Consider the following 72,089-nt stretch of genomic DNA (forward strand, 5'->3'; position numbering starts at 1 on the left):
TAGATCGCTAACATTAAACGTGAAACTAATCCCCCATGTAGGCAGGATGCTTACAACGTAGGCATTGTCATTGATCTTTTGGGCTATCGGGAAAGGCCCGGCGCAACGAGCATGGAGCTTGGTAGCGACCCTTGGAGAATGCCTCTCAGGCCTCAATCCAATCATCACTAATTCTCCCTCAAAGAAAGAGATCGACCTTCGGCCCTTATCAGCAGCTGCCTTATATTGCTCATTTAGGCATGAAATGCGAGAATGAATGATGTGCTGCATGTTCTTAATTTGTTCAGCAAATTCTAATGCATTATCTGAGACCCTATGTTGTGAATCTAATGGCATGAGATCAAGGGGTCGAAGTTGAAGTTGACCATAGATGATTTCGAACGGGGCCTTCCCAGTGGTGCGATTCACTGAATAGTTGAAGAAAAATTCCACCCAAGGTAGTACTTGATCTCACGTGGCAATATTCTCGCCAACAATAGATCTCAGTAAGTTGCCAAGACTGCGGTTAACAACCTCAGTTTGGCCATCTGTTTGGGGATGGTAGGCCATTGAAAATTTTAGTTGGGTTCCCATGAGGACCCACAACGTCTTCCAAAAATAACTGGTGAATTTCACGTCTCGATCCGAGACGATCGTTGGGCAATACATGTATCGTGACGATGTTGTCGAAGAAGAGTCATGCTATCTGGGACACGTCGGCAGTTTTGGAACATGGTATGAAGTGTGCCATCTTAGAAAACCTGTCTACCACGACCATGATAGAATTGTGGTGGCGCGTAGTTTTGGGAAGTCCCAAACAAAATCAATGCTGATGTCTTCCCAAGGTCTATCCATTACGGGAAGAGGGGTATATAATCCCGTATTCTGCTTGGTGAGCTTGGCGCGAGAGCATGTGAGACACCGTGAAATAAACTTACCTACATCTCTTTTCAATGATGGCCAACAGAATTGATGCTCTAGGGAGAGGATCGTCTTGTTCACTCCGAAGTGTCCACTTAGTCCTCCAGCATAAGTTTCCCAAATTAGGAAATCTCGTAGCGAGGTCCGAGGGATGCAAAGTCGCTTACCGAAGAATAGGTATCCATTGATAAGGTAGAAATCTCTAGACTTTGGGGCGGCCGGGTCGGTGACCAAGGAAAGGATTTTAGAGTAATCGGGGCATTCGGCGTAGTGGTTCCAAATCTGTTCGAACCCAAGAATTTGGGTCTTCATCAGATTTAGGACTAGAGGTCGTTGGCTTAATGCGTCGGCGACGACATTGTCCTTCCCCTTCTTATGGTGAATGACGAATGTAAAGTCCTGGAGATAGGCTATCTAGCGCGCGTGTCGATCGCTGACATTCCGTTGGTCATGTAGGTGGCGGAGGGCGCTGGGATCGAAAAATAGCACAAACTCCTTAGGAAGGAGGTAATGGCGCCAGTGTCGTAGCGATTGTACAAGAGCATAGAACTCTCGATTGTAGTTGTCATATCTTTGTCGAGTGTCATTCAGCTTCTCGCTTAAGTACTCAATCGTGTGCACTTAGCATCATATAGATTAATTAATGTCGGATCGATTTATCCCATGCGATAGGTTGAATCTCCAACACGGGGGGTGCCAATCTACACCTCATGCTCTAGAAGATACAAAGGATTTTATATTGACCCACTCACGGAACCTGTTCGTCATTAGTTACGGTGTATATATAATCCCTCATCCACTTGACCCTCCTTAGACGACTTAGAGTATGGTCTAACTGTCAAACCCTAATCCGTGATCCAATTTAGTACTGTGCATTCGAAAATCATCAGAGAACTCTTCTCTCCAATATTTCACTACCTTGAACGATGACTTCATCGCATCGTCTTCCATAAGGTACCACCTCTTATACCGAGGATGGGAGATCCTATCTTGACCACTCAATTGTCTTCGTGAACTTCTTCATGCACCCGAACTAAGACAGCTTAGAATCCCATGATTAAGGACATGATGGAGGGCACAAGTCTAATCCACTGGAGACGTCTTTGGAGCCACCATTGTCGTCACCGACAGCCCTGCCAGTTCGCGTCCATCACGGGTTCAAATACACTAGGTAGAGCACGTGCGCACGTGTTCACTATGATCGTCGTTTTATCAAATTTGTATTCGTCGTTCTTGTGTTGTGTCATTTTTTAGTCATTTCATCGTATTCCTATGTGTCAAGTGTTTTCTCAAATTGTATTTTTGTTTTAAAATGGGGCCCCAAATCATAAGGGCCCCAATAATGGACCCTTTGTAAGGGCCCATTATGGTCCTATATAAAGCCATGATGGGCGCCTTACAGTTTCATAAAAGGTTTATGATTGAATCTCAGAGGCATTCTTATCATTTGGTAGATCCAAGTCCATGGCCTATTTCGAGTTCACTCGGAGCTTTTGCAACCACCGTAGGAGGTGTGATGTACATGCACCCATTTCAAGGGGGTGCAACACTTCTCAGTTTGGAAGTTACATTCAACTTGGATCTCTCGAGAAGAAGAACAAGGGTGAAGAGGAGGAAGGAAGAAGGTGAAGAATAGGGAGGAGAAGAAGATCCGTCATAGCCTTAGTCCTGTCAACCACAGTCCAGGTCTAAAACTTTGTGGCGCCTTCTCTCTTGAGTGCACTTCAACAGCAACTCCTACACTGGGTGAAAGTCCCATCCAATCGCCCTAGTCGTGTCTAAAACCACGCTCGTCGATGCTTGTGAGAACGGCAATGATCACTCCTTGAGAACCTAGTCGCACTACAATGTTATCCCATCGTCGGCCACTCGAATACATTGTTGGCTGCCTCACCAAAGCTATACTTTGAACGACGCCCTCCGATACGAATTGATGCCGGACGTCGTCTCAACGGCGTCCGACCGTCACCGAGGGTAGGAACTCGGTGTCGTATCACTAACTAATCGGGTTACGTCCACGACGTCAACCGATGGATATGCGGAGAACAGAAATACATGTATGACGATAACGAGGACGATGGTTCTACGATGGTACGTGCAATGCGCCGACAAGCTATGAGAGCCAACCCGGAGCGGGGACGGGGTCGCCAAGCTGGGTCGAACCAGCCCTCCAAGTCGTCCGAGGTGGGTCGAGGGCGCGCACGCCGTCGAATGGGGGTAACTCCCACTGGAATGCTCACACGCTTCGGGGCGTCCCGACTCGTACCGGACAGGTAAGACGCTCGTCTTTGTTTCGTCGTTCTCTCAATCTGTCCCACTCACCTATCTAACCCGAGCGCGGTGGAGGCAATACGAAAGAATACTGAAGGAAATAAATGACGTAAAGAGGCGAGGGGAAGCAGAGTACCTTCGTCGCGCTGGCGACGGGATCTTCGTACCAACTGGTTCCGGAGGAGGGAGTTGTCGGGTGCGCCGGAGGTTGACTGGTGCGGAGGGGCGGTTGCGCGCAGTCGGCGCGGAGCGTGCGAGGCGTGGGCGACGGCGAGCAGTGCGGTGGGACGACGTCGCGAGCACGGCGGCGATGTTGCCGCTGGTCGGGCGACGGCGGTCACGGCTTCGCGCGACCCGGGCTACAGCTTGGTGGCGTGAGCGAGCGGCAGCGCAGCGCGGCGGCAGGCGGCACGGCGGCGCGGCGGCGAGGACGGCACGGCGGCAGCGCGGGCGGCACGGCGGCGGTGCGGCGCGCGGCGGCGCGCGCGCGGCGGCGGGGGCGCGGCGCGCGCGGCGGCGGGCGCGGCGCGCGGCGGCGGCGGCGTCTGGCGGCGCGGCGGCGCAGCGCGGCAGCGGCGCGCAGCGCGCGGCGGCGCGCGCGCGTGGCGCGCGCGGCAGGCGGCGGCGCGGCGGCGCAGCGCGGCGATAGCGCGCGGCGGGCGCGGCGGGCGCAGCGGTGGGCGCGGCGGCGGCGCGCGGCGCGCGGGCGGCGGTAAGCGCGGCGGCGCGTGGCGATAGGCGCGCGGCGGCGCGGCGCGAGGCGGCGGCGCGCGGCGCGTGCGCGGCGGCGGCGCAGCGGCGGCGGCGCGGCGGTGGCGCGCGCGGCGGCGCTGGGACGGCGCAGCGCGGCGCAGCGCGGCGCGGCGCCCGGCGGGCGGGCGTGGCGGCGGCGCGGCGGCGGCGCGGCGGCTCCCCTTCCTCCTTCCTCTCCCTTTCTCCTCTCCCTCTCTTCTTCTTCTTCTTTCTCCTCTTCTTCTTCTTTCTTCTATTCTTCTCCACGACCTGACCCTTCTTTCTCAAAATGCCATTCTTCAAAAATTTAGGTCAAAAGTGAGGGAAGAGCCCACCTCTTCCCCTTATATATGGGTGAAGATGGCCCTTCCTTAAGTCCAATAACACAAAATAAAAGGGAGAGAAAATAAGCAAGAAAATAGGAAACGGGCTTGTCAGGCCCAACATAAAAAAAAGGGGGGAAAGGGTTCCTCCCATGGGCCCTTCCCCCACTACATGACAATACGAATAAAAGGAAAACTATAAGATAAAGTAACTGACTGTAACGGTGTGCTCCGGTGGTCAGCGTCCGCGTCATGCCGAGTAACGGAATGCGGGATCCCGTGTTGCTGCGGTGGCTCGTCGTGGTGGCTGGACTCGTCTCGGTGGCGAGCTGGGTAGTGCCGGCTCCTCTGCTGCTGGCTCGATGACGTCCGGTGGTGACGCGCCATCAGGAATCCTCGTGGGACTGTCAATGTCTATGCCCAAGAATCACCGCGCATGATCGCCACTCCGTGGAGTCTTGAATCACGACGAACGCCGTCATCTAGTACCACTACGACGCGTTCTTCTGAGCATCAGTTATGTGCCGGTCACACGAAGACCACTTGCTGAATGCCCGCGCCCCAACGAATGATTCTCCATTGTGCAAGTCTTCTCCACCATCAGTCGAGCTGGTGCACGTGTACGACACACGGGCATTGACCACCAACGCATGTGAACTCATCGGTTGTGGTGTGCGCTCGCGTCGCGATGCCTCTGAGTGACTCATCACCGTGCATGCCCTAAAGCTGATCCTTTAAAAGTTTGATCTCCACGTTATCGATATCTCAGTCTTTGTGCGCCTAACATCGCTCCAGCCCGCGACTCAGGATTCACCCTTCGAGTATGTGGTTCAGGTGTCGCCCCTGACTCGGTTCCCAGACCTATCTCCCCCAAGGTATATTTCACCCGTCACACGGCCATCCATCACTAGGTACGGTGCCATGATCGCCGAGCCTTGCCTGGGCCACCACGAGGAGTGTTACATAGCAGTAGTGCTCAGCACGGCTTAATGCATCCAACGTGCTTCGCCCGTGTTGACACACCTTTACGTGGCCCGCCTTGCCTCGGCCATTTGTTTGAGCTGCCTCATCTCCAACCAACTCACCTCACCCTTTTCCTCCTTAGTGTTACGTCTCCTGAGCCGTGAACCTACAGCTAGTTGAGGGACCAAAATCTTCTACAACTTGCTCCTACTAACTCTGACCGCCCTTGTCCATGTACAAATGAAGACGCCAACGATGAGCAACACCACCAACGAGGTATGTCATTTCCTTGCTCGCCAGTTACATTACCGTCTTAAGTATATTGTCGATTGTGCTCTACCGCACTCGGGTTAGTTTAGGTGAGAGATTATATCGTGACAACTATGTCTCGAGTGAATTCCCTGGTAAGGATCGAGCCCGTCCGTTACCTGCGAGCGTCAAAGGAATTATTATGTTTGACACCGTAGTCACCCTCGTCGCTCCGACGAGGGTCAGAAGGTCACCGTCACTACCGTCGGTCTTCCACCCCAGAGCTTGGATCTCAGTGAATTCCCACATGTTAGGGCCTACACGTACATCCACCTAGGACATTGCATCCATGTAGTTTCACATTCCTTTAGGGAATTATCCGTCATAATCAAAGTATCCACGTAGTTTCACCTACAACATCCAACATCAGACATGTAGGTCATAATCAAAATATAACTGTCCATCCACGAGACATCTTTGTTGTCTCAGGTCTAAGGACCACTTACACAACCATGACGTAAATCAACCTGATTGACAGTTTTCTATAATACCATTTATGGATTCGCATGGATCAATTCAGTGAACTATTTCCACTAAAGAGCACTCATTATCTATCTTTAGTATCTCCACACTAATGGATATGGGACTGGCCATACTCATCATATGAGTGAGGCTAGATAGTGCTATTCGATATGGATACTTCAATGTCACTCTTAAGTATCCTTCGAATAGGAATATTTAGAACACATTCTTAAAGAGTAGTGATCTCCGAATTACGAACTCATCATAGTTCACTATGTCTGATCATGTATTCAAGGACATCATTATAAGGATCACACGTGCACTATAATGAATATGTTATATTGATGAAACGGGAACGAGATGTGGAATGTGCGGTTGGCTTGCGGGCCACTATATTTCCATTAAGATGAACAGTCAGGATTCGACAGTTGAACTTACTCAAATTTATCCTAGGAGGTCTAAAATGACGAGGGACTAGACGTACATGGAAACTGTTAATAGAAAAATTGCACAAGTGAGTGAATACCCTTGAATACCCTTTTTGCATCTTCCAGAGCATGATATTTTTCTTGGCATCCTATTGGTTGAAAACTCGACCAATCATTCGGGTTACATAGATCCATAATACATTCTTTTATATGCTGGTATAGTTAATTAATTTTTAAGGCCACTAAAGCTTATTGGTGATGGAAAAATATGTGGCTAGCAAGCCAATCACACATTCCACATCTCATTCCATGTTCATTAATACAACATATTAATTATAGTGCACGTGTGATGCTTATAATGAAGTCTATGAATACATGATCAGACTTAGTAAATTATGATGAGATCGTAATACAGAGATCACTAGTCTTTATGTAGGTGTTCTAATCATTCCTATTCAAAGGATACGCGAGAAGGACATCGAAGTATCTGGATAGAATAGAACTATCTAGTCTCACTCATATGATGAATATGGCAGGTCATGTAGCCATTGGTGTGGAGACACTAAGGATAGATAGTGGGTGCTTGACAAAGGCGAAAATGGGTGTTATTTTTTCGTTATTATTTTGTCGTTATTATTGACACTAGAATGTTGCATCAATCATTGACTATAATAAGATCAAAATCAATTTAACTTCTAACCATAAAAATTGAATCACTTACCAGATTTCTGCACCAGCTCAGAGTCGTCGACGGCTCCACACCCTTCCTCGGCCACATCTTCCTTTAGGTAAATGATCCTTCTCCTTCTTCGACTCTTCTCCCTTCAGGTCACAGCTCCCTTCAGGTCACAGCTCTATCACAGCTGTTGACCGAGAGATCCAAGAGACAAGAGACGAAGACATAGGACATTCTCCTCCAGCAATTTAATTTCAAGATTTTGATTCAAAATTCCAGTGGCCAAAGATAGTTTTCCAGCAATTTACAGCCATTTTATAGGTCAGGAATGGTCCAAAGACCTTCCTAAACGGTATGGGACAACTCTAGCGTCGTCTCATGTGACGAATCGGTGGAAATCTGCGTTCTCGTTGCCAGATTGATGTCATCGACGATGGAAATGATGGGGGAAAAGAGATTTTAATCAAGTCAATCTCGACCGTTAGATCTCAATGTTAGGGGGTTCAACGGCAACGATTAAATTGTAGCCGTGGACCCCTTTCATTTCGGTGGACCCCTGCTCCATCAGCTCCAGCCAAGTCAGCATCGGCTGTCCACGTCGTTGCCTTGAATTTGTCCACGAAGAACTTTGGAGGTGAGTTATCACCCTGAAATAAAAGAAAAGAAAAGAAAATGATTAAATGACGATCTTGACCGTTTGATTTTACGAAGGAAGATTGACGGTCAAGATTATAACCTCATATTTAATAAAAGCCCGAACCGACACGAGCTTCGGGCTGGGTTGGCTCAAAGCCCGATTGGGTTTTGATTGTAAATGTTTAGAATCACAGTCCGATGGGCCCGCGATCATTCTCTTGTGATCGTTGGCCGAGCCCTCTTGCGCTAGAGATGCTAGGTTTTGGCAATCCCATATTTCCTATTTTTAAAAGATGAATTAGTATATAAATTTTGCAAAACACAACAATGTAAATTGAAATAAACCACTTACCTCGGACGCTGCATGGGATTCCATTTGGACTGCTTTGAGGCTCAGCTTTGGGTTGCGCCTGTTCTATGGGTGCCGACTGTGTCTGGGTCCTTGGCTGGGGCTACAGGTGGCACCTGCGGTGCGGTGCCTTGGTGGCTCGTTAAGAGCCCAATTTTTATTTATTTCTTCTATATTTATATTTTTATTATTATTTTTATTTAATTATTTTTTATTTTATTTCTACTTAATCAACAAAATTTATGATATCTTTTAAGAGATACAAAAACCCATTAAAAATATGACGTTTTACAGAATGAATAATTTCATAAAAATGGAATTTAGCATAAAAATGCATGTTCATTTTATTATATGACTTCATAAACCCTTAAGAAATGTCGGTTTGAAAGCATGATTAATGACTTGTTAGTGCTCTTTAGTGGAAAGAGTTCACTAAATTGATCCATATGAATCCCTGAATGGTATTATATCAAACTGTCAATCAAGTCGATTCACATCACGGTAGTGTAAGTGGTTCTTAGACCTGAGACACCAAAAATGTCTTGTGGACGGACGGTTGTACTTTGACTATAGTCAACAAGTCTCTAACCATTGGATTCTAAACGATCCTAGTTTGGGTGCATTAAGAAGTTCGCAAAGATGATTGAGTTGTCGATATGGGATCACCACCCTCAGTATAAGAGGTGACAGCTCAAGGAAGACGATGCGATCAAGTCCTTGGCCAAGGTAGTGAAATATCAAAAAAAAAGTTCTTCAATGATTTCCAAAGGCATCAATACTAACTTAGATGACCGATTAGAGTTCGCTAGTTGACCATACCCTAAGTCGTCCAAGGAGCGTCAAGTGGATAAGGGATTATAAGTACACGGTAACTGATGACGAACAGGTTTCATGAGTGAGTTGATAGACACTACTTTGTATCTTGTAGGGCATGAGGTGTAGCTTGGCACCCCACGTGTTGGAGACTCGACCTATCAATTGGGTTAAATCAATCTGACATTAATTTATTTACAAGATGATATACGTTATTAATTCATAAGGCTAATAAAGGTCATTGGGGTGCTAGAGTCGTGAACTAGACTGATAAATGGGCCTAGAAGGCCACACGCAAATGGTCTTTGGACATCGGAAGATGTACTTAATTTTTGGGGGTTTTATGAAAAATACCCAGTTACTATAAATAGAAGAAGGCCTTGAAAGAAATTAATCCAGGCCAGAATTGTTCAGGGAGCCTTCCCCTTCTTCTCCCTTATCCCCTCACACCCTCTCCATGCCCGATGTGATCGAAATGGCGTAACGACGATGATGGAGGTAGAAAGGGGATCATCAATGAGAAGGAGGGATTCAAAGTGTCAATTTGAGAAACTCGACTCACCTTGCTCCAGGATCCAAGAAATCATGGATGTGATCCATGTAAAGGTACTTTGTTTCATGGTTTTATCAATGCCATACGATTTTCCAAAAGTCTTCCACTGAGTGTCGTTCTAATTTCTTCATCCAGATCTAGGCCCCTAGAACCCAAAAATTGGGCCATCAGAATCATTAACTAAACTGATTCATGAGACTATAGGTTTGCACATAAATATCCATTTGGACATCAAAAGATATGCTTAATATGAATAGCTAAGGCCTTGAAAAAAACAATATAGGTCAGAATGTTATGGGCCCTACCCTTCTCCCTTCTTCAGTTTGATCCTCTCCATTCTTGATTTAAACAGAATATGGTAAGGATAATACTGAAGCAAGAATGAGGCTCATCAAGGTGGAGGAGGAGATTTGATTTGCCAAGGATTATGTGATACAGCTCAAGTTAAGCAATTTATAGTTTCTGAGGTTTTTACATGAGCAGAGTACATTATTATCCCCAATTTTGTCTTGGTATCATACTTATTATATAAACTATACTTTTGTAGGAAAACTCAGGGAGATGGGCTTTTGAAATCGCTTACACCCATCATCTAGTTAATAATGGTGTGAAGAGGCTCATTCTCCGTTTTCACCTATGTTCATCTATCTCTCATATACACACTCTCTCTGCTTCACTCCCTCAACTTCCTTCTCTCTTCATCTGCTCTCACAATTTCCTCCTCTCTCCCTGTAATTTCTCTCTATTTACAGACACACACATATAGATATATATATTATCTCTCAAAATTTTCTTTAACTGTTCCATTTGATTGGTTTCTTTGAATAAAAATGACAATTGGGTGTGGAGGGTCTCGCAAAGGCTCTATTGTCAAATCGATAAACCAGACTTTGGGTTAAATAAGTCGTTTTAAGGCTATGCTTTATGCGGTTATATTTATAAAAAATTCCTTACTTAGAATAGGGTAAGTAAGAGTCGATTCCACAAGGAGTAAGTAATGAGTTACATTTCAAAATATATTTTAAAATAATTATTTTAGGTGATTTTATATCTTTCATCATTTTAAAGAATTTTGTAATTAGGAATATCAATAAAATAAATAAAATATTAAAAAATATTATAAGTAAATGAAATACATATCTATTTTGTTTTAGATAAGTTATAATAATTTAATGTGATTTTTAAGTAACTTTTGGGGAATTTTCAGGGCAATAAATAAGATTTAATGTTAAAGAAAACCTTAGGCTGTAATTTGTGGGTGGTGGCACTCCACTGAGCAACTAATAGACTGAAAATGTTGTAACTTTTGCTTCATGAAGTTTTTTTACTTTCATTTGATTTGTTGGAAATCTTGAATTTTAGGCTATCCTCTTGAAGTTTAACTAAAGAAAAAGTTCAGAAAATTAAAATCAAACATTTATGTGATCACACAAACCTTGTTGTCACTTCCCCCAATTGCCAAGTGGTGTTATTTCTCCAAGAATCTAGATCACCCTTGAACTCTTTCTCCCAGACCCTTGTAGAAAAACAAATTGGGAGCAGAAATCCAAGATGAGATATAAAGAGAGAGGAGAAGAGAAACAATAGAACCGACCTAACTCTCTCAGCCATTGGATTTCATTCCAAGGGTTTGGAGGGCTAGGATTTCTTGATTTCTAGCTTGGATCTAGGTTCCCTCATTCCCATATTTCAAAAGAGGCCTTTCAAACTCAAATTTTGCATTACTTCCACAATTCGTAGGTTTAGTTGACACAGTCCTTAAGGAGGTTTGAATGGGCTTCTAAAACGAGCTCCCTTTGTATTGTGCCTCTTCTTATTAGATGGCTTAGATATCTCATTTCTGCCCATTCATATCCCAAATCCACTATTGTATTTACCTAAGACCTTTTTAAAAAATAAAAACTCCAAGAATATGTGAGAAATTCACTTGACTCTAATGAGCCAAGTGGAGGTAGTTTCAAAAATCAATAATATATATAAATAAAGCTTAGGAAAATAAATCATACATGTCTCATTTCATCCCTAAGTGGTAAATAATGCTAGTTCAAATATAAAATTATGTGTTAGAAAACAAGTATAAAACATCATTTTATTGATCAAATTTGATGTTATCACATGTCCAAGACCCTTTCTTAGAACTCCAGTATTGACACTCATGATGTCATCATTTTGCTCACAGCATCTATTTCTTGCTCTAGAATAAATTCATCTTTTGAAAAGAAAAAAGCCTAATGGCCACACTATTGCCTCTAAAGTATTTATCTCCCCCTCTTTAATTATTTTTTTTAAAGAGGAATATAAATCTTATTCGTACAACATCAGAAACAAATCTCAATCAAGAAGCCAGCCAAGGTTATCTCTACACTATTGGAATATAAATCTTATTATGTTTTAAGAATATAATTTTAAAATATAAATGCTAATATAAATCTCTCCTACAATTTTAGTCCTCTAAAATACATTTTCCATTTATGCTTTGACATAAAACGGCTGAGGAATACCAAATAGCCAGGTAACGACTGATGTTATAGAACAAATCAATGCATAACAGATGTTTTAAATTTATTTTTGAACATTTGTGTTTTCTTGAATTCCATAAGTCAGCTATAAAAGCCATCTACCTTGATGTATACAGCAATGAATTTTGATTCGAGGAGTCTTCACTTTTACATTAGGAGTTGAAACCCCCCCCCCTTCCATGGATCGACACCGCTGCTGCCACTTGAAGCTGTCGTTGTGCCAAGACAGTCACCTGCATGATGCTTGTCCATAGAGGACTTGTGTTTATCACACATGGATTCACCTGTAGTGAAAATGCTCCCTCACTTCTGCCTGCATGCTGCTCGCATGTAGCAAGTTTGTTGTCCCACTTCCACTCTTTTTTATGGACTATAGCAAGCACAACACCTGCCACCCATCATCTTCTATCGCCTACCCCTTGGCCAGAACCGCCATCGCGTTCCTCCCGACACCCACCCATTATCACAATCATCATTGGCGTCATCACTCTTGTCATCATCATCACCCTTCTCATGCACTTTCGTCCTACATCATGCTTCCATGTTTTTCCTTTTGGAAGTTCTACATGATATGATACCAAGAAAAATTTTAGTGTCATGAGCAGTAGAGAATATTTAGATCAATTTTAGTAATTACAGAAAATTTAAATTTTATATCATTATCACTACCGTTATTGCCTTGATATTCCTTTGCTTTCAGTGTAAATAGTAGTAATTCGATGATGTCCATCATAATAGCAGTATCTCATATGCATGATGACATTGATATTGGTAGTGTAAAGCTTTTGTACAGATAACGGATATCGCACTATCAGATAACTGATATCAGACACAAACAATGAAAGTTGCACTTTTAAATTTGATATCTAACATGATGTCATCACATTATTTCACAATGCCATTAATGCCCTAATTAACATTACATTATTGATATTGATGTTGACATCCATATCAGTAGCATACCTGTATTTGTAATGACAACAAATATCATGATATCACATAACATATTTCAGACACGGAAACTATTAATTTCACCCTTTGGATCTAATATCGGACATGATGTCAGGAGATCTGTTCACGATGTCATTGATGTGTTGACTCACATTCCATTATCGATAAAGATATCAACATCCTTTTAGGTAGCGTAAGATAGCATATATAGTGATATTTTTTAACAAATATAGAACACAAATACTGTTAGTTGTACCTTTTTAATCTTATATGGGATACATTTTCATCACATAAGTTCATGATGCCATTGATCTACAAACTCATATTCCATTATCGATATCAATATCCATATCATTAGTGTACTTGGTTTGCAAGGATAACATATATTGTGATATCGGACAACATATATCAAACATGGACAACATTAGTTGCACCTTTTGATCTGATACCAGACACTATGTTGTCACATCAGGTCACGATGCCCCTGGTTCACTAGCCTACATTCCATTATTGATATCTATATCAACAAAGATATTGATAATGAATATCATTATCATGATAGCGGTACTGCACCTGGTTTTTGTGAGGATAATGAATATCATGATATTAAATAGGGATACCATTAGTTACACCCTATAATCTTATATCATACACATGTCATCACATCAGTTGTCAATGCCACTGATCATGTGACTCACATTCCATAGTCGATACCAATGTTGACATTGATATCAGTAGCGTACTTGGTATGTGAGGATAATGAATATCATGATATTAGATAGGGATATCATTTGTTACAACCTCTAATATGATATCGTACACAATGTCATCACATTAGTTTAAAATGCAACTAACCACCTGACTCAGATTCCACAGTCAATACCAATGTTGACATTGTTATCAATAGCGTACTTGGTTTTTAAGTATAACGGATATCCTGATATCATACATGGATACCATTAGTTACACCCACTTAATCTGGTATCAGATACAAAGTCATCACATCAGTTCACGACACCACTGATCATCTGATTCACGTTCCAATTTTTATAACAACGTCGATAATGGTATTAAAAACAACACGAGACACAACATGAATACGAAGAGTCGCATGGTTTTAAGTGGGCATCAGACACAATGTCTCCACATTAGTTCGCGCTGCCATTGATGCCCCGATGTTACTGTTTAGTGCGCCCTATAAATTTGACAATGTCGATAATGGTATGAAAACCAACACAAGAAACAACATGGATACAAAGAGTCGCACAGTTTTAAGTGGGCATCAGACACAATGTCTCCACATTAGTTCGCGCTGCCATTGATGCCCCGATGGTACTAGTTAGTGCACCCTATAAATTTGACAATGTCGATAATGCTATGAAAAACAACACGAGAAACAACATGGATACAAAGAGTCGCACGGTTTTAAGTGGGCATTATACACAATGTCACCACATTGGTTTGCGCTGCCATTGATGCCCTAATGTTACTGTTTAGTGCACCCTTTAAATTTGACAATGTCGATATTGGTATGAAAAATAATACGAGAAACACTATGGAAACGAATAGTTGGACTGTTTTAAGTGGGCATCAGGCACGTTTTCAACCCATTAGTTCGTGTTGCCATTGATACCCCGATGTTACATTACTGTTTAGTGCACCCTATAAATTGGGTCCTAAGTCTTTAAGTTTATATTTAAAAGCATTCAGATTTTTTTTTGAAGAAATATTTAAAAGCATTCATTAAAGTCTCGATTTCTTCGTGGCGGAGCAACTCCAATCTTATCATCTTATGAATCGTTCGTTTTGGTGTGAAATAATTCTCGTTGATCGCGCGGGGAAACTTCCAATTCAGGTACGATTCGCTCTTCTCTAGCGTGAATGTCGTTTCTCGTATATTTTGCAATCCTGATTTCCTTACGATCACTGTGATCCTCCAGCTGCCGAAGCTGAACAACCGGTCTTGATTGATCCCCTCTGAGAGCTTTACGTTGCTCTCTTCAGCGATAATGAGCTACAGATCTGTCTTCTGTTCTTTGCAGGAAATTTTTCCTCAGGTACGCGTGTTGTCGAATCTTAGGGCTTGTATTTGCTTAATTTGCGTAATTAATTCACCGCTATGTCTGAGCATGGTTCGTAGATATCGTGATATGTAGTCAAATCGCCGATTTTTATTGAATAGACAAATTTGATCGTATGGAACGAAAAGGCACAATTTTGACTTAACATTCCAATAAAATGTTGAGAGTAAAGGGATCCATGGATGTTTAATATGATACAGTCTTTCCCGATGATAAGCCAGAATAGAATAAACAGATACACACTGTATTACCACGTCTTGAACACCATTACAAAGATCTCTAATTACAGAACTAGATATATCAAAGCGATAACTCGCCGCCACTCTCTCTTAAGAGAAGTCTTAAGAGCCTTAGGAATTCTCCCTCTACCTCTTGAGAGACATTTTTCCTACTTCATACATACATATCTTACACATATTTATAATACACAATTTATCCATTTATTCTTCATTTGCTTCTTGGAACATATCCAAGGGTGGTGTCTGTTGGATGCCCCACTTGGATTCTTCATGAAAGGATGCTTCAGTTGGATGTGCCTCTTCAGGTACTTCAGTTGTGTTGTTGAGCTATTTTGATACCCAATAAGATTCAAACGATTTCTGTGAATAACTATCATAACTGTTGTCTGTGATAGTCCATATCGATTTATTTCGTCTCTTGTAAACTTTAGGAAGATTCGTATCATAATACTTCTTTATTAGTAATGTTAACTAAATTGTTCGATTAAGATTCCAAAGTATTGGATCCAATATCCCAGAACATGGAGGCTTTAATTTACTAGAGCCATCAGCATATCATTTCAACATATTCTTAGCAACCTGATTGACACCTTCCCCGTCGATTACACGTGATCATTACTCTTAATTTTCGTTGGTTTCAGCGGCATAGTTTCATCAGGATTCCAATTCCATAGAAAAAATTCTGGAGACTCCTACCCTAAAACGACAATTTTCCTTCGAAGATTTCCCTTCACAGTCATAACTTTTCCTTTTCAGAAATTTGTCCCTTTTCTCAAAGGATGCAATGGGATTTTTTCTCATGTTAGGTTTTCTGTTGTGTCAGTGATACGTTGTTTTCATGACTGTATCTTAGGAGGCCCAAGAGGAAGGTTACCAATTAGACAAATGTCTGGATAAACTCGCACATGCGGGGGAACCTATTAATAAAGTCCTAGTGGGAGAAGAAAAGGTTCATATATTTTTCAAGAAGTCGTCAGACTCAGTCCAGTATGATTGCAAGTCCGGAAGAGTGGGAGCAATGACGGCTGGGAGGGAGATCTCATTTCTATCATTTTTTCATCATATATATTCTCCTGATTCTCTAGATATTTTTTCAAGAATCATATTGACTGATAGGGAAGGTTTTCCCAAGATCTTGATTCCTTAAGATCTTGATACACATTAGACAAATAAGTCATTATGCGAGGAGTTAACCTGTAATTCGTCTACATAAAATCTGGAGCATCTTTAATTTGATGATAACCATACAGGACATTTTATGTTCTAGTTTCAATATTGTACATCAAGTCATATTCTCTATTTCTCTTTTTAAGTAATCTTTTGTTAACTCATATAAGTTCATCTTTTTTGTCCGTCATTGTGCAGTAGTCATCCTTTTTCTAGTTGGTTATAAAATTTGGTCCCAACTCTCATTTATTCCTCTAGGTGTCTCCTTACCTTACTTGGTTGGTTTCTGACCTTAGGGTTTCATTTTACTTTGTAACCCAGGAAGTCGTGTTTGATGGTTTGAGGATTATGGCGTCATCATATATTGATTGAAACCTGGAGTAATATGTTTGAAATGAAGACAAACTGTATGAAAACAATAAATAATAAAAGAAATTGCAGATGTATCATTAAGGATCATCCCAGGCATTCCTTCTAACTCATCCATTATTCACAATTTATGTTGTCACTGCCTAATGTCATTCGAACATACTGTCAGTCGGAAGTGTTTATTATTTCCTTATTTTCGCATTCTTTTTATTTCTTAGTTGCCCTTCTAATGGGTTGTATTCTAATAGGCCCAATAACATGTGGGCCCACTTGTAATCCCATAAGTATGGGAAGACCTAAGACTGGAATACTAACTCTTCTGTTTTTCCTCAATCTCTATATCCGCCGTAACCCTAACCTCGTGACTTGCCTCCAGCGTGTAACAAGAGAGATCAGCAAACGACATGGTATCAGAGCTCCTGGACTACTCCGCCGCCTGATCTTACCTCTACCTAGCTGGAGAACTCGAAGTCAGCACATTCCCGTGACACATGGACGACAACCACAGTCTGGGATCTACCTCGACGAGGTAGGGTTAGTTGTTAAGAGAAGATAGGAAGTGAATACATGGGAAGCCTACCTGTCTACCGAACCTACAACTTGGCACAGACCAAAGTTGCCAAAGGTTCAAGCCTGAAGAAGACTGTTGAGAAAAAAGCCTAAGGCTATGGCGGAGATCACAACTGCAGCAGGCCGCAAAGTGGATGGGGAAGAGTGGGAGACAATTACTCAGGGAATGTTTCCTATTGTTCCAGAAGTTGTGAAGTTTAATGGCTTCAACCTGATGGATTGGAGCCATTATGTTGAACTCATCCTAGAGAGGAAAGGGTTAGTTCATCATCTCCTTGAGGAGGTAGACCAAGAAAGTCCAAGAAATAGAATGTGGAAGAAAGAGGATGCCAGTGTTCATGCCTGGTTGCTGGGTAGGATGGCGGGTGACCGATTCTGGAAGTATCTGTACCTGAAGACAGCTAAGAGAATCTGGGATCAGCTACACAGAACCAGTGTGAGAAAAAGCCATGCTTGGAGGATCTTTGGACTGGTGACCAGAGCCACTACACTTGTACAAGGAGATATGTCAGTCCTCAGATTTTTCGGAGGAACTCCAGGCAATATGGCGAGAAATTGATCATCTACGACCTATCAAGAATCCAGAGGAATGGCAATCAACACTTCAGGACCGTATGTTTAGGTTCCTATGGGACTAAACAAAGAGTATGAGGGACTTCAAAGCCAAATCCTCAATCGAGAGCGGGTTCTAGATTTGGAAGAAGCAATTCAACTGGTACTGGATGAAGAAAGCCGCAGGACTTATGGGAACGACAAAGATGACGTTGGGTCAGGACTCATGGCTAAAGCTAAATCACAAAAGAACGTGACAGAAGGCACAACTATGAAGACTCAAAGAAAGCCAGGAGTAGAAATTAGTGACCAAAAAGTACCAGGAGGCAAGAATCAATATAGATCAAATCTATATTGCTCTTATTGCAAAAGGAGGAATCACACCAAAGACTCCTGTTGGGTCCTACATGGGCGACCACACAAGCCAGCACAAGCCTATACGACTGACTCCAAAGAAATTGACTCATGTGAAGGAACTGAGCCTCTCAAAGCCACTGCAGAACATTATACCAGTCTGAAAGAAGAGTTTGAAAAACTCAAGACCATGATAAGTTTCACGTCCATGGCAAGAACATGTGAACTATCAACTTATCCTAATCATATTATATCGGATTGGATTATTGATACCGGGGCAACGGACCATATTGTTGAAAAAGGGAATAGAGATAGATTTCCATGTATTGAAAGAAAGGGATACATGACCTTATATAGGGCTGAGAGAGAGTATTAGTGATTTATCCATGTGGGACTAAGAGGGAGAACCCTTAGTGGGCTGAGGGTCTAATGGACCTAATGGGCCACACCACCTGTTTCCTAACACATATGACTCCTTATCGCTCCAAGTTCTACAATTACAAACCCTACAGGGGAGAGAGACAAGTCTTCACAACCGGGGGGGAGAGTCTTCCGGTCACTGGTATAGGAGACGTGGAAATAGCAGGCCTGGGGCTTATTGAACATGTCCTACATGTACCTGGTCTCAGGGTGCAGCTTCTATCTCCACAGAAATTTGTTAAAGATCTGAATCTTGTTTTTTCTCTGACTCCTGATGGTATTTTTGTTTATGACAAGGCAAAGAACCAGAGGACTTCACCTTTTATGGTGAAGAACGGGCTCGTATGTGTGAGTGACATGGATGGTGGTAGTGGGGGACGTGTTATGCTGCACAAGATGCGGAATCGGAGTGGAGCATTTCCGACTGGGACATCCTTCTTTTGAGATTTTGAAACATATGTTCCCTATGTATTTCAAAGATGTGAACTCTTCTGATCTTTATTGTGAAACACATCAATTCTCTAAGCACAAGCGCACTTCCTTCAAAGGGAGAAGTGAGAGGAGTGAAAAGCCATTTGCTCTTATACACTGTGATGTATGGGGTCCATCATCTACTACAGCCCTAACAGGATCCAGGTGGTTTATTCTATTTGTTGATGATTGTACTCGGTTGACGTGGACATATTTACTGAAGTCCAAATCAGATGTCTCGACAACCGTTCAGGATTTCTTTCGTATGGTGATGAATCAGTTTGATATTTCCATATAGAGATTTTTTCAGACAATGCAAGGGACTTCTTTAAATAGAATTTCTTCTTTTTTTAAGATACAGGGTGTAATTCATGAATCTTCTTGTGTCTATACTCCACAGCAGAATGGGGTAACTGAAAGAAGAATAGGTCATGTAACCACCACTGCCCGGTCATTACTCCTTCACTATGAAGTAACCAAGAGATTCTGGGGCGAAGCTGTCTTAACAGCTGTGCATATTATCAGCCGATTACCGTCAAAATCACTGGGTTATGAAAGCCCAGTACACCTGGTAATGAAGTTCTATCCTCTTCATCGTTGGAAGACTGATCTTACTCCAAGGGTATTTGGATGTACATCTTTCGTACATATCCATAATACAGGAGATAAATTCAGTGCCCGAGCTGTGAAATGTGTTTTTCTGGGGTATTCACAAACCCAGAAAGGGTACAGATGCTATCATCCTGAGTCAAGAAAGTTTTCTGTATCTGCAGATGTCACATTTCATGAAAGGATTAGTTTCTTCAAGAGTGCTGAATCAACTTGGGAGAAGGTACATCATCAAGTGTCTGGATCTCAAGAAGTTGCACGGCAGTCTGAACAGGTAATATCTCTCAACGACCAACAGATCGTGTCAGAGTCAGTACCAGAGCTTGCACCGGAACATTGGGGAACACCAGTGAATGGCGATCAGTCCCTACCTGTCATTGCAAGAGGTCCCGAGGGAGAAGATGTAACCTTGGAGGATGCAGATATTACAGTAACATTGGAGGAAGTGGAGCCTTCACCACAAGTAAGTGATGAGTGTGATGATGTTGGGTGGCCGATTTCCCTGAGGAAGGGTAGGAGACAATGTACCCAAGGTGTTAGATACCCACTTTCCCATGCGGTTGGGTATGAACAATGGGGACCGCAGTATCTAACTCTCATGACATCACTTAATTCAATTTCCATTCCAAAGACATTCTGAAGCTGCCGAGGACCAGAATTGGAAGATGGCGATGGACGAGAAAATGGAAGCATTAATAAAAATGAAACGTGGGAGATTGCCTTAGCTCCCCTAGACAAACGCCCAGTTGGATGCAGGTGGGTGTTTACAGTGAAATACAAAGCTGATGGGAGCCTAGAGCGATACAAGGCCAGATTGTAGCCAAAGGCTACACACAATCCTATGGCATTGATTATTGTGAAACCTTTGCACCTGTTGCAAAATTAAATACAGTGCGGGTCCTCAGTTCCCTGGCGGCATGTCAAGGATGGTCACTATTACAGTATGATGTGAAGAAGGCCTTCGTCCATGGAGATCTAGTTGAAGAAATCTATGTGGAGTTACCACCGGGGTATTATGAGGAATCAAGACAAAAAGTCTGTAAACTGAAGAAATCTCTTTATGGACTTGAGCAATCACCGAGAGCGTGGTTAGGGAAGTTCTCATGCAGCATGGAGCATTTAGGTTATTGATAACACCCTAATTTCTGTCTTTATTTCATGTTATTTACATGAAAATAGTGTTTTCAAGTGATTTCTGATTTTTTCCTAATTTTCTCTTAATTCTATGAATTTTAAAGGATTTATTGAAGCTCGAAATAATTATTTTTGAATGAAAATGGCATATTTAATATTTTATTTCAACATTTATTAGCATGGGAATGAATCAATGAATTTTTTAGAATTTTTTACGAATTTTTAGGATTTTTCTGAGATTTATTTGAAGAGGAAATGTATTTATTTCAAAGTAAACAAGTATATTTATAGTAGAAAAAAAAGTATTTTTATTATTTTCGAAGTTTCAAGGGCCTTTTTGCGAACTTTCGTTGCAAAAAGACCCTGAAAACAGCTCTCGGTCGCCACTGCAGGCATAAAGATCCAATTTAAAATTTTACAGGGTTTTATTGCAATTTTTAATATATATTTTTAATATTTTAGGAGAAATCGGAGGAGAGAGAGTGCGCCAGGGGCATATACGCAATTACTTTTGGGCGGGGTCCAAAAGCAATTCCAGGCTTTTTAAGGACTTTTCTGCAAAAAGGAGGATTCAAAATGCGCCAGCCAATGAGAGAGCGACACGTCATTGCGTGTTTAAAAACAAAATTAATAAATAAATCAATTCTAAATCCAATGGATTAAATTGGTTTAAAATTGATTTATTAATAACTTTTGATCCTGAAGTGCGATTGAGATGGTTTTTTATGGATTTGTTCGTCTAGATCCCCTCTTTCTATCTGTACGATTGGATCATTCAGATCCAGCCTACATTGATAGATAAATATTAAGTACTAAATGGGGGTAAAATGGTGATTTTTACCATATAACCTAAGTATAAAAGCTAAATTTCGAGAGGGGGAGCTCATTCTTGATGGTTGTCTATCACAGCTACAAGACAGAGAGGAGTCCCACCCTGGATCAAGTTATCTTGTACGTTTTCCTTGATTGTATTTGGATTTGTGCATTTTGAATGAGATTAGTTCAATTTCTTGTTTCTTCTTCTTGGTTTTGATCTAAAATTCTAAATCTCTTGGCTTGAGCGGCATGTACAAGCCCTGATTAGGATTGAGAGGAGAATTTGAGGGATTCAACTAAGCATTCAACTGCATTCCAACGAAAAACTCTAAAAAAATTAGTTTTAATTCTTAGGAGATTAAATTACCCCCATTTCAGTTCTGAATTATCAAAGTTGCAAAAACAAACCAAACTCAAATTAAAAATTCCCTTTTAACCTCTCTAATTGACCTCTTGGATCCTTTTATTCGGATCAAAGAAGCCAATTTAGAGCTCCATATTTCTTCTATTCATCTCAACTCTTCTACCCCCTTTCTAAATTCTCATCTAATTAGGGTGACTTGATCCTCATTGAAGATCAAATTCAGTTTAATCAGAGTGAAACGACCAATACAATCACCAAATCGAATTCCTTACTAGCTTCCCTTGGACGACACTCGTACTTTTCACTATACGTCTTAAGTGGAGTTCTTATAAATTTTATTGCATAAGCCAAAATCCACAACGACAAGGGCTTAAAATTGCATAGTTTTTACCCCTATTTTCGGCTTATCAGTTACGTTCAGAGCAATGGTGACCGTACACTCTTTATGAAATGCTCCAATTCTGGTTAAGTCTCAATCTTATTGGTCTATGTCGATGACATCATTATTACAGGTGATGATGAGTCTGAAAACTATGCTTTGAGCATCAAACTTTCTGAGACATTTGAGATTAAATCCCTTGGAAGACTGAGATATTTCCTTGGGATAGAAGTGGCATATTCTCCTTTGGGAATTTTCATATCGCAGCATAAATATATTCTTGATCTTCTGAAAGAAAGCAAGATGAGTGGATGTAAACCGTCATCTGTACCCATTGACTCAAATGCAAAGATAAGTTTGTGTGATGCAGAAGCACAGGTGGACAAAGGGCAATACCAGAGATTGATTGGTAAACTCATCTACTTGAACCATACCCGACCGTATATAGCCTTCGCGGTTGGGTTGCCAAGTCGATTCATGGACAGCCCCAGACAATCTCATTTACAAACAGCGTATCATGTGTTGGCATATCTAAAAGGATCAGCAGGATATGGTATTCTCTTCAGGCGAAAGGGTAGCACTACCATTGAAGTGTATACTGATGCAGAATTTGGAGGGTTAGTGGTATATAGACGATCAACCACAGGCTACTGTACATTTCTTGGAGGGAATGTGATTACATGGAGGAGTAAGTAACAACCTGTAGTTGCACTATCCAGCGCCGAAGCCGAATACAGAGTCCTTGTCAAAGGAATAAGCGAAGCATTGTGGATCACAAATATTTTGACAGAGCTGGGGTTTAGTCAGGACAGTCCCACGGTTATGTATTGTGACAGTAAAGCTGCCATTGACATTGCCCATAATCCTGTCCTACATGATCGAACTAAGCATATAGAATTGAACAAGCATTGGATCAGGGAGAAGATTGATGAAGGCTATGTTCAGATAAAGGATGTAAAATCAGCCAACCAAGTTGCTGATATTTTCACCAAAGGATTGGCGAGATCCCTCTTTGATCGACTGTTGAGCAAGCTGGGACTCAGGAGTATTTGTTCTCCAGCTTGAGGGGGGGTGTTAGTCGGAAGTGTTTATTATTTCCTTATTTTCGCATTCTGTTTATTTCTTCCTTAGTTTACCTTCTAATGGGTTGTATTCTAATATGCCCAATAACATGTGGGCCCACTTGTAATCCCATAAGTATGGGAAGACCTAAGACTGGAACACTAACTCTTCTATTTTTTCTTCAATCTCTATATCCGCCGTAACCCTAACCTCGTGATTCGCCTCTAGCGTGTAACAAGAGAGATCAGCAACAACACACAAATACCTAACCAGTGAACAGAAGACGTATTCCTTCAAACTCAAAGTCCTACAGCTCTTTGCTGCAGAAGGATAAACTAGTTTTTTCCTCATGCACCAATACCTCATCGAAATTTCTGTGGAAAACTGGGATCTTTTGTTTTCAGTATTTCATGTGATATTTGGAAGGGAATAAATCATTTATATCCACTGTGGTGTGCATCTCGACATGTGCCTCAGCTACCATTTGAGCATTAGAAATTGAGATGGAAGTATCTTAATATCTAGTTGAAAAATGGAAAAAGACAAGATTTCCCCTTGCCTAGTTCCTCAAAAAACGTGTTGAATAATTTGTGGCACAAATGTTTATGGCAGTGAGTTTGAGGCATGCAAAGAAATATCCCAATCCTTAGAGTTTGAACATGTATCCTCCATTATGTGCTTAGATATCAGTTTTCATGGGCTTAAAATCCTTGTCAGTGCAAGATGAGTCGTACAGTTTATGTTTGTGGATATGGTATGCAGAGTATTTGGTCATATACAAAGTATTCTTGCTGTCCCACAGTCAGGTTCTTATGCAGTTAATTTGGGTTCGCCAACAAGGCCAGAAAGAGATTAAGAGGAAGGGTAGAGAGAGAGAGAGAGGGAGGTCTAAAATAAAAGTAGTAAAATGACCTTGACTGGGGTTGGGGATCCTAACTCTTGTAGCTCTCAATCCTACAATATTAATGCATGATAGACATCCTGGCCTTCTAATCGTTATAATTTTCTTTCCATCACTTGGTTCTATAGCTACTAATTTTTCAGATAAGTTGAAAAGACATAAATATTAATGCTACTAATTTTCCAGATTGATCTACGTGTGCTGAAAGCTGTTGCACTAGAACACTGTACAGATGTGGATGCGGCTGCAGAATTTATCCTTTCAGAATTCTTGCCAACTTTAGATGCTCAACGAGAAAAACCTAATTTTTCTACTGGTTCTCTGAGCCACTCTAAACCACCAGGTTTGTGCCACCTTCTTTATCTGATCCAAATCTTACAGTGTTTGTTTATACGGATCCATTCTGCTTTGTAACGGTGATATTTTTAATGGTTCTACCATCATTTTTGAAGTTACTTTTGATTCTTTAATGTTCTTTATTTATTTTTATCTGTAGCTTTTCTTACCTTTCTGGCTTGGCATCCATGTGCAGATTCAGGGCTGTTGATTGAAGGCACTGATGGAATGAATTACAGTAGTATCTCTTCTCCTGGCAGTACACTGAGGATAGATGAAGCATCGCTCAGTGTTTCCTTAAACGATATCATGCTTAATCAGGGAGCAAACGATTTTCCAGTGGAGCACCATAAAGAAATTATTGAGAAGGATAATCCCGTTAAATCTTGTAATGTTCCTATGGCACATTCTGGTGAAATCGGTCTTCCGATGTGCCCACTAGCGAGTCAGGTTCCTATGAAGTTGAAAAGCCTTTCCAACTTAGGTATGATCATTTTAAATCAGATTCGGCCTCATCCTCTCCAAAAGGCTCAATGGAATGTGAAAATCCATTAAATTCTGCTGCTCTTCCAGAAAAAGATGATTTAGAAAACATTCCTGGATGTTCAAATGGCTTTGTTGAGTCACCTCGTGCAAACAGTACATTGCAAGTAGCAGAAGATGAAAGTATTCACAATGTGCTCTTAGAAGACATGAATTATCCAAGAAATACTGACGATGATCCATCGGATTTCAATAGTGAGGACATAGTTGAAGACGATAATGCGGCCACAGAGATTAATGCACAGTCCAGTCAGATTGTGTCTGTTGAATATCTCAAAGAACTTTTAATCGATTGCAGAGACATCAAGGTACCTATTTTCTCGTGAAATTGTTTTGTCATTACGAATGTTTATTTGTCTTCATTATTTTGCTAATTATGATTATGCTGTGACCTTTGTATTTTTAGGTTTTAAGTCCTATTTTCTATGATTTACTTTGATAAAAAGACATCTGAATTTGAGTGATTCTGATTCTATGTCGTTCCTGCTATTTTTTTCTGGTCATAATGTATTCCTTCCCTTTCTTTTTTCATGCAATCGTTTTTGTAAAAGATCTCCATCGAATATTTGATGAAAATCTTTGCTGCAAAAAAAATTCAAAATGATGAAAAACTTGATGTGAGCAGGATTTTATAGCCTCTGAAGTTGAGTCTATACTGGATTTGGCAAGAGAAACAGAAACTCGTGAGAAGGAAGCTGGCTTAGCCAAAGAAGAAGCTTGTAAAGCCAGTTTTGACATCCTTGCGAAGATTGAAGATCTCAAGGAGATGCTGAAGCACGCTGAAGAAGCAAACAACATGGTGAGATTTCCAGTCTTCATTTCTTATTTAAATGGGATTGTGAACTGATCAAAACTGCCATCGTGTACAGCATGCTGGTGAGATCTATGGCGAGAGGGCCATTCTAGTCACTGAAGCCAAGGAACTTCAATCTCGACTCCTCAGTTTGACTGAACAGAGACAAGGTTACCCTGGCAATCACGGAGCATGTACTCTTAAATTATATATCATCTTTTAATTTCAACTTGAGTATCAATGTGACGAATTTAACCACTCGTAATTATCCCCCTTCCATGTTTGGTGATAACGAATTTCTGGAAAACTCTGAAAATGAAAAATGAAAAATTATGCGATAGGATCCCCAACCTCTGTCAGGGGTGATTACATCAATTGTCCTCAGAGTAATATCGCTCTAAAATACCTAAGTGCAACAAAGGACATTGTTGAATTGGCTAACCATTGCTACTTCTATGTCTTTATTCTACGGTTATGTTACCTTGCTGACTTTCATGAGCCACCTCTCTAGATTCGGCAAACTCTCAAAGCCCGTCTGGATGCGGCAGAAAAGGAAATACTTGAATCATCTAAAGATAAGGATCAAAAGGAAGATGATGCTTGTAGAGCTCTTGAAGAACAAGAGGCAATCATGAATAGGGTGGTTCTGGAGTCTAAGAGGCTCCGAAAAGAAGCTGAAGAAAATTCAAAGGTAATATCCATTTGTAGTCATTCTTTGGAAAAAGCTGCAGTCAGTGTCTTTATATCCACTATACTTGTAACCACTATACTTTTTTTTTGTTCAAAACAGAAAAAAACACTATATTTTTTTCTCTATGATTGTATTTTTCAGTCTTCCCCCATGGATTCAAACATTATTTGTTGCAAAATGATATGATCACTAACTCCTATCAGGGGTATCTCTGCCATTTCAATGTAGGATAGTTTTCCCTATATGTAGCTGTAGCCCTCTCCCAAGTAGGGCAGGCAAGAAATATGTAGGTAGTTAGCCGGTTAAGCAAATAGGAGAAGGAAGCATGATAGTCTGCGGGAAGGGACCAATTGGGAAGAGAGAGCCTCCGTAAACTTCTATGCTGTTAGATTTTCTTTTTTTTGTTTTCCATTGTTCTATTATTCTATCTTTTCCCTTGATAGAGACCTCCTTTCAATGTTGTCAAAACAAAAGTCTCTTTTTGCTCGCACCATATCAAACTTTTTAATTTCATCTTTCTTTGCCGTTTTGTAGTTGGCTGAGTTTCTTGTGGAGCGAGGGCACCTCGTCGACACGTTGCAGTGAGTCATCTACTTCTGTTGATCAGATTCTCCTCTATAAATAAATCATAGATAGAGGGTATCCTTAACCTTTACTAATTTTTCATTGATGATGAACCTAGCCATGTAAACTAAGAAAAAAAATTCTGCGAAAAACGAGGCTCAGGCCCATCTGTAAAAATCTGGGCTAATGTATCTTCTCATTCATGATCTTAACAGAGGTGAAATATCTGTAATATGCGAGGATGTATTGAAACTGAAGGAGAGGGTTGACCAAGGCCTACCTCTTGGAAGATCTCTATTCTCAAGCCAGGTCCTGCCCAGCATAGCTGCCTCAGCTTGCTCCTCCATGAGCTCTGATGCTTCTGACAGGCTCCCCACCTACCAAAAGCCATCTGCTTCCACAACACCCGTCGAGGTTAATGGTAATGGAGATCTTGGTTCCTCAGGAGATCAACAAGGGGCAGTGTTTGATGGCAATGAGGACGACTGGGATTATTGTGATGGGGGGTTCCAATCTGGTGTCAGCATATGTGTTGGGAACTTGACTGCAGGAAGAGGTTTGGCATCTGAGGCTCTGGTGAGTTGACCCTGTTTTGAGATCCGAAATGAGAGATTATAGAAATAATCCCCAGACTGATTTGTTCCCGAATCTATGTATTATATGAATAAGATTTGCGGTCAATAGTACAGGTTTCCCTGTCTGCCTTGTACTGTATAGGTTATTTCTCTAAGCATCAAGTTTTTGTATTTAAACTCACTGCCGCCCGTGTATTTTATCAGCTTTGGAAAGAGATGAAAATCCCCGTTCAACGATATCAAGAGTTTATGGCATTTGCATCTTTTTGGAAATTTTCCTCATCTTAATACTGTTCCAGCATACGTGATGAGCGGGGACTATGTGATGATGATGGCAAATCTTTGTCCTCCTTGTTTTTGTCATTCATTGGTTGATGAATCATCATCATCATCGTTAGTTGTCGTTAACATTTAGGATTTGATGATCATGATGAGATTTTGGGACGACAATCATACCACAAATCTATCATCGCCTGCGAACTCAAGCGAGAGGACAGGAGCAATGACTATGAGTGGACTATGATAAATAATGGTGATGATTTTTTCATAGTCATCATCCTTTTCATCCAACAGCTGTTGATTATTTTGTCACCATGATTGTCCCATACCTAAGTTGCACATGTAGGATGATGATCTGTGAACCCTAAAATAACTGCACAGTCCCTGAAGTCTGATTTGAGCAGTGTCTGAATTGTGTCAGCATGGCGTAGAACTCTTAGGCATAGCACCTATATCCCCGATGATATGATTTTCCCTAATTCATATATAGTTGTATTTTTTCAAGATCCCCAGTTAATCAGATCTTGGCATGTGGCCTCTATGGGATCTACACAGACACCTACCCAAGAAATGCTTCCTCTATATTAACTCAAAATCACTAAGACAGGTGATGAGAAGAACCTCTCCAGTAGCCGTCGGTCTTTAAGAACGAATTAGGGTCTTGAAAACAACTTTGTGATTTTTGAGTTAGGGTTGCCCAGTTTCAGTATTGGGTTTCTTTACATTGGTGGGCCACCAAAAAATCAGAGGTGGCCACTTTTTCTCCTCGTGAGAGTGTAACTGATCACTCACGTGAGTCACTTACGACGTTTAGTCTCACATGAGATAATAAACGACTTACAAAATAACATGACAGGGTTCCTCTCCCTGAACAGAATGAAACAGAGAGATGAGACACTTATAAGACGTGGATAACTTACTACTAAAGAATAACATAAATTAAAGGTAAAGGGAGCCACCTAACAAAGGGAAAACCTAATGGGACAAAAACTCTTTCCTCATTTCTCGGGTGGAATTAGAGCAGTACCTTGTAGACCAACCAGGAGATGATGTCGCACATGGTATGAGAACTGTGTGCCTGGTGATGTTGGACACAAACCTACACGAGTGATACAGCTCCTCTCTCACCTCTCGTGTGACTTCTGCAACACTAGAGGTATAGTGGAGCGTGCCAGTCCGTCCTGTCAAAGACGTCTTCGGCACCACCATCATCGTTGTTGAGAAATATGTGCGACAGAAGCCCAAGTCTAGAGGAAAATGGCCCAAGCCCAATGGAGAACTATCGGGCCCACTAGAAGGAATATCAGAGAAAGTGGGGCCCACTGCAAAGGCTAACGGCTAGTTCAAAACTAGCCCTTAACTAGCCCTTAACTAGCCGTTGGGCGACTGCCCAAACAACTAGTATAAGTAGTTATGAAAACAGTGTTTATGTAATCTTTTTTTTTGATGAAATAAGAATTTTTTCTCTTCTTTTCTCTACTAGCTGCACTTCTACGATCTTCAGCAACTTGTCAATCGTCATTGACGGCCCGCCGGTTCACGTTCCGCTCGACCGGCACGCCAAGGCGAAGGTGAAACACCCGTGTTTGAATACCCCGGGTAAAGCACGTTCGTGTATCCGACACGTTCGTGTATTCCCCCGCCCGGTAAGGGCAACCCTGCCCTTACTAAGGGCCATCGTGCCCTTATAAAAGGGAGCATGATGGAGCCCTAGAATATTAGATCAGGTATTACCTTTGAGAATTTTCGTTCGGTATCTGGTCTCACCGTAAGAAGAAGAAGAAGAGGAAGAAGAGAGGAGAGGAGGAGAGGGAAGAGGACACACGTGTGCTTGAGAACTTCGGCTCACTAGTCCGGACGATCTCTGTTGTGTTCGTGCAGCCTGTCCATCACGTCGTCAACCGCATTCCAAGCAATGGTCACCGTATTTGCGCTCGCGGGGGGAAGCCTCGGCAATTTTTTTATGCACAAGAAACCCGCGTTCGTGTTGGTCTGACGGTCCGCATGCACGACGTTGTTTTTTTTCTGCCGGTGCCATCAACCCGCATCCGTGGAAACCCCGACCCCCACTTGGTTAACTCATGTGGTTCCCTTGTACGACGTCAATTTTCTACCATCAATCAACGACCATGCGGCCCCGTGTCAACCCCGACGACCACCTGCACGACGTGTTATTGCACTGTCTTGGCAGCCCGACCTCAACCGGTCTGGACCGCTAGTCCTCCCTGGTCGCTGAAATTACATGACCCGCCCTGGACGCCAGCGACGACGCTATTAACGGCCGCCGAGGTCTGCCAGGTCATGTCGTTGACGCTGGCCGGTTCAGCGCCCACGCTGCTCGTGTGGCTTCCTGGCTTTCGCGCCAGGGTAGCACGATCACGCCGACCTGCGCAGCGCGAGCCCTCACGCTGTATCGCCTTGTCGACACAGCCACGCGGCCCATTGGCCGCTCGAGCCGTCAATGCGTTTGCCGTTGCATGGACCCGCGTCCTGCCTCCAAGCTGCCTGCCGCCACTCGCAACTGCTGCTAGTCCCCCCTAGCGCCGTCCACCATCAGGCTGCGCCCGTCAAGCACCGCCGTTTGCTAGAGCTGCCTAGCCGCAGCCCCTCGCTCTCTTTGCCTCCGCCTTCCAACGCTCTTGTACCGTGCCGCCGCCGCCTGTCGAGCCAAGCCGTGCCCATCTACGGCACGCCTCCGCCTACCTGCCCGTGCACCGAAGAAGACCCTAACAACCAACGCTGCCCCGACAAGGTATGTCATTCAACTTTGCTCGTTAGTTATATTACATCTTCCTGTATATTTTCGACTGCACTCCACCGCGCTTGGGTTAGAACTAGGTGAGACTTTAAAATACCAAAACTACAACTTGAATGAATTCCCAGGTACGGGTCAAGCCCGTCCGTTACGTGCGAGCATCCACGAAATCATTCCGTTCGACGCCGTAGTTGCCGTCGTCACTCTGACGAGGGTCAGAAGGTCACTATCACCGTCACCGGTCGCCCATCCTGGAGCTCGGAGATCGGCGAACCCCACGAGTCGGGGCCCGCACGTACATCCACCTAGGGTTCATCACATCACGTAGTTACATTCCCCTTAGGGAACTTACCCGTCAGACGATGTCACTGAGGACGTTTGACGCCATCTTGGTATCCAAGCATCGACTCGGTACCGACCGGACGACGTCATCGATGACGTCATCGACATCATATGGGAGCTTACGAAGATAATATGGGGAGAAGGGTGCAACTCTAATACTTTGAAACACAGCCTATCAGCCAGCATGCAAAGGTAGCATCCCAAAGCTATTTTAAATTTGGGAGAGGCGGGACTTGATCGACAAATCTTTCAACATCATGAAAGGCTCATGATGCATTCCCTGATAATATCTAAGCGCATTTTAGTTGCTTTGGCCGCCCTTTTAGGAGTGTAGCCAAGAAGAATGAAGTTGCATTTGCAGTCCCCAGATTCTCATCGTTGATGTCTAAGTCTCACCTCTTTGTATGAATGACAGTCCCCTTTCCCATGATTGTCTCTACTTCACTTCATATTCGGGCAACAGTTCATCCTGGCCGATCCCTCATAGGCTCGACCTCTCCTCTTCCCATTTTCGACACAAACAAAAATCTAGGTTTGAATCAGGTCATGCAGATTGTCATGCCTAATAGCTCTGAACCCTTTAAGGTATGATCCCTAATTGACATGCAGAAAGATAAAGCATTATGTACTCAGAATATGAGATACCAATCGCCTGTATACTATGTACTATGATAGTCTCCCTTCTGAATGCTGCCTGCTCCCTACTAACCTGGAATCCCCCTTCTTGCTCAGCAACAAGAACACTTGATACCACAGTCAAGCAATGTTTGAGGGTTGGCGAGATGTTTAACAGAAATGAGAGGGATAGAAGATAGGATTGGAAATCCCATGAAGGCTGCAGTCGCTTGTTTGTATCGCTGCGAACACCTATGTCTGTGCCACCAATACTCCTGGAGGTGGCCGCAAGGGAAAGGAGGGAAGAAGAAGGCGAAGAAGGACAGCAAAGAGGAAGGCAGAGACTTACAAGGGTTTTTTCCTGCCCTTTTCGATCAATCTCCCCCTCCTGTTATGACTCACGATGCATCGTGAGTCATAACCCTTAGTGGGCCGGGCTAGGTTTGGCCCCCTTTATGGGCCAACAATACAGAGGGTTGTTTGGCCCCCTGCCGCCTTTGATACATCCTGATCGGGTCTTTACAGATGTTCTACAAAGAGCAGTGGAAGATTCATGGATCAGGAGATGGATGCACTCATTAAGGCAGAGACTTGGGAACTACTATCTTTTGCCCCATAGCTGGAAGACCGTTGGATATAAATTGGGATAAAGCTTAAAATATAACTCAAATGGGTCATTATAAAGGCATACATCTGGACTTGTGGCCAAAGGCTCCACCCAATCTTTCAGTATAGACTTCACAGAAACACTCGTATTTGTACCAAGCTTGCACTTGAGGATGTAAATGAATCAAGGTCACGATGGCATCTAGAACACATTCCATCCTGGAGATGTAAATGAAGAAAGTCACATGGAACTCCCTCTAGGATATTTTTCTCTCTCTTCTAAAGAATGCTCTATATTGGACATTTGTCTATTGTGCGAAAGAATCTGGCCCGTGCAGAGATTAATTCATCAAGTTTTCTTGTGCGCTGGGGGAGGGTATTGCCCCACTATCAAGGATCAATATTGTGAGTTAAATCTCTCATCTTCAACATCCGCTGTGGCATAAAACTCCCTGTCAAATTCAAGAACTGCTTCAACCTGCATCTACTCAGGCAGTTCCTTTGGTCTGCTTCATATTGCTTGATCTCTATGGTGATGTTCATCTATTTAATGTGGCTCTTGGGCCATATCATTCATCGTCGAGGAATCATAGGCTTTCAACTTTCTTTCCTTCGGATTCTGCCTCTAATAGGCAGATTCGTCAATGCTGGTCTCTTGCCAAGGGTCATAAAGGAGCTTTCAGGGGTTCATAGAATACTTGTTCATTTGTGGCCAGCTGAGGTGATCAGTGGTGACTGACGATGTGCTGGATGGCAACTGCTCATAAATCCCTTCTATCGACGCCTTGCATGAAAAGGGAGTAGGAACCTGTGAAGAGGTCAGAGATATATCTAGCCACGCTTCTAGAGAAAGAGCATGGGATTTGCTAGCATCTAGGCAAATCATGGCTTTAATACCAGCGTCTTAACTGCAGGTAAACCATTGAGAAACAGATAGATCAGGACCAACAGTGAAGAAAAACCTCAAGAGGCATCAGAACTTCACAAGTCCAAAGATGAGTCCACCACAACCAGGAAAATAAAAACAATTATTTAAGGAGCCCTCGAACGGAAAACTCCCAACCAGACAGCAGATACTCAACACCACCTTTGTTGAGGTTTTTGTGTTTTAATGTACACTAAATTAGAATTTAAAATTAAGAAACTGATTTATAATTAGAGCTTAAAATATTTTAAGATTATGTTTTTTTAAATGTGTTAAAACTATAAAATAAACTAGAATAATCATAAAGTACTTGGGAGAATGAAAAATGTTTTTTAAAGTTTTTGAAAATAGTTTTAAAGTATTAAAATGTTATTTTAATACTTTAAAATATTTTAAAAGGTCATTTCATATTTAACGTATGTTGAAATTATTTTTAGAAGCCTTAGAAATATTTTTAAATACTTTAAAAATATTATAAACATTTTTCTGAATTTTTAAAACAATTAAAAGTATTTTAAATAGTGCAAAATTGACTCCTAAATAAATTTCTGGCATTTTAGTTCATTTAAGAAGGGCCCAATAAGGCCTAAATGGGCGGAGCCCATTAGCGTTAGTGGCGGACCCGACGGGCGGATTTAACCAGTTAAATCCGAGGTCGGGTCCGCTACTAAAGTTTGAATTAAAAATATAAATATATATATGGGGAGAACGAGATTTGAACCCAAGACCTCCGCCTCAATAATGAAGCGATTTACAACTGCGCCAGAAGTCATCTCTTAGTGTAGAAATAAATTATTTATATATAATGTACTTTGGACCCGAAAAATCAAATTAGGAAATTTGATTTATTCCAAAGGTTGGGTCCGACGGTTGACTTTCCAAAATCATTTCTTATTTCTAAAAATCGTATTTTTTCCGACTTTTGAAATTCCTATATTAAACCTAACTACTTTAATTAGCATTAATTACTATAATTAATTTTTTAATTAAGGAAACTTTCTATAAAACTTTGAAAAAATCATAAAAAATTAATTACAGCTCCTTTTGAGCTCGAATTTTTTTTGAAATTCTCAGAAAATTACAATCTACCCCTACCCCTATAAATACCCCTTCAGAGCAAGGGTTGAGGTATCCTCTTTGAAAACCATCTCTCTTGAGCTCTTTGTGTGTGAAGAAAGTGCTCCTCTTTGTGAAGTTCTTCCCCTGCAGTTGGTGTGGCTGTGTTTCTCTACTCATAAGGGAAGTTTTTCATTTTGATCATTCACTCATTTAGTGAAAAGGTTGATAGATTCCTTCACAATCATAGTCTTAGTGGTGATTTTTCATATAGTATTGTGAAGGATAGTGGAATTTTGATCTTCATCTTTTCAAAGAAATATTTGAAGTTGATTTCTGTGATCTGAGAGAGATTTTTGATAGTAATTTGATCTGAGATTGAAAGAAGATTTGATTCTTGTGCTTGTGATATTATCATATACTCATCCATCATTGAGTGCGGTGATTGACTGTTGAATCAATCACGGGGAGTGGCATTGTTTTCCTTTTTACTAATCTGAGCAGGTGAAGAAGATTCAGAAGGCGGGGAGGTGACGTGGGTGGCATCAAGGATGTGACGGTGATGAGAGAAGTAGGCGTACGAGGAAGTGCTCGTGACGGTCTACCCGAAGGCGTTCGGGGTTGAAGCTCGTGCACCAAGGAACGAGAAGTGCCACCGGAAGACTCCTCAGCAACTCTGTAAGTTGGGTGAGGGTACCTTACAAGGGAGGATCCTTGATAAGGATATCCTGAGTCCTAGTTTGGACTCGAAGGGGGACCTTGGATTGACTCGATCACTTAGCAGATCGAGGAACCAAGTAAACTTGGTGTCTTAGAGAAAGGAGGTGAGAGTTAAAACAAGGAATCATTAAAAGGTATTTAGATAATATAAAATCAGAAAAGCTAATTCACCCCCCCTCTTAGTTTCCAACAACCTTTCTCTCTATAACTGTCTAATTCCTAAGCCTTAATCACCATTTAAGGACTAGTCATCATGACCCTTCTCAACTCTGTTCTTCAAATGCTCATGCCAGGCCCTCGTTCGTTAAATATTTAATTACCCCCCTAAACATGGGCCACCAGACCCGTGAAATCTTCAGTGGGCTACATCAGATTCAGTAGCAATATGATACACTTCCGTATCAAAAGGTAAAGAAATTGCTGATAAATGGACTTACGAATTGGATCCTCGGTCCTAGCCTCTGCTGTATAAGAACACCCGGACTTTGTCTTCATTCTTCTCTGCAGCCACCACCCCTGAAGAGACTCACGCCGAATGCAGCCCTCGCTCCTCAAGAATAGCTGGTTCCTAGAAAACACAGCCTCCGTGCCTTTCCCATCCTCCCTTCCTTTATTTATAGCCCCCTTTTTCTTTATTTCCTTTCTAAGATATTTTTCCAGAAACCGCTAGTCAGTTGGCCAGCTCAGTGCCAGCTGGCCTACTGACTTTAAGCCCTTTCCTTCTTCTCCTTTCATACGTTCTTATAGGGACCGTATCACAACACCACTTGGATGTATTTATTTATTACATTTTTAATCTGAAATTTCACTTTATTTTCTGTATATTTTGCGTAGAATGAAAATAGAAATTTCAGGGCTTTATTTTATGACAAATAGTTTTCAGGTTTCCCATTCTTTTATGCTCTGGCTAACTTGTGTGGATGGACATAGACAACGTGATTAACATATGGAGAAGAATTGCTTTTGTCACTGTTGCATGAGTACAACAATACTATAATGTCTTTTTTCAATTAATAAGATATTATATTTACTCTTAGTTTCACTACGTTTAATTTCAAAAAATATTTCCTATACATAAAAAGTTTTACAAATTTTGATCTCTTTATAAGTAACATTTATTGTCCTATTTTCATAAAATGCTCATTGAAATACATTTTGAGCGTTGGTATTGACCAATAGAAATTCCATTTTCCAACGACTTAGTCATACATGATCGATAGCAATGCTCAAGGTTAGTCGGGCTGGGTATGATGATAGGAGCCGTGGAAGTACTCCACATCATGAACTATAAAAATCTATGATGAATACATTCCATAACAATATAATGTTCTAAAGGTTATTTTCTATGTTACTTGGGGATGGAAAATGATTAGTAGGAATTAGTAGAAAACAATGCAGCAATATGCTGTCTGTTACTGACTGCGATTACTGGATGATCATGGTATGACATTTTAGCTTGATCATGGCGAGGGAGAACGCTGACCCCCGATCCGTGATCGGTGATCCTTGGATTTCAGGATTTTGATCCCTTATCGGAGAATGACAAGGGAAAACGACGAGGATGAGGGAGAAGGGAGAACGACGAGGAAAAAGATGAGGGGAGCAGGGCTCCGGCGGGGACGAGGGAGAACAGCGAGCCTCTGAAGAGGACGCATTCGCAGGGAGGCTCCAGCGATCAGGCTCTAGTGAAACTCCGACGAGGGCTCCAACATTCTGACGTCGCTCCGACGTCGTTGTTGCCCCAGCACTCCGACGAGTCGAGTACAGACGAGGATGAGGTCAAGGTCTGCCGCTACGACGCTCCGCCAAGAGCACAGGACTCCGACTCTCTGCCAAGTCTCCACCTTCTCCGCTGGTTGCTCTGCCATTGCGCAAACCCTAGCACTTGATAGATGTGAAGATGGGAAAGATGGAGCGGCGAAGGAATGAAACCATCAGGTGCGGCATACGTACCAGAGTGGGCCACTGTCAGAGAGGAAAGTGAAAGGATGACAGAGCGGCTAGGGAGTAAACTCCTTAGGTGTGACAACCGACACGACATCGGCCGCTGGGGCGAAAGGGTCGTGGCCGATTGGGAGTAACACAAAGTGGTGGCAGAGGGGCACCAGGGAAGAGTTTACAAGCACGGCGATCACCCAGACGTTGGGGGCAAAAGGGATGGTGGGAGGGGGATGAGCCGCGAGTAGCATTCATCGGCCTAAAGAATTCTAGATGCGGAGTTGTGATCACAGAGGAATGTCTTCGACAATGGCCTCCAGCGAGAAGGTTTCTGCATGGAGAATTCCCGATGCAAAGAGGTTCTCCATTGGGACGTGTCTCAGCGGGAGGGCCTGAGGAGATGGTGTGAGGTCCCCAACCTAAGATCCTCCAGCCACGCTGGACGGGCGCACAGGGCAGACGTGCAGAGAACACTTGGTGACAGAGAGAAGAGACTCAAGCATGTGCAACCCATTGGAGGGCTTCATGCACGCGCATGGAGGGCCCATGAAGATGATCAGAAGGAGATTGGAGAAGATTACACCTTGCAGGGAAGGTGGCGGCACAGGATGAGGGCCGGAGAGTGTGGGGTCACCATACATGCAAACTATGCTCGGAAGATGGGGGGAACCCTGGAATCAAGTTCACAGAAAGAGACAATTATGTTGCAGCCAGACACAAGCAATCATCACGCACGCGAGATAATGGGGTCCAAGCACTAGACTCAAGCCCATGCGAAGAAGTCTTAATTCGAGGGAATGGAGGACCACATGGAGCGGAAGACGATGAAGAAAGATGGGTGACGTTGAGGTCTTGTCGCATTAAAAAGCCACAATCCAAAAATGCAATGACATCTCGATGGCCTGCCAGCGAGGAGAACAGGTGCTTTAGATGTTTAACAATGGGACACCAAGCAAGAGAACATAGAGAGCCAGTGATCTGCCGCGGATACAGAGGGACGGGACATCGCCAAGCCAATTGTCATTGAGGGGCTGGAGAAAATACTAAAAGACATGAGCAGAGAGGGCAACAGGCTGGGAGACAAGACCAACAAATGACCCACCTAGTTGCAAAGGGGGTGGATACATTTGCTAGTTCACTCCAAAAGTGCTTAGTGGGGGTTAGAGGAGGTCCGAGAAGGCACTGGAGAAGGCAGAATCACAAAGACAAGATACGAACACCCTAATTCTTCGAGGGGTATCAATGGCCAAATATGTTGCGGTCTGCGGCTGGGTGCAACGGGTTGATGACAACACAGAGGTGAGGTGGCAGCGAGTGCTCTCCATGGATGGGGCTGATCAAAAAAAATAATTGGGGACTGTAGTAGAGGTGCACGGGGTTCCATTGGTGCATCGTCGAGAATCGACGCTAGAGAAGATAGTCACTTCATTTGGAAATCTTAAGAGTATCATATTAACGGGTTTGGAGGATGGGGTCCCAAGGGTGGTGCTAGTGGAAGTGGAATTGATAGAAGGGGATTTGATACCTGGTTTGGTTAGGTCCCATGGATATGCCGGCACCTTCAGAGGCAGAATAAGACCTATGACACATCTGCCAGCCCCACGCGCGGTCGAGGACATTGGCGATGGACAAGGCGAGATGGAGGGCTCACCCACAGGAGTACAGTCGGGACGACAAGTTACGGTGGGAGAGGTTGCACCAGACAAAGAAATCACAGACAAGGCCAGCGGTGAGAGCGCAACATGGACCTCCCGTCATCCTCGACTATGGGGGACATCACGAGAGAAGACCACAGCGCGCGATAGAGGAGGACAAGGGCCAACCATAAAGTGCGGTGGGTCACTAATGAAGACCTTCGGCGTTTTAAGGGTGTGGTTTACGGTCGAGGAAAATTGGCCTTGACAGATAAGGATGGCAAGAAGCTGTGGGTGGTGACCGGGAAACACGGTCCAAGGCGCTTGATCGCAGAAGGAATGTCAAAGAAAGTGGGACTCTAACAAGATATGAACAGGGCAACATCGAGGGGGCTGAACACCAAGGAGCAGGAGATCAGAGAGTCTTCGAACCAAAAGGGGACAAAGAACTACAGGACGAGCAGGTCACACACCTCACGACGTGTGAGGTGGCCGAGTGTGTGGAGGTGACGCCGGAGAGGTGAATAGGGGGACAACCATCGTTTCAATTATGAAGTGTTCCTCATAGAACTTACATGGTCTCCGTAATGAAGGGAGACGAAGAGTGATGGGATGGTATTTGCGGCAATGGAGGGCCATAGTACTTTGCCTACAGGAGACATCGATAGAGAGTTTCTCTTCAAAGGAATGGAACGTGGTGGGGCAAGGATTTCTCGAGGGCTTTGTGGCAATCAACACAATTGGTAGATCTTGAGGGTTGCTGGTTGCTTGGAACACATTGACTTTTGCTAAAGAAGGGTACTGGATGGGACAGTACGTGGCTGCGGTAAAGCTGAAGAGAAGGAGCGATGGTTTTCAATGCATGGTGGCATCGGTCTATTGCCAAGTTATCACAGCCCCACGGCACGGGCTGTGGGAGGAGCTAGGAGTGGCTTCACTCTTTCATGGGATTCCAATGCTGTTTGGAGGAGACTTCAATGTGGTTGTGGAGTCGTGACATAGACCGAAAGGGAGAGGAGGGCAGGATCCAGGCTCTGAGGCTTTTTGGTCTTTCATTTCTGAAATCGGAATGCAAGAAATGGGTCTGACAAATTGCACGTACACATGGCGCAGCACGAGGCGTCCTTACACACTCTCTCACCTGGACAGATTTCTCTGCTCGGTGAAAATTCTCAAAGAATACTTATTGGCTGATGTCTGAGCACTCCCCAGACTGCTATCTGACCATGTATTGATTATCTCGCAAGATAACGTTGGACAGAATCGGCTCGCGTCCTTCAAAATGGATTGGTTGTGCCTTCGAGAGAAGGGGTTCAGGGAAGAGGTGACAGCTTGGTGGATGGCCTAACCCACCCAAGGCACAGCCACGGCATAGTTGGGTACCAAACTGGCAGGTGTGCGACAACACCTTATCGGGGTTAAGAAAAAGATACGAGCAGGAAGAAACCGTAGAAGAGAGGAAGCCCTAGCACGAGTCCAGCAGTTAGATGCAATTGAAGGCACCCGAAGTGTAACACATGCCGAACTTCATGAGAGGAAAGCATGCAGAATGGTGGTGGAAGAAGATGATAAAAAACTAGAACTTGATTGGAGGCAGAGGTCGCGGCAACTCTGGCTGAAGGAAGGAGATGCCAACACTGTTTTTTCATTTGGTGGGTAATGGAAGGAGGTGTTCAAACCATATTCTACGAGTACAAGTGGGGGTCCGAGACATTGTGGGGACACAAGCTGTTAGCAGAGCACTCGCAGATCATTTCAGAGAGATAACCAAATGAGGGGCTCAGAACCAATGGAGATGGAGCGGAAGAAGCGCATCCAAGGTGTCCCAAGAACAACAAGAAGAGTTAGTGAAACAATTTCTCCTGGAAGAGGTGTGAGCTGCAATCCAAGGGTTAAATGGGGACAGAGCACTGGGCCCTGACGGAATTCTCAGTCTTCTTCTTCAACGGGTACCCTAGATGAGTTCAGACAAGACAATTCAGGATTGGAATGGCTCAATCGGTCTCATCTATTTTTTTGCTGCCCAAGCGACCAAGTGCCAGGAGTGTGGGGGATTTTAGAGCCGTTGCCCTATTGAACCCAATATACCTTATCATCGCTAAGGTGTTGGCTAACCAGTTGAGGAGGGTAATTGGGAGCCTAATTGGACCATTTCAATCGGCATTCCTTTCAGGTAGACCACTTGTGGACGGTACGGTGGTGGCAGGAGAAAGTGTATCAGCTTGGAAGAGAAAGGGGATAGAGGGATTTATTTCAAAGGTGAACTTCGCCAAAGCGTATGATTCGCTTGATTGGAGATTCCTATGGTCGGTTTTACGAAAGCGGGCTTTCCCGATGTATGGGTGGCATGGGTTAGACGCTATGTTACATCCCACACATTCTCAGTTCTAGACATTGTAAGCGCGGAAGGGGGATGGATACACCCACATAGAGGAGTCAGGCAGGGTTGCCCGTTAGCCCCATTACTATTTGTCGTAGCAATGGACACCTTGGGCACCTGCACCCTTAAGGCATGCGAACGCGGCATATTAAGGGGCTTCCAGACTGTGAGCTTCCAAGAGGGCATTCTACTACTTCAGTACACTGATGTCACGACATTCTTCATGGAAGGATCCATGACAGAAGCTCACACACTATCTACACTGTTAGATATTTTTGCAGACTTCTCGGGGTTACGTCTCAACTGGGTTTAGTCGGCATTTGTGGGATTTGGACTTTTTGTCGGTGGAAGAAGTGCAATGCGCCAACGCGCTAGGCATGCTTCAGGGTTCCCTACCAATGAGTTATCTAGGTCTTCCATTGACGGGGAGACATATTTTAACCACAGAATGGGAATCACTGATCGAGAAGGTGGAGAGGCAGTTGGAAGGATGGCAGGCCAAAGTGCTATCAAAAGGGATTTGCTTGGTATTCTTGCGATCAGTGCTTTCAGCGATCCCAATATTTTACATGTTGGTGTTTAAAATACCATCAGTCTGTAGGGATTGATGAGGAGGTTTCTTTGGGGAACCAATAGAGATGATGGGTGTAAGGGGGGTACCCCTCGTAGCATGGGAAGAGGTCTGTAGGCCCGTGAAACAAGGAGGGCCGGGGATACTCCACATAGACTCCTCATCGCGCCCTGCGCCCGCGCCGCGTTGCGCCGCGCCTGTGCAGCCTGCGTGATCGCCGCGCGCCGCGGCGCGCCGCGCGCTGCCGCCCACGCGCTGCGCCGCTGCGTTCGCGCGCTCAAACGCCGCTGCCGCCCTGCGTGCCGGCACCGCACGCGCTTCATGCCCAGCATCGCTGGCGCTACCCGCGCCGCCCTACGCCGACTCGCGCCGCCCCGCGCAGTCCCTCCACGCCCCACGCCGTCCCGCCGTGCCCTGCCGCGCCCCGCCCCGCGCCGCCATCGCGCCCAAGGGCGCGTCCGACCGAGCCGTTGTGAGCCCCGGCCGCACCGCCGTGCGCCCAAGCTCTACCGACCGGCCCATGGGGCCAACCGGCCTATAGGGTCGGCCCCCAGCCAGCGAAACCCATCAGGTCCTGCCCAATCTGGACACTATGACGTCAGCCCCGAGTCACTATGACGTCAGCCCTAAGTCCCTTACTGGGCCTATCTTACTGGGTGGCCACTTGCCTGGTAAGCCTAATAGGCCAAGCCGCAATGGACCACGCCGCGGTCGCCCACGCCCCAAACCGCCGCAGGACCATGGCCCAGTCCGTGGCCCACTCCGGCCGACGCCGTCGCCTCCAGCCGTCGCCGCCATCTCCGGCCGCCGCCGCCGCCACCTCTGGCCGCTTCCAGCCGCTTTGTTACCTCCGGCCGCCGCCACTGCCGCCACTGCCGCCGCTCGCCGCGTGCCGCCTCCGCCGCTGACTGCTGCCGTCGCTCGCCACCGCCGCCGCCGCCCGCCGCCCCCGGCCACCGCCCCCTCCCGCCATCGCCGCCGCTCGCCGCCCGCCACGGCCACTGGCCACCGCCGCCTTCAGCCACCGCCGCCGCCGTCGCCACCGCTCGCCGCCGCCGCTCGCCGCCGTCGTTCACTGCACGACGCTGCTAGTCATCGTAGACTGCCACACAGTTTGCTGCCATCCTCGTCATCCGGCCGGCTGAACAGCCCTACCCACCGGTAGTCGGGCCCTCCAACGCCTCGACGACTATCCGTGGAGCGCAGACCACGTGGAGATAGAGACACCCTTCGGTCCTTCAACGAATTGAGGCCCCCCGCACAGGACTTTCTGGGACATCCCATCGAAAGCGGGACGTGCAATCCAAGATGATCGTCCCTAAGCCGGACGAACGAACCCAGGCTCCCGCCGCAGGACGTCGACGACGTCCGTCCAGCATCACTAAAGTTCGGGGGAAATCCCCTTTTTGGTGCATTTTGCATAATAGTATACCCCACATCCGTGAGTTATTTGACCCCAGGTTGGGAGACGGGGCCAGTTTTCGATTCTGGACCGACAATTGGTCCAATCAAGGCATCATGAAGTTGAAATATCCAAGACTTTTTGCTCTAGCGGGGAATCCAAATGCCACGGTCGATGAATGCTGATTCGTAGTTTGGGTGCCTATCATGCATGGGGCATTGTCAGAGCCACGGTTTGAGGAACTGATGGAGATGCAAGAGAACCTTTCACATATCAGTCCATCGAATGTATATCGAGATGGCTGGATGTGGCAAGGACCATCTTTCTTGGCAAAGGATGCATATTTGAAGATCCGAGGGGAAGCAGGGGGAGACTCGACAACCATTAATTCATGCTCCACGCTGATGATGCAAAAATTTCCTCTCAAGGTGCGGTTCTTTGGCTGGTTATTGAGATGATGAAGATTGGTCACACTGATCTTTCAGAGGAAGTGGAATCTGACAGCTTCCATCGAGTGCTCCTGTGTGCCAAGGGCGATGAAGACTGCTCCCACCTATTCTTCACGTGTCAATTCACATAAGAAGTATGGGCAGCGCAACAAATACCAGGTGTGAATATCTCCTCCGGCGTGGCATTTTGGACCTCAGTCACTGGTGGTAGGTACAGGAGCAAACTGGAATGGAGGAGGCTACTTGCAGTGCTATGGGTGTTATGGCTGCACCAGAATGACATGGTGTTCAAGGGGAGGCAGGTATCAGTGGAGAACATCATTCACAACATTGAGACACTTGTGTCTTTTAGGGTTGGAGGGAAGTGATTGGTGCACCATTTTGGTCATATATGTATCTTGAATGTTGACCACCAATTAAGGGTGGTCTTCCTTATTTTCTTTAAAAAAAAATCATTTGGGTACTACAACTGATTCTAATGATTGATGTTGGAGGTGGCACTAGAATGGCTTGGAATGTGATATAATCCCTAATCCAGTAATGTCCCATTACGGGTAGTCGTGTCCTTTTCCTTGCGCATATTTCCCTTTAAATAGGATCCTCTCCCTTTAGGAGGGCATCCAGAGAAGTATTTGCTATTGGAAGTATCCGTCCTTGCGTCTGTGCTTCATATCTTCCCCGATGATCCCCGTCTCTCGTGATTGTTCTCCTCTTCACCGCATCTTCAGGCAGCTTATCCTTGGTCAACCCCTACCCCTCTATTTGGCCTCTCCCTGACCATTCCCCTCCCCCTCTTCATCCCGAGAAATCTCTTTATCATCAAATTTCATCGGCGGCGATACATCCCAAATGGGATCCTATTGGCCCTCTAAATGCACCCATCATAATGATATCCGATGAGGCGAACCATCTTATGCTGAGTGATGTTTGGAAGTGCAAAATACACAAATGTCCACCTATGTTTGTAACCGCAAGAGATAGCTTTAAATTATAATTCGAAAGAGTTGATAATGATATTACGTTCAAGTTTTCTTTTAGTTTTTGCAAAATGATGCATGTTTTCCCATGAACTATAAACAGCACAATTGGATGATTACTTTGTTTCATGGATGTACAATTATCTGCAAATGATGAATGAAGTGCATTGTGGTTTATTTCTGCATTGTACTATCTTGCCATATGAAAACTCTTGAAATTAAACACGATTGTCTTGAAAGTGCTTGCTTGTAGAACTGATTACAGTAATATTCTTTGAACATGGTGTTTGAATTCATCTCTAGAAGTCTGTTGATTTTGAAACACATGTTTTGATAACTGATCACCGTTATGTCCAAATATACTATTACTCATGTTTCTGTGTCATTCAACCTGTGAATTTAATAAATTCAACATCTGAAATAAAGTCATTATTTTCATAACTTCAAATTATTTAATTTTAACTATATTTAATTTTAATAATGAGACCTCAGATTTCATATTGTCTATTGTGAAAATGTGGAATATTTTACTGTAAGATTAAATAAAATAATTGAGAGGTGAGGGTTATTGTGAGAGGTAGACGTTTTATTGTATCCAGCTTTTTGACGAGTTTCTTATTTGATATATATTTGACATTCTTCTCTGTGCCTCAGTACTTTTCTATGAAAAAAATGAATGTTGTTTTAATAAATCCCCAAGTTATTAGAAAAAATTGATTAATTTTTTGTTACTTATAAATCAAATTCGAAACTAGTAGAAAATGGCACACAATAAAGCGGCTATCTCTCAGACGAATGATAGATAATTTTTTTAATGATAATTTACAAAGATGAACTTAGATACAGTAAATTTATTTCATATTTTTTTTAAAAAAGATACGGTAAATTCATATAACTATACATTCTACCTTAAGCAGCTTGTCATTATTATTGACATTGATGGTGAATATTGACTTCGCTTTTGACAGACATTGACCATTCAACATTGATGATGTCAACCATCCATAGGAATCAATCTCATCATCCAATATGGCAGTTGGCATTAACGAGATGCTGACATGCTATTGACTGGGTTTGACTAACCTTTTAACAAGACTTTAGGTAAGTTGACATTTTTTTGATAATGAATGCAGAGATTCGAAACAATAATGGCGTCAAAGTCAAAGATAGTCAATGTCGACATCAATGCCAACTATATGTACATTAAAATGTTTCCATTGACATCATCGCCAAGACCCATATGGGTTGATAACATTGGCATTGACAAAGTATCATCATAATTGACAGATTTTCAACTACAACATAGAAAAATTATCTGTTGATTCCTAGGGAATGTGTCAACAATTTGCGGTACCGAACCTATGTCATTCATCAATGGTGATACCATGAATGTCAATATCAATAAGGTTAGATGTCAATCATAGTCAACGTCGATGAGGGTAGATGACATTCACATTGATGTGATGATTGACGCGTGCCAAACCCTAGTCAACCTCAGCTCTCACCCACCACCAACTGTAATACTGATAACATATTTTCCTATCACTCACCTCATGCCATCCATTAAATCATATCCCATGATTGTGGTTGACTCATGACAAGGTGAGAACCCTAAATTTTGGTCACAAATACCCTTAAATATTGTACACCCGCACCCGATGTTCTCTATGCAAAAGCATTACCTGTATTAATCACGTGACGTGCTTGTTTGCAGAATTTCTCTGTAACATTAGATGAGTTTAAATCTCTCCCAAAGCCTTCTGAATGTCTCTCTGAGATCCACAGCAAATGTTTGGGTCAGCAATGAGTTACAAGATGATCTTATTTCTAGGTAATCCAGTAATGAAAAAAGTTAATTATTTGGGTAGGGTTCTCACCTCAATGAGCAGAGGTTCAGTTGTTGGACTGTAACGATCTAGGACGATGCCATCTTTGTCAACCAAGAACTTGGTAAAGTTCCATTTTATTCTAGAACACAGAAATCCACTCTTGCTTGCTTTAAGAAATTTGTATACTGGTGCGGCGGCAGGGCCATTTACATGAATCTGCAGAAAATACCAGCCAAGGTCTATGTTTCCCTCAGAGAGCTTGTCTAAATCGGTCCTTGATATATTAGAATAATGGGAACAGAATGGCAATGATTCAACTCTTTTTTGAGTGAAGCAGAAATCGTAGACCATTGAAGGATAACTCATCAAATTACAAGACATTAAACTGAAAGGTACAACTATTAAATAAATGTCTTCTCCAACCCTAGCTCTCATAGACAAAAACTGCAAAATTATTCTGTTCACCCCAAAACAAGACCGTAAAATAGCAGAAAAAAGCTTCTTTGAGAGCTGGGTCAGGTCCCATCGTGGAAGGTAGAAAAAGTACAAGTGGAGAGAAAGAACATCCCGAGTGAGAAAGAAAATATCCTATATGAAACTATATGATGGAGAAATAAAGATGGACAGGCCTACTGGTCTTTAAGGCCTGTCACACGCAGTTCTCTCTTCTGCATTTTTGTCATTGTTTATGTCAAAATGTTGGAACTCCATAGGGACGTAGAGATAGCAAGGAGCAAGAGAGGTCGGATGAGAACAGAGCAAGGTTGCGAACTGATCCGCAGCCCCCCGCAGTTGATGGATATTAAACCAAACTCTGTTAACTTACGAATGAGGAACTTATAAAGGGGAAGTGAAAATACCCGTATCGAGTAGTACAACATAATGTCTAAAGAGATATAGAGGCAACAATAACGTAAACTAGAATATTAGGGAACAATGGAATTCAGATCTAAAGGAGGCCTTGTGCACTGCTCATGCCTCTAAATGGTAACTCCGTGCACTGATAATAGGAGAACATTGGAGTTGTTGCCTATCTCCTGTCATGTTTTTTACCTAACACTGATGCAGGACGGACGTCTAGACTTGGTCCCGTCGTCAACGAGTATGATGGCTCGGCGACGATAAATGATAATGTATCGGATAACGGCGGTGTCGTCATCCGACGGGTAACCTTAACGGGTTATGTAACTACGTGTTGAAGAATGTCCTACGTGTCGTACATGCAGGCGCCGACTCGATGGAGGTGCCGAGCTCCTAGCTTGGGCGGGTCGTCGAGTGACGGTGGCGGTGACCTCTCAAACCTTGTCGGAGCGATGGGGTCGTCTACGACTGAACGGACTCGGTCCGTAGGGCTCACACGTAACGGACGTACTCGTTCATACCGGTAAGACACTCAAAGATGAAGTTTTTTCTTTCGTTTAACCTCACTCACCTACGTAGCTCGAGCACGGTGGAGTCGGAACGAAAATACACTTCAAAGAGTAAATAAAAGAGCGTCGAAGAGTACGGCGTACCTCGACAACAGGCTCGTAGTGCGGTGATTCGTCGACGGCCGGTGTTAGAGCGGGTTGGATGATGGACGCCGGAGAGGTCACGGCGGCTAGACGTGCAGCGTAGGTGCTGGAGCGATTCGTAAAGATCGGTCGTCGAGGGATGACGTAGGGAACACCGTGCGTGCAGAGATGGTTTCGGGCGGCTGGCGCGCATACGAAATGTGCGGCACGATGCGGAAGGCTGTAGACGGCGCGGTCAGTGGGCGCAGCAAGGTTCGGAAATGAGCGCGGTGCAGCACGGACGGACACCGAAAGGGGCGGCGCGGGCGGCGCAGGGAGGCGCGGGCGGCGTGGGCGTAGGCGCGTGGCGCGGCGAGGATGCCGGCGTTGCGGCGGTGGCGTGCGACAGCAGACGGCGACGGCGGTGCTCGCGATGGTGAGCGGCGACGGCGGCGGCGCTCGTGACGGCGATCGGCGGCGGCGGTGGCAGGTCCTCTTCTTCTTCTTTCCCCTTCCTCTTCCTCTTCCTCTTCCCTTCCTTCTTCTTCCCCTCTTTTTCCTTCTCTTTCTTTTCTTCTCTGAACGAGGAAGGAGACCTGTAAACTGTTCGATAAAATGTCTAAATGAAAATAAACAGGTCTAAAGGATTAGGGCGCCCACCCTTTCCCTTATAAGGGGGGGAAAGATGGGCCCCTAATGGGCCAAACGGGGTCCTTTTGGGGAGCCCTTATAAATTGGCTCCCCTTTACAAACAAAGATGAGAATAAAAGGGGAAATAAAGGGAAATAAGGGGAGAAATGAAGAAGAGAGGGGAAGAAACAAGGGGAAGAGGGGATGGATAGAGACCGATTCCCCTCGACGGAAAAACAACGAAAGACGACCATCGCGGGTGCGACGAAACACTGCGAAATGGGCGAATGAGAACAGGGTAAAAGCAAAAACACAAAAGGAAGATAAATGGAAAACGGGGAAGATAACCGGAGCAAGATCACCTGGCCGTCAACGTCGCGGATGCGAGGCGCGGATGACGTCGAAGACGATCCTTGATGGCGTGCGCCATCAAGACATGAGCGGCCAATGGGAGAAAATGTCCATGTAGACCCATGGCCATACATACCGAAGTTGTCAAAGCAGGAATCTAAATCATTTCTTTACCTCTTCACAACCATAAACAAAGGACATTTAAGATAACTTGATGTGAGGACTATTGAGGCCAAAATTTTTGAAGCCAGTCATCACAAGAAGTTCATTTGCTCCAAAAAATAGCTAGTCTCTGGAACATCTAACTTGAAGATAAGCTAGCTCAATTCCTCGATTTCATAATGAACAGTGCGTGTTACCACAGTAATTTTGAATATTACTCTTTGATAATTCCTTCTGTTGTTTGTTTGGAATGGAAAAGTGAATGAGAATCTCTGGGTTAGAGACCGAGGAAGGAACATTTGTCCATTGCACAAAAATAACAAATGTTTTTTTGTTACACTAGCAGTCGAGAGAGTAAAGTTGTAGGTTGCTGTTCTAATAACGGGTTCTCTTAAGTTGTGTACTTTTCAGCTGACGAACCAGATACATAGCTAAATGGACTGTCTCTGCTGCGCATACTTGTTGGTCTTCTTTTGCTAGGCATAAAAGAAAAGATGCAAAGCAAGTGGTATTTGAAAAGTTTAACCACGAATAAAACCTTCCCCAATGATGAAGGGCAAACCGAATAATCAATCTTTTAGAATAAGGAACATTTTCCCTTGGGTAGTCCGTCATGCGTAGCACAGAAAGAAGCATCAGTCAGTCAACTACCAGGACACCTCAGTAAATACTGAACAAGTAGATATGAATTTACAAGGGAATACAAAGGTCCCAATGGATGGTACAGAAAAAGGCCATTGGCCTGTGTTGGGTGGGAAAGTCCTCTGGATTTCTCCAACATCCAGGTTTGAAGTTTAAAGGAACCATCAACATTATTTTTCTCTTCTTGTTCTTTATTCGTCAACCTTTAACCTCTAAAAATTACCAATCAATCTGATCCCCCATCCTGGGGTCGTATCCGATTTTTTTAATTGTACCATTTTCTAGATTAAAGTTAATCATAACTAATTTTTTGTCTAGATATAAGGCCAATCAACCCCCAATTAAATCAGTATAAATGTGAAGAGGATGTTTTCCCTCAATATGAACAAAAAATCAACGAAATTTCAGTTTCTTCCAAAAACTGAAAATAAACAAAAAACAGTTGTGCAGACTTTGACGTATCAATGTGTTCTACATGTGAGAGGTCTCTGATACACCAAATTTAAATACAATTGAACTGAAGGATTGGAAACTAATTTCATACATTTTAAAGAACCCTTGTATTTATTTTCACTTAGCATGCCAGCAATAACTACAACAAATAATACTGTAAAAGTGAAGAAAAAACACAAAACAAATAAGTGTAGAATAATAAATAAATATTTTTTCAAAAAAAAATAAATAATAATAATAAATACAGACCAAAGCATCTTTGGTGTCCATGAGTAGGAAGTTATGCAGTCTGATGTGACAGGAGAACATCATAAGTTTAACAAACGGGACTCCAATGACTTTTTGAGGTGGCCACAAAATACAATTCTATACTTTTCCATATATTTATTGACTTCTGCCGTACCATTTTGTGCTACTGTTAAATGAAAAAAGAGGAAGTGTATTACTTTACCTTTTGGAATATGTGATACTCGGCTTTGTACATCTCACATGCATAATTTACAGCTTTCTGGCAGGTCAAAGGTTCTTGATTCATGAACTGGTTGCATGGGAAGGCCAAAATTTTGAAATCTAGGTACACACCAGAAGATCAAAGTAAAAAAATATGAAACAAAATCTGACATCGTCTATGATAAGTGTAAAAGTAGGATCTTTGACCACCAACTATTTCACAAATAATGAGAGATCAAAAAGGTAAATATGCCATTGATCAGACTGGTACAAGTAAAAATATGCTGGCTGAATAAAGGCCCTATTTTAGGAATTCCTGATACGGTACAGATGGAAAAAAGAGAATGGGTAGCCAATGTCGGTTAATAAACATTCAGTCAGGGGCCAAGGATGGGCTCGCCCGTTAGGCCTCAAGTTCGCTAAGGGGTAATCAGATAAGGGAGGGGTTGCCATGTAGTGAGGAGAGCTTTAGCTATCTTCACATGTAACTTTGGGTGGTTACTGCTTTGTTGGGTGACTGCCTTAAATCACTTTTCCAAAAAACATATTCAGTCAGGGGTCATTCCTAGCATGGGGTTGTAAAGACAAAGTAATGACACAAAAATACATAGTGACTTTGGGACAAAGTTAACAACTGAATCTGATGAAGAAGCTTGTGCAATAAGAATCACAGCAAGGCTATGAGATGTTGGTTAAAAGGAAGTGGATCGCATTGGTTTAACAGTATGTTTTCCTCAAGTGTCTTTTACCAAATCGGATATTTTTTGCATCATAGCCCAGAAATGCTCTGGATGCAACTAAAAATGTTTGTTTGTTTCCAAGGAAATGTTCAAGTGATTTTCTTGTCCAAAGGATACTCATAAGCTAAAATATTTCTTAAATGCAAATAATTAATTAAGAGTATACATTTTTTTTAGGATGGTAGACCAGACACTTTTTTTTTCTAAACCAAAGAACAGAAGAATAATTGTTCATGTTCCCAAGGAAAGATCCATACTTTCTAGTACTAAGTTTATTGAGCTACCATGGATACACTACAAAAAACAGTGATTCATCGAAATTTCTTTAGTCATCATTACACATCAGAGCTAACACACATGCCATTAGTGCACTTCACAAATATGAACGAACATCGTATCTACAGTGATAAAGAACAGTAAGATAAAGGTTGATTAGTGCAACATGTGCCTAACTGATGATAATGCTTGCCATGTAGATGCAAAGACTAGTGTCATGGCTCACAGATTTCTCATGTTTTAACAAAACAGAAGGGAGAGAGGGATAGGGTTCATCAGTAAACAGAAAAGAGACGGGTATAATATGGAATTGCATAATGTTTTTGGAAAGGGCACCTGGATTGGTATTCCGCTAAACATTAATCCCGTCATATGAAAAAACTAGAAAATTTATAAATACAATGAAAATAAGTACAATAGAAAACTCATCAGTCAGAAGCTTCAGTTTTCAAACGATGTCTACGCATGTTTATGAAAGGGCCTTTTCTCAATTAATACAAGTAAATAAAGTTTTGAGAAAGACCCAGGGAAAGGACAAGAAAAAGGGAAATAGGTACAGCAAACCTTTATTCCTGTATTTGTTGTAAAGCTCTGTCAGCTGAATGTAATTTTTGTCTGTTAAACCACTGTTTGGCCAATAGTATGAAAATAGAGAAAAATCAGAAATACTTTATTCAGAGAAGGAAGATAGCAGTATCAACTATTCTGAAAAAAATGGAAGAAGATAAAAGATATTGATTACAGATCTGACGACAAAAAAGATGAGAAAACAAGAATTATGAGAGAAAACTAAAGCTCAAACTTAAATGTACCATTTGGATGCGACATTAACTACAAGGAGAACCTTTCCTCTGTACCTTCCAAGATCAACATCATTTCCTTGATTATCCTGATAAATCATTGAAGGTGTTCTAAGATAATAAAAAGGAGTTCCATTTTCTGTGACAGAAAGAAAAAACTTCATTCATTTTCTTCATCATTAACTTTTAGAGGTTGCTATTCCCATAGCAACAAGAAAGAAAATTCTCTTGCATAATTTGAACCATAACAGCAAATCATCGAAGATAGAAAACATTCGCCTAAAAAGAACATATTTTTCCCGAAAAATGGCAAACAGATTCGAGAAGAGATCAAATTGTGACTGTACCTAACGATCGAAATTAGAATAATTGGAAGAAGTACATGTGAAAGCAGGGGGAAGTGTGGGGATTGATACATTTATGAAGAATTCATGGATAGATTTTTCTCTGATTGCTGCTTGGCAGGAAGGTGATGCCCCCATTCGACGACTGTGAACTTTAGTAGGGTGTACTCGATGACTAGAGTAGGTCGTGCGGTTTGGTCTGATTTTTTCGGCTGGCGTGCGAATTTTTCGACCGCACGAAAGCTCTGTCCGATGTGCGGTACGATTTTGTGCGACGAAATCGGACCGCACGTCGCACAAAATTGGACAAATGAACGAAAACTTTGCATGCGTTTCTTTTTATTTAGAGATATGCCCCTCCGCCTATGTCTCTTCCATATTTCTCGAAGTAAAACCATAGGGAATTCGAAAATAGTGATATATTTATATAAATATGTTGTTAAACTCCCTTTTTTCTCTAATAAATTATGGAAAAATAGATTAAAATTCTTTAAAAATTGATAGGGTTTTAAATTAAAATAAAGCTATCTAACCTTAATTCATAATTATTTATACCAATTTATAGATTTATTTGTATTAATACGTTTTTATGAAAACTCACAAACTGATGAAATTTTATGTAGTCAAAAGAGCTCATCAGAAAAGTACTATTTATACATCTAATACTGTATCCTCAAGTATTATTCGTGCTCATCATCTCATATTTATATGCAACTGATATTATATCCTCAATTATTATTTGTGATCATCATCTCATATTTCTATGCGTGTGAAAATGTTTCCACAATTATTATTCATTTTTTTCACTCACATTTAAATGCATCAGAAACTATATCCTCACGGATTAATATATGCTCTTATCAGTTTCAACAATAAGTCTGTTGCTTTATTTTAGTTGTTCATATTTAAGCTTGGCATTACTCACTAGAAGTTTAATTGAAAAAATTAATGAGTCCTTGCCAAACATAAAGTTGTAACATAAATTAATGAGTCCATGTCTAATGAGTCAATGAGTGCGATGTTTTTATGACTTAAACTATAGATGAAAAATTATATACATAATGTATACGTAAACATTGATAGATACCTAACGATTCAATATTCTGTAAATCTTAATAGAAACATTTATAGATGGAAAAGTCCAAGTGCATTTTGAAAACATAAAAAATGTTCTGCCAAGTTAGTTTCATAAATATCAAAGGAGCTGGGAGGCAAAACGAGCGACTCTTTTTTGGACAGCAATAATCATTGCTGGAGTGAATTTGTGACGTTTCCAAAATGTGTTGTCATCCTATTGAGTACTCAACACTTCTCCTCCATGTGTTGCAGGGTTGAAGTCTTTTGACGGGATAGGAAGAATTTCTGTAATGATGAGCTTGATACTTAAACCAACAAGTATTTCTTGAAATGGACAAAATTGCTCTGTGTTGCCTCCATCTGTGTCGTTTGTGTGTGTCACGATGTCCTCACCGTCTGGTTTGGAGTCTGAGCTGATGATAAATAACGGTCGGGTCTTGGCGTTGCTCTTGCAGTCTTCGTCGGAGAAGTCACACACTCCTCTGTGGTGTGCAACTGTTTACAGCTCCTACGCCCTCCATGGCCTCCGCGTGGCTGTGGATGTACCTGTATTTTGTGAGAGTTGTCATAATATTTCTGTGAGGAATGATGTTCCAAGTCATTCAAAAAATGTTCAGAAAGAATTGTGCTTAAAACCAATGGCATCCAAATGTTGAGAAAACCAAAATTTTGTAATGCCACATTTGATAATATTTTGTTCCTCGTGTCCAATGACTCGTGTCCATGAATTTAATCTTCCAGAGCCACTTAATATAAATGCTTGGGAAGAGAGGAAGATGGACAAAATTGGCAGATTGAGAGGAGAGAGTAAAAGAGAGAGGATCAAATGGAGTCAAAAAATCTACAACACAAAACATTGTTTCAACATATAATTATGTTATTCAACATTTGGATCCTCCTCGCTATCTTCGTCATCTCCGTTGCTACCATCATTGACATCCTCCTGCGCTCACCACCAACACTTAAGTGTCATGAGTAGCTCCATGCTTTCCACTGTCAGCCTTGACCGCTTATAGTTGATGATGGCACGACCGGTGGAGAAAAATCTCTCCGATGGCGCACTTGTTGCCGAGATTGATAAGAACTCCTTTGCAATTACAGCTAAACCAGAATACGAGTGCTCACCTATGACCTTCTACCAGTGTAACGGCTCCGCCCCCCTGATGGGAGGTGAAGTAATGTAGGCCTCTAGCTCGTGCAATGTATCATGATTTGTACTATTATCATTTTCCAGCAACAACTCATCAAGTGCTTCGCTGAAAAAAGAGTCGTTATCCAAGCCGGACGAAAATATTCCGATGGAGCTGAATCGATCATAGTTTGATAATTTGCGACGGCGGGTTTATCTAATAAATTTCATACATAATTGATGACTTCATCTCGGTAGTCACAGTCAATCAACCGTTCCTTCATGGATGGATCGATGAGCGCAGCAACGGAGAAGGCCTGGTTACGACTGAGGATGGTTGAATATTTGTTCAGCTTCGTATTCATTGCTTGACAAGCGTTGTACACGGAGGTCTGTTGCCGTGATGATATAACAGTATTAACTTGAAATAAGGTTGATTCTCGGATTACTCTCATGACACTATCAAGATGTTTTGTCATCGCTCTGAGGATGACAATTGCTTCATTTGTGGTTGGTGACTTGGATTGACAAGCGAGGGACATGGCAAACACTATGGGCTGCAATATCCCTGTGAAATCTTTGATCATCTGCGACTCTTCATCAATCAGCACAGACTTCTTCAAAACATTTACTGCCATTACATCAAGAATATCCCTCTTTTCTACGCTCATGACAAGCATCTCATACATTGAATTCCACCTTGAGGTGCAGTCTAAGGGGATCTTCTTATGGTTCGATAATCCAAACTGCTTGCATAATGGCACATAATGCTCGGCGCGTTGTGTTGAACCACGTATTGCACTTATAATTTCCCTCAAATGGAGCACTGCATAACCCAGAGTGGATGATCCGAAGACATCATGGACCTCATCCCAGCCATTGCCACCACTAATGTAACTTTCATCTAGAACTACTTAATGAGCTGGTGCCTCCGTAACCCGTAGCGAGCTTAGTCCGGCCTGGACTACAAGGTTGATTACATGTGCCACACATAACACATGCCGACTTGCACTGAAATGATGGTTCGCTTGCTTCAACTCATCTTCTAAAATACCCATCATCTTTTGGTTATGTGATGCATTGTCTGTGGTCACTGCGCACACCTACGTAAACATGCAGCATTAATGTGAAAATGTCGTTCAGAAAAACTATTATTGATTACGCCCATAGGCGTACCTTTGACTTTATGTATAACTTTGCCAAAATTTGGAGGACAGTTGCGCTAAGGTTTTTACCAGTGTGTGATCCTTTCAATTGTCATATCCCAAGCACATGCTCGCACAGTCTCCACTCCTTGCCCACCCAATGCACAGTTACTCCTAAGAATGCAATGTTGTTTTCAGAAGTCCATGCATCTAGTGTTAGTGATACACGAGCAACGTCAGCCAGTTTATGTCACATGATTTTTTCATATCGTTGTAAATGGCTTGTGCTTTGGCTTTTACAGCCCGTACTGATGGAATAGATATCTCCTCTTGAGCAATATAATGGAGAAGTCTTATGAAGTACTTTTTCCTAACAATCGCCCATGGTGAATCGGATAGACATATGAAACGCACTAGTTCTTCCTTTGTATTCTCTATTGTACGACCAATGTAATATTGCTTCTTGCTACCTTTTGTAGAAAAATATTCAGCGACTGACCTCTCCCTTCCGACATTGTTGCCCTTGCCCTCAGGGATGCGAAAACCTTTTGATGGAATTTTTCCTAATGTCTCCACAGAGGAGTGCTGCTCAGATATTTGTTGCGGTCCACAACTACACTACATATATTGTATCTGAATTTTTGTCTTCCCTGAGACGTGAAGTACCTCAATGCATCACAGCCATTCACGCGTGGCTTCTTCTGTTCTCTACTTTCGCCACCGTCTAAAGACTCATCCTCCTTAGACAGAACTGTGTACTGTAGGGCGGGTGACGATTCACAATCATCCATCCTAATATTTGAAAGGATGGTCACATCGATAAGAATTAAACATAAAATGATATCTAAAATCAAAGGGTGAGAGATAATGCAAGGAGAAACATCAGTTTATCACCATAGTATTGATCTCAATATGAAAACTACATAATGTGGAAAATAAAATCTTTTATGTCAAGCATAAATTGAATTAAATGAAATCAACTATTTATCAATCACAAAGATAAACAAAGAACATTTCAAATAAATGGGTCTGATTTTTGTGTTCACGACTAATAAGATAACTTTGACCAGTTTTAAATATTTAAATCAGGAATATTCAATCAAATAAATTACCAAGTCGTGCACAGTTTATGTAAGTTATATGTAGAACCACACACATTTTGGGAAGTGAGAAAATATTTTCGAAAAACTTAGAGACTTAAGAGTAGTAGATATGAGATAAAGATAAAAAATAAAAATTAATTATCTGAGGCTTTGGAGAAGAAATCAATACAGTCAAAGGGTACATCCATACTCCTGTGGTTCAATAAGAAACTAGTACCAATTTAGACAACAAAAGCAACTGTCCTTAATCCATCAATTATACCTCTACTCATGATTAATCATTTCTTTTCCGAATCAAATATAAGGCTGGCAGTATGAGTTGTAAAGCTTCTTCAGAACATCACCAAAACAGAGGAATGAAATCAAAAGTCCCTTGCATAAACTCAAAACTATGAATACAATCAACAGTGAGAAAAAAGATAAAACACTAATTTCAAAGACATAAATGCAGATGGAGAAACCCTCACTTATTAAGATCTTGTAAATTTTATCCTGTAGATGCGAGTCAAAACAGTACATTATGTAGCTTATGGATACATGGGAGAAGGGGTTTGTCGGCCCACTTCTTCTTTAGGATCTGAAGATTATTTATTGAAATCATATTAAAGCCAATCAACCAAGGAAGCTGCCGCTGAAATCTGTGCTTTACATAACTTTCAATCACAAGATCCATTCGTTTGGATTTCACATAATCTAGGACACTACGTCATGAGCATATTGTGTTATTTCCTGCACAGAACATCATGCGAATTTTATTTCTTTCGTGCATGAAATGTATCAAGTGCTATCTTCCTTGTTCTCGCGTTATCCTATCCCATGTTTTAAATTCGTCGTCATGATTGGACTGCATTTTCTTGCATTAAAAGTCTGGACAATCATTAGAAGTATTTCATCTATTCCTTCGCCACTTCGATTTTCATCCAATCCAATTGTACGTACATTAGAAGGATATGTATATGTATCTTCCTTGATGAATAACAGAGAAGTAAAGGCATAGACACCCAATGGAATAGAAATAGAAATGTGAAACTACACGTTGAATCAAGAAATTGAGCTTGGTGAAGGACGGCTGAGATGGTTTGATGGGGCGGGCAGGTGCGCGGCGTGGCAGAGAAGGGGGGGTGGTCGTAGCTGGTGAGCTCGTCACCTCGATGGCTCGCCGTGCTAGTAATGGAGAATGTGGATTGTGGAATGTGGAATGTGGAAAGAGGTAAAGAGCAAACCATACTAGCATAGTAGAATACATTTAAAAAAATTGGACGGGATTCACACAATTGCGCCGCACAGGGGCTTGACCAATGTGTGGTGCGATTTATCAAGAAGCTGTCCGATGTGTGGTTCGAAAATCCGAACCGGACCGCACATCGGCCAAAATTTGTACCGGTCGCACGAAAGGACCATCCCTACTCTCTCTCCCACTTTCTCTATCTTTCTCTCCCTGTAATTTTCTTTATCTTTCTCTGTCTATCACTTTCTCTCTCTCCCACTTTCTCTCTCTTTCTCTTCCTATAATTTTTCTTCTCTTTCTCTCTCTATCACTTTCTCCTCTTACTCTCTCCCTCACTTTCTCTCTCTTTCTCTCCCTATAATTTTCTTTCTCTTGCTCTCTCTTTCTCGCTCCCACTTTCTCTCTCTTTCTCTCCCTATAATTTTCCTTCCCTTGCTCTCTCTTTCTCTCTCTCCACTTTCTTTCTCTCCCACTTTCTCTCTCTTTCTCTCCCTATCATTTTCTTTCTCTTTCTCTCTCTTTCTCTCTCTATCACTTTCTCTCTCTCCGCTTTCTCTCTCTTTCTCTCTATTACTTTCTCTCTTTCTCTCTATCACTTTCTCTCTCTTTCTCTCTATCACTTTCTCTCTCTTTCTCTCTATCACTTTCTCTCTCTTTCTCTCTCTCGACTTTTTCTCTCTTTCTCTATCACTTTCTCTCTATCACTTTTTCTCTCTTTCTCTCTCTAACTTTCTCTGTTTCTCTCTATCACTTTTCTCTCTTTCTCTCTCTAACTTTCTCTCTCTCCTTCTCTCTCTTTCACTCTCTATCACTTTCTCTCTGTTACTTTCTCTCTCTACTTCTCTCTCTTTATCTCTCTGCCACTTTCTCTCTCTCCTCTCTCTTGCCCTATCTCATTCCCTCGCTCTTTCTCTCTTCCTCTATTTCTCTCTTTCTCTCTTTTTCTCTCTCTTTCTCTCTCCTTCTCTTTCTCTGTTTCTCCGTTCTCTCTTTCTCTCCCTTTCTTTCTCTCTCTCTTTCTCTCTTTCTCTCTATTACTCTCTATTTCTCTCTCTGTCTCTCTATTTCTCTCTCTTTATCTCTCTTTCCCTCTCTTTCTATCTCTCTTTCTCTCTCTTTCTCTCTCTTTTTTCCTCTTTCTTCCTCTTTCTTCCTCTTTCTCTCTCTGTTTCTCTCTCTCTTTCCCTCTCTCTTTCTCTCTCTCTTTCTCTCTCTATTTTCCTCTCTCTTTCCCTCTCTCTTTCCCTCTCTCTTTCCCTCTCTCTTTCTCTCTCTCTTTTCCTCTCTCTTTCCCTCTCTCTTTCTCTCTCTCTTTTCCTCTCTCTTTCCCTCTCTCTTTCTCTCTCTCTTTCCCTCTCTCTTTCTATCCCTCTTTCCCTCTCTCTTTGTCTCCCTCTTTCTCTTTCGCGTTCTCTCTCTCTCTTTCCCTCTCTCTTTTCCTATTTCTCTCTCTTTCCCTCTGTCTTTCTCTATCTTTTTTGCTCTCTTTACCTCTCTCTTTTCCCTCTTTCTCTCTTTTCCTCTCTATCTTTCTTTCTTTCTCGCTCTTTCTCTCTCTTTCTCTCTCCCTCTCTTTCTCTCTCTTTTTAGCCTTTTCTCTCTCTCTTTCGCTCTTTCTCTCTCTTTCTCTCTTCTTCTCTCTTCTTCTCTCTTATTCTCTCTCTCACACATCTAAGTCGTCTAGTCTCTCTCTCTCTCCCGCAGCGGGTTTATTTCTGTTCCACCTCTCTCTCATCTAAGAACATCAAGTCTACACATATAGTTCAAAATTCATAGAAGAAAATAGGAGTGATTGACTAGCCGAGGGTACTCCTGAACATGAGGTATCCGGCCTCATGTATTAAGTGTAGATGAGAATAATATGACCGTGTAAGGTTGCGAGGGACATAACATAAAGAATGTGGGGTACTTTTTTCCTTCAATGAGTAACTCTAATGAATAATCTCTAATCGATAAAAATCATACTTTGTTTAATAGAGTTACAATAGACATTAGCTATGCCAAGTTTCTTCTTTGTGGAATGGGTTTCATAAGCCCAACTATTTCTAGTTGTTACTTATTAATGAGGGACCTAAGGTGGGATTGAGTGAGAGGGTTTCTAAGCCCTCTATAGTTCTAAACATGGCTTGGAATCATAGAAACTATCGGCTCGATAAATGCACTCATTGTTGGGGCTTGTAGATACAAGAGTTAGTGGAGTGCATGAGTGGTGTCCAACATGACGGGTTGTATCATTATCTGAATACTTAGATAGGGATTCAGTATCTTCATCCTGTACTATGGAGGCCAATCCACTAGTATCCTTGGAAGTATCTTCAATAGAGGAGGAAGAAGATGATGCTTGATGATTGTTAAAGTGTTCTTCCATAGAGGAAGTCACATTTAGAGAGGTAGTCTAAGGGAGGGGGGGGGAGGTTTGGTAGATGAGTTAGAAGTAATATGTGACATGGATAGAAGGGGAGGGTGGGTCTAGTGAGAGAGTAGGAGGGGAGGGATGCGAAGGAGACTTTGGGGTGGACCAAATTGTGGGTTATAAATTTGTATGGGCTACCATGAAAGGGTTGTGGGCATGAAAGTAATGATGGGGAAAAGTAATGAAGAGAGGGAAGTGATGTGGTGTAATATTGGGGATGCTGCAAGTTGAGGGAGTTAGGGAGGGGAGGCTGGAACACGAGAAGATGTATGATGTTAACTACTAATGGAATCTCCAATAAAGATGGATGTTTATTTAGTCTGACCCATCTTGACATTGAAGCACATTCCACCATCAATCTCATCTAATGGATACAAGATTGAGAACACATTGAATGCCAAGGGAGGGAGGGAGGAAAGCATCTTTGTCGTTATGCAATGGTGGGGCAAGGCGTGAATTGGCATTACATTTAACACTCCATTCAATGCTTGCAAGGTATCAATTCATTTATTATACCTCCAAAGGTATTTGGTTGTGTATGTTTTGTGTAGGATCATCGATCTTCTATGAGTAAACTTGACCATTGAGCCATCAAATGTATATTTGTGGGATATTCACCCGCGCAAAAGGGATACAAATGTTGTCTCCTTCAGAACGGAGAATGTTTGTTAGTTTTGTTTTGACTTTTTGTGAGAAGGAACCATTTTATGGAACATCTCTACGTGAAGGAGACACTGCAATTTCAGAGACACTACCAGCACTAGAAGACCAAGTATATCAGAACCTCCAAAGTGATACTCAAGTTACCTCAAGTGAACGACAAGGGGAGTAGCTATTACATGAAACCCATGCTCTTGACAGAGAGATTCCTGCCGTATCTGAGGTAACCTCACAGCCTTTTACACACAATGATGAACAGGTTGAAGAACACTCTAATGAGCTTCTAAGAGATTTAGATGTCCCAAATGCTTCACGCAAAGGGGCACCTCCCAAGGTACTCCCTTCAAAATTTTGTGATGGCGTTGGGTACGAACATGATATAGTAAATTTTGTGTCTTATGAGGGACTTGCACCATCCCATAGAATCTTTATTGCATCTCTATCTTCCATCAGTATTCCCAATAACTGGATAGCAGCGTGGGAAGAGCCGAAGTGGAAACAAGCAATGCTTGAGGAAATGGATGGGCTCGAAAAAAAATAAAACATGGGAACTTACAACATTACCATAAGGGAAGATGTCGGTGGGATGTAAGTAGGTATTCAATCTAACGCAAAAGGATATGCTCAAACTTATGGCCTGGATTATGAGGAAACTTTTGCGCATGTTGCAAATATGAGTTCTATACGGACTCTTATCTCGTGTGCAACAAATAATGGATGGTATCTATTTTATGTTGATGTTAAGAATGCATTCTTATATGGTGACCTCCGAGAATATGTATGTATGGAAATTCCTCCAAGATTTGATACATTACAAACAAGAAGCAAGGTATATCGTATAAAGAGATCCCTGTATGGCTTGAAGAAATCCCCAAGGGCATGGTTTGATTGCAACCACATGCTTGCTGTAGGATTGGGATATCAACAAATCAATGCTGGTCACATTCTTTTCTTCCAAAGACACATGGGTAAGATTACTATCCTCATTGTATATGTTGACAATATTATTATTACCGATGATGATGAGAAATCAATTAAAGAGTTGAAAAGTAACCTGGCACAATTCTTTGAAGTTAAAGACCTTGGGTAACTAAGGTGCTTTCTTCGCGGTTAAAGAAGGTATCTTTCTCACTCAATGCAAATACGCACTAGATCTACTTACAGAGATTGTGGTGCTTGCGTGTAAGCCAAATGATACTCCTATAGAACATAATCATCAGCTGGTACTTAACGAGGAGGAGAAAGTAGATAAATTACAATATCAATGATTGGTGGGACGGTTAATCTATTTGTCACACACACACCTTGATATTACTTATGTTGGGAATGTGGTTAGCCAGTTCATGCACGATCCAAGATCACGCCACTTAAATGCTATCATGCGGATACGAAGGTATCTGAAAGGTAATCCAGGTCATTGAGTTCTGTACTTGAATGAAAAGAATTTGAAAGTGAAATGCTACAGAGATGTTGATTGAGCAGGAAACAAAGACTATCGACGCTGAACTTCAGGATACTTTGTATCTGTCAAATGATTCTAGTTTCACAGCGAAGTAAGAAACAAAGTTTTGTTGCTAGATCGACTGTTGAAGCTGAATATAGATCAATGGCCCTAGGTATCTGTGAAATGTTATGGCTATGAACACTATTGCTGGAACTAGATGTTCTAAGTCTTGATCCACTTATCTTCTATTGTGACAATATAGTTGCTATCAACATTGCCAACAACCCGGTGCAACATGATCATATCAAGCATATAGAGATTGATCGCCATTTCATAAAGGGAAAGTTGGACGCTGGTATCATATTCCTAACACATTTTAGCTCAACTAAGCAAGCTACCGACATCTTGAGAAAGGGGGTGAACTCGCCAAAATTCACTTCTTTGTGTACTAAGATGAAGTTACATGATATCTTCACCAACCATGGAGCTTTATGATTTTTCAATGATCCATGATGTTAACATTTTGTTGTTTATTTTTTCTGCATATGTTTTAATTAGGTTGGATGTTAGTTAACATCACATCAGGAAGGAGGGTGTTGTGATCTTAGTCAAATGTGGGTCCCACATAGTAGAAAACCCTACTCACATGTACATGTACGTAAGAACCTTTTGTTGAAAAAAATGAAAAAACACTATTCTTATAGACGCCACCGCCTCTTCTCTCGCTTATCCTTCTTCCTAGTGCTTCCTTCTTCTTTTCCTTCTACTTACGTGTACGTAAGTTGCAGTCTTCGTCTTCTCCACTCTGCTTCACCTCTCATCTCCTCTCTCTCCCCCTCTCTATTCAACAATGTTATGTTTGAAACACTGAAACACAACATTTACATGCCTTCAAAAGCACGTCTGACGCCGAGCTTATGACTCTAAATACTAAAAACTAATTTTTGTGCCCCAATATGCTGCATATCAATTGCTATTTAGCATACTGTTGGAAGCTAAGAGGGGGGGTGAATTAGCTTATCTACTTTTTGTTTGCCTAATTAGCTTTTAAGATTTCTTGATTTGACTCTCACCTTCTTTCTCTCAAACACTTAGATTTACTTGGTTCCTCGATCCGCTTAGTGATCGAGTCAATCTAAGGCCCCCCTTCGAGTCCAAATTAGGACTCAGGATAACCTTACTAAGGATCCTCCCTTGTAAGGTACCCTAACCCAACTTACAGAGTTGCTTCTGCAGAGGAGTCTTCCGATGGCACGTCACGTCCTTTGGTGCACGAGCTTCAACCCCGAAACGCCTTCGGGTAGACCGTCGCGAACTCTTCCTCGTACGTCCACTTCCCTCATCACCGTTACGTCCTTGGTTCCACCAACATCACTTCCCTGCCTTCTCGATCTTCGTCACCTGCTCAGATTAGTGAAACAGAAGCTATGCCGCTCCCCGTGATTGATCGAAGGTCAATCACCGCTCTCAATGATGTATGACGGATAATCAACACTAAAATTCAAGATATGATATCAAGATCAATATGTCAACCTTTTGCTTTCCAAAATGTCTACTCAGATCACAAATTCAATCCCACTAAAAACTTCTTTCAAGGATTCAAGATCAATCCTTCACACTCTTTCAAGAAATCACACAAATTCACCACTTATAACAAGAATGTGAAGGAAACTATCACTCTATTCACTAAATGGATGAAAGATGAAAATGAAAAACTTCCCTTATCAATGGAAAAGCACAACCACGCTGGTTGCAGGGGAGAAACTTCACAAGAAGGAGCGCTTTCTTCTTCAAGAGTAGTACAAGAGAGATGGTTTTCAAAAGGGATGCCTCAACCCTTGCTCTGAAGGGGTATTTATATGACCAGAGGGGTAGGTTGTAATTTTATGAGAATTTCAAAAAAAATTCGAGCTCAAAAGGAGCTGTATTTAATTTTTTATGAATTTTCAAAGATTTTTGGAAGGTTATATAAATGACATAATTAATGACATTAATTACCCATTAACGAAATTAATAATGGAATGTCAAAAGTCGGAACAAATTCGATTCTTGGAATTTAATAAAGACCTTTTCGGAAGGTCAACCATTGGACCCGCCCTTTGACCCTTTAAATTCCTTCTTTAATTAAGTTTAAGTTAATTTCTTATTATATAAAAAAAAGGTCTCCAAAACCTTCATGGCGCACAGGTAAGGCGCTCCATTACTGGGGCAGAGGTTGTGGATTCAAATCCCGCCCTCCACATATATATGTATATATATATTTTTTTATTATTCAAACTTTAGTAGCGGACCCGACCGCGGATTTAACTGGTTAAATCCGCCCGTCGGGTCCGCCACTAAGGCTAATGGGCTCCGCCCATTTAGGCCTTATTGGGCCCTTTTTAAATGAACTAAAATACCAAAAATTTATTTAAAAGTCAATTTTGCACGATTTAAAAGGCTTTTAATTGTTTAAAAAATTCAGAAAAATATTTGTAATATTTTCTAAAGTAGTTAACAATATTTCTAAGGCTTCTGAAAATAATTTCAACATACCTTAAATATAAAATGACCTTTTAAAATATTTTAAAGTATTAAAATAATATTTTAATACTTTTAAAAGTATTTTCAGAAAGTTTAAAAAACATTTTTCATTCTCCCAAGTACTTTAAGATTATTTTAGTTTATTTTATAGTTTTAAAACAGTTTAAAAACATAATCTTAAAATATTTTAAACCTCTAATTATAAATTAGTTTCTTAATTATAAATTCATGATATTAATGTAATTTAGTGTACATTAAAACACAAAAAACTCAACACATACAAACACCCTTCTTTATGTTTTACATAGCAAAACACATCTATTGCGCTTTTTCATACAAACACCCTTCTTTATGCTTGACACAACGAAACACATCTATCGCTCTTTTGCATACAAACATTCTTTCTTATGCATTACATAGCGAAACACATCTATCGCTCTTTTGCATACAAACATTCTTTCTTATGCATTACATAGCGAAACACATCTATCACTCTTTTGCATACAAACATTTTTCCTTATGCATTACATAGCGAAACACATCTATCGCTCTCTTTCATACAAACATTTTTCCTTGTGCATTACATACGGAAACACATCTATCACTCTTTTGCATACAAACATTCTGCCTTATGCAGTACATATCGAATCACATCTATCGCTCTTTTGCATACAAACATTCTTCCTAGTGCATTACATAGTGAAACACATCTATCGCTCTTTTGCATACAAACATTCTTTCTTATGCATTACATCGCGAAATACATCTATTGCTCTTTTGCATACAAACATTCTTCCTTGTGCATTACATAGCGAAACACATCTATCGCTCTTGTGCATACAAACATTCTTCCTTATGCATTACAAAGTGAAACAAATTTATCGCTCTTTTGCATACAAACAGTCTTCCTTGTGCATTACATAGCAAAACTTATAAATTGCTCTTTCGCATACAAACATTATTCCTTATGCATTACATAGCGAAACACTTGTATCACTCTTTTGCATACAAACATTCTTCCTTATGCATTACATCGCGAAATACATCTATTGCTCTTTTGCATACAAACATTTTTCCCTGTGCATTACATAGCGAAACAAATCTATCGCTCTTTTGCATACAAACATTCTTCCTTGTGCATTACAAAGTGAAACAAATTTATCGCTCTTTTGCATACAAACAGTCTTCCTTGTGCATTACATAGCAAAACTTATAAATTGCTCTTTAGCATACAAACATTATTCCTTATGCATTACATAGAAAAACACATATATCACTCTTTTGCATACTAACATTCTTCCTTGTGCATTACATACGGAAACACATCTATCACTCTTTTCCATACAAACATTCTTCCTTATGCATTATATCGCGAAATACATCTATTGCTCTTTTGCATACAAACATTCTTCATTGTGCATTACATAGCGAAACACATCTATCGCTCTTTTGCATACAAACATTCTTCTTTATGCATTACATAGTGAAACACATTTATTGCTCTTTTGCATACAAACATTCTTCCTTGTGCATTACATAGCGAAACACATATATCGCTCTTTTGCATACAAACATTCTTCCTTATGCATTACATAATGAAACACATTTATCGCTCTTTTGCATACAAACAGTCTTCCTTGTGCATTACATAGGAAAACTGATAAATTGCTCTTTCACATACAAACATTCTTCCTTATGCATTACATAGCGAAACACATATATCGCTCTTTTGCATACAAACATTCTTCGTGCTCTACAGAGGGAAACACATCTATCACTCTTTTGCATACAAACATTTTTCCTTATGCATTACATAGCGAAACACATCTATCGCTCTTTTGCATACAAACATTCTTCCTTGTGCATTACATAGGGAAACACATCTGTCACTCTTTTGCATACAAACATTCTGCCTTATGCATTACATATCGAATCACATCTATCGCTTTTTTGCATACAAACATTCTTTGTTGTTTTGCTATAGGGAAACACATCTGTCACTCTTTTGCATACAAACATTCTGCCTTATGCATTACATATCGAATCACATCTATCGCTTTTTTGCATACAAACATTCTTCCTAGTGCATTACATAGTGAAACACATCTATCGCTCTTTTGCACACAAACATTCTTCCTTATGCATTACATCGCGAAATACATCTATTGCTCTTTTGCATACAAACATTCTTCATTATGCATTACATAGCGAAACACATCTATCGCTCTTTTGCATACAAACAGTATTCCTTATGCATTACATAGGGAAACACTTAAATTGCTTTTTTGAATACAAACATTCTTCATCATGCGTTACATAGCAACACACGTTTGTTGTGTTTCTGCATATAAACACTCTTTCTTTTGATTTACATAGTGAAACAAGCTCGGTTGCTCACAAGGAGGCTCTGCTTTTATGGTCACGCGTTCAAAATTAAATACAACCTGCACGATCACTTTATGTGTGTTTGGTGCTCAAGAGACATGCTTAATCCTAAGCTAAGGGACACCATGTGCAATGGATGTGCATTAGCATCAAACAGTATTTATTTGCCTCCCGAGTGTTCCGACAATTTTCTGGATGAGTGATTATGCAAGGATCAGTGTTCATAAAAACATTCTTCCGATGGGTGTCTGAAGGCTCTAGACATCAACAATGCGAAAATGATATCTTCCTTGTCTCCATATTTATTCATAAGCACGCTTGTCAAATATGATGCTACGTCTCTGTAAGCTAGAATAGTAATGTGTCGCGCAGATAAGCAGCATAGTTGGGCTTTAAAATGGATTCCAGTCAGTCATGCCACTCTTCGAAATGTCAAAACATGCAAAAGGTCTTTAATTTGATAAAGAATGGCATCTATCATGCCTCTGCAAGTGAAAAATCTTTTTTATGCTTTACATAGCACAACAAAATCTGGTGATCAATTTATCCCTCCTTCAACCTGAAAACTCTTTCACTTTTCCAACTACTCATATTACAAAACATAAAGCGATTCACAATAATTAAAATGGTTACTCTCATATTTCTCTAAAAATTCAAAAATTGTAGGCCTCTTATTAGCCTAAAAATACTTGCGTGGACTATTTAGATAAACAAAGATGAGACCCTATGTACTTGTGCATCAAACAACATTTCTGTGTTTTTTAGAAGTATCAACTGCCTGATCACTTAATGATTGTGTCAGTCTCAAAACAAGATGATTCTTTCATCCACTTCTGTTTATGGATTTAGCCGTACTCATGGCCGTACTTCTGAATACATGCTTGAGTGAGTTCAGATTTTTACAGCTCTTTTTATCACACAAGTGGTGTTCTTAAAGGACCGTGCAATTTGTTCCAAAAGGCACGGGGAGAGCGTGAGAGACAACGAAGAATGCAGCAATGCAAAGAACATGTGGGATAATGATGAGCGATTCTGATGCTGGGAAAGAGTGATACATAGGGAAGAACATCTTTCAAGCATGCCCATTGTTGCCTTCCATCGACCTATTTCTTCTTTTGGATCAGCCTGCCATCTGTGCTCTATCTTCCTATAAGTTCATGTCGAAGAGGAGTCCACAAACTCCCAACAAGGAGCTGACGTGGACCAGTAGGGTCTTTAATAAAGAGTAGCTAGTAAATACTGACAGGTGCCCCTTATACTCGTTATGAGAATAGATGATAGGATTAAACACAGTTAGGATCAACATAGATAGGTTACACGTAGATAGGATCTACTGGCCACTATTCATTTCATTGCAGCCATTATAACTTGTTATAACAGCTACGATTATAACAGAACATAAAAGTTAACCATGTTTTATGGAAAATTAACGATCCTAGTCTTACCACTGTGTCCTCTCTCTCTCCTCTCTTTCTTCTCTTCTTATCTTTTCTTGGTTTTGAGTGAGGAGGAATGCTTTCACATCTATCAATTCATTGGTTTCCCACGCACTTGTGAATTGTAATGATGATGTGCTTTGACAAATGAGAATAATGACATCCACTTTTATGTATAAATGAAAAGATTTTTTCCAAAGAATAAATGAAAATAATTTTGACATATGTAGATGAAGAAAATAAAATGGATGAATTGATGATGAACACAGTGCCTCCTTTTCTCTCTGCCACTCTTTATCTATATATATATATATATATCTTTATTATTATATCTCTCAGTCTCTCTCTCCCCCCCTCTCTCCCTATCTCCCTCCCTCTCTCTCTGTCTCTCTTTGTGCTTCTCTCTTGCTCTCTCTCCTCCCTCTCTCTCCCACTCTCTCTTCCTCTATCTTTCCCTCTCTCCCTATCTCCCTCCCTCTCTCTGTCTCTCTTTGTGCTTCTCTCTTGCTCTCTCTCCCCCCTCTCTCTCCCACTCTCTCTTCCTCTATCTTTCCCTCTCTCTCTTTCTCACTCTTACTCTTTTCCCCTCTATCTCTCATTTTCTCTCTTTCTTCAAATCTATCTCTTTTCTCTTGCTTTATATATCAATCTCTCTCTCTCTCTCATTCGCTCTCTTTTTCTTTCTCTCTATTTTTATCATACGTTAATCTGTTTTTTCTCTCTCTATCCCTTTTTTCTCTTACTTTCTCTCACTCAATTTTTATCCCTTTATTTCTCTCTTTCTACTTATCCTTCTGTATATATATTTATCTCTTTTTTCCTCTTCTAATCTTGATCTCTCTCGCTTCCTCTCTCTGTATATGTATCTATATATGTGTGTATATTGTTATATCTCTCATTATCTTTGTCTCTGTCTACCTTTGTCTCTTTATTTCTCCCTCTATCTTTAAATATCTCAATTTTTCCCTTTTTCTGACTATATAAATCTCTGTTTTCTCTCTCTATCTTTATCTCTCTCTCTTTCTCCCTCTATCTTACTATGTCTCTTTTTCTCTTTGTATTTATTTGTCTCTTTTTCTCTCTACCTTTATCTCTCCTTTTCTCTCTCTACAATTATCTCTCCTTTTCTCTCTCCACCTTATCTCTCCTTTTTCTCTCTACGTTTATCTCTCATTTTCTCTCCCTACCTTTATCTCTCTTTTTCTCTTTCTACCTTTATCTCTCATTTTCTATCTCTACCTTAATCTCTCATTTTCTCTCTCTACCTTTATCTCTCCTTTTCTCTCTCTACCTTAATCTCTCATTTTCTCTCTCTACCTTAATCTCTCATTTTCTCTCTCTACCTTAATCTCTCATTTTCTCTCTCTACCTTAATCTCTCATTTTCTCTCTCTACCTTAATCTCTCATTTTCTCTCTCTACCTTTATCTCTCCTTTTCTCTCTCTACCTTAATCTCTCATTTTCTCTCTCTACCTTAATCTCTCATTTTCTCTCTCTAACTTTATCTCTCATTTTCTCTCTCTACCTTTATCTCTCATTTTCTCTCTCTATATTTATCTATCTCTTTTATTTTTCTACCATTATCCTAGTTTTCTCTCTTTATCTTTGTCTCTCTCTAAATTTGATGAAAATAAATGTGACTGCTAAGCGAATCACACATTCCATATCCTGATTCATGTTCATTAATATAACATATTCATTTTAGTGCACCTGTGATGCTTATAATGAAGTCCATGAATACATGATCAGACTTAGTGAATTATGATGAGATCGCAATACAGAGATTCCTATTCGAAGGATACTCAAGAAGGACATCGAAGTATCTAGATAGAATAGAACCATCTAGCCTCACTCATAGAATGACTACGAATGGTCCCATAGCCATTAATGTGGAGACACTAAGGATAAATAGTGGGTGCTCTTTAGTGGAAAGAAGTCACTGAATTGATCCGTGCGAATCCCTTAATAGTATTATATCAAACTATCAAGCAAGTTGATTTGCGTCACAATTGTCTAAGTGGTCCTTGTACTTGAGACACCAAAGAAGTCTTGTGGATGGAAAATAGTACTTAGACTATGACCTACGTGTCCCTAATCATGGCTTCTAAATAGTCTTAGTTTGGGTGCATCAAGAAGTTCACAAAGACGATTGAGTGATCAAGATGAGATCATCCACCCTCGGTATAAGAGGTGAGAGCTTAAAGAAGATGATGTGATGAAGTCCTTGGCCGAGGCAATAAAATATCAGAGAATAGTTTGCCAATGATTTTTAGCCTCATCAATATTAACTCGGATGACAAATTAGGTTTTAGAGTTGACCATACCCTATGTCATCTTAGGAGCGTCAAGTGGATGAGGGACTATACGTACATGGTCACTGATAGCAAAGAGGTTCCATGGGTGAGTTGATACATACTTTTTTGTATCTTCTAGAGGACAAGGTGTTCCTTTTCACCCCACGGGTTGGAAACTGAACCTATCGATTAGGGTAAATTGATCCGACATTAATTAATCTATATGATGTTATATATAATTAAGTTAAAAAACCAATAAATTATTGGGTCGCTTGAGTTGTTAACTAAACCGATCCATGGCCACACAAATGGTATTTAGACGTTGGAAGATATGTCACAGTTTTGGGGGTTTTTATGAAAAATACCCACTTAGTATAAATAGAGGAAGGCATTAAAAAAAATTCACTTACACCAGAACTTTTCTAGGGCCTTCCCCTTCTTCTCCCTTCTCCTCATAGTTCCACTTCATTCTTGATGCAATTAGAATGGCATAACAACAAAGATAAAGGTTGAACAAAGCTCCCTAAAGTGGAGCAGCAGTTTCAACTTGTTGAGCAC

The 72,089-nt window shown here is 41.7% G+C and overlaps 2 protein-coding genes across 4 annotated transcripts; one reads left to right on the forward strand and one right to left on the reverse strand.

Moving 5' to 3' along the window:
• Window positions 1-14,602: 14,602 nt before the first annotated feature.
• On the forward strand, window positions 14,603-28,052 carry LOC144714249 (uncharacterized). Of its 3 annotated transcripts, none has more exons than XM_078588949.1 (11): window positions 14,603-14,740; window positions 14,826-14,942; window positions 21,761-21,802; window positions 24,560-24,716; window positions 24,906-25,193; window positions 25,283-25,560; window positions 25,878-26,051; window positions 26,122-26,239; window positions 26,557-26,736; window positions 27,271-27,317; window positions 27,516-28,052. In XM_078588949.1, exons 2-9 carry the CDS (start codon window positions 14,895-14,897, stop codon window positions 26,607-26,609), a joined length of 1,158 nt encoding a protein of 385 aa, XP_078445075.1. In that variant the 5' UTR covers window positions 14,603-14,740; window positions 14,826-14,894; the 3' UTR covers window positions 26,610-26,736; window positions 27,271-27,317; window positions 27,516-28,052. The 3 variants fall into 3 exon arrangements, with proteins under 3 accessions (XP_078445075.1, XP_078445076.1, XP_078445077.1); XM_078588950.1 differs by having other exon boundaries at window positions 26,122-26,215; XM_078588951.1 differs by lacking the exon at window positions 21,761-21,802.
• Window positions 28,053-46,042: 17,990 nt separating this feature from the next.
• On the reverse strand, window positions 46,043-52,832 carry LOC144714498 (putative glutathione peroxidase 4). The gene is made up of 6 exons (XM_078589251.1): window positions 52,767-52,832; window positions 52,363-52,439; window positions 52,115-52,176; window positions 50,536-50,654; window positions 46,402-46,569; window positions 46,043-46,296 (listed from the first exon to the last, which is right to left on the reverse strand). The coding sequence occupies exons 1-6, from the start codon at window positions 52,830-52,832 to the stop codon at window positions 46,264-46,266; spliced, it is 525 nt and encodes a 174-aa protein (XP_078445377.1). The 3' UTR covers window positions 46,043-46,263.
• Between the last annotated feature and the right edge of the window lie 19,257 nt (window positions 52,833-72,089).

The sequence above is a fragment of the Wolffia australiana genome, chromosome 17, assembly GCF_029677425.1.
Source record: "Wolffia australiana isolate 7733 chromosome 17, ASM2967742v1".
Lineage (NCBI taxonomy): Eukaryota > Viridiplantae > Streptophyta > Magnoliopsida > Alismatales > Araceae > Wolffia > Wolffia australiana.

Coding starts and splice junctions, on each gene's coding strand:
- LOC144714249 (XM_078588949.1), top strand. CDS start 14,895: ATGAGCTACAGATCTGTCTTCTGTTCTTTGCAGGAAATTTTTCCTCAG. Junction 25,561..25,877: donor TCGATTGCAGAGACATCAAG/GTACCTATTTTC, acceptor TGATGTGAGCAG/GATTTTATAGCCTCTGAAGT. Junction 26,240..26,556: donor CCCTGGCAATCACGGAGCAT/GTACTCTTAAAT, acceptor CCACCTCTCTAG/ATTCGGCAAACTCTCAAAGC.
- LOC144714498 (XM_078589251.1), bottom strand. CDS start 52,832: ATGGGGGCATCACCTTCCTGCCAAGCAGCAATCAGAGAAAAATCTATC. Junction 52,440..52,766: donor TCCATGAATTCTTCATAAAT/GTATCAATCCCC, acceptor ATGATTTATCAG/GATAATCAAGGAAATGATGT. Junction 52,177..52,362: donor GTTAATGTCGCATCCAAATG/GTACATTTAAGT, acceptor TTGGCCAAACAG/TGGTTTAACAGACAAAAATT.